Source organism: Salvia splendens, chromosome 16 (genome assembly GCF_004379255.2).
Source record: "Salvia splendens isolate huo1 chromosome 16, SspV2, whole genome shotgun sequence".
Lineage (NCBI taxonomy): Eukaryota > Viridiplantae > Streptophyta > Magnoliopsida > Lamiales > Lamiaceae > Salvia > Salvia splendens.
In genome coordinates, this window is record NC_056047.1 from 11,114,665 (window position 1) to 11,180,662 (window position 65,998).

At 39.5% G+C, this 65,998-nt stretch overlaps 4 protein-coding genes and 1 long non-coding RNA gene across 5 annotated transcripts; 4 read left to right on the forward strand and 1 right to left on the reverse strand.

The window, feature by feature from the left end:
• The first annotated feature begins 4,338 nt into the window (after window positions 1-4,338).
• On the forward strand, window positions 4,339-8,825 carry LOC121772351. The gene is made up of 10 exons (XM_042169417.1): window positions 4,339-4,913; window positions 5,004-5,141; window positions 5,695-5,883; window positions 6,688-6,825; window positions 6,918-7,039; window positions 7,137-7,269; window positions 7,374-7,503; window positions 7,585-7,664; window positions 8,040-8,171; window positions 8,271-8,825. The coding sequence occupies exons 1-10, from the start codon at window positions 4,440-4,442 to the stop codon at window positions 8,496-8,498; spliced, it is 1,764 nt and encodes a 587-aa protein (XP_042025351.1). The 5' UTR covers window positions 4,339-4,439; the 3' UTR covers window positions 8,499-8,825.
• A 3,968-nt stretch (window positions 8,826-12,793) lies between these two features.
• On the forward strand, window positions 12,794-13,936 carry LOC121770178 (zinc finger MYM-type protein 1-like). Its single transcript, XM_042166959.1, has 2 exons — window positions 12,794-12,800; window positions 13,173-13,936. The coding sequence occupies exons 1-2, from the start codon at window positions 12,794-12,796 to the stop codon at window positions 13,934-13,936; spliced, it is 771 nt and encodes a 256-aa protein (XP_042022893.1).
• Window positions 13,937-16,497: 2,561 nt separating this feature from the next.
• On the forward strand, window positions 16,498-22,985 carry LOC121772392 (putative clathrin assembly protein At2g01600). The gene is made up of 15 exons (XM_042169475.1): window positions 16,498-16,743; window positions 17,041-17,110; window positions 17,452-17,549; window positions 18,581-18,719; window positions 18,883-19,010; window positions 19,602-19,694; window positions 19,830-19,880; window positions 20,242-20,307; window positions 20,402-20,467; window positions 20,593-20,673; window positions 20,777-20,857; window positions 20,975-21,154; window positions 21,246-21,321; window positions 21,409-21,527; window positions 22,445-22,985. The coding sequence occupies exons 1-15, from the start codon at window positions 16,654-16,656 to the stop codon at window positions 22,793-22,795; spliced, it is 1,689 nt and encodes a 562-aa protein (XP_042025409.1). The 5' UTR covers window positions 16,498-16,653; the 3' UTR covers window positions 22,796-22,985.
• Window positions 22,986-31,186: 8,201 nt separating this feature from the next.
• On the forward strand, window positions 31,187-35,245 carry LOC121771743 (probable myosin-binding protein 4). The gene is made up of 4 exons (XM_042168603.1): window positions 31,187-32,813; window positions 32,941-33,138; window positions 33,224-34,630; window positions 34,729-35,245. The coding sequence occupies exons 1-3, from the start codon at window positions 31,532-31,534 to the stop codon at window positions 34,582-34,584; spliced, it is 2,841 nt and encodes a 946-aa protein (XP_042024537.1). The 5' UTR covers window positions 31,187-31,531; the 3' UTR covers window positions 34,585-34,630; window positions 34,729-35,245.
• Window positions 35,246-38,901: 3,656 nt separating this feature from the next.
• LOC121771519 lies at window positions 38,902-40,169 on the reverse strand. Its single transcript, XR_006044059.1, has 3 exons — window positions 40,079-40,169; window positions 39,414-39,480; window positions 38,902-38,943 (listed from the first exon to the last, which is right to left on the reverse strand). It is a non-coding gene; the product is annotated as an uncharacterized LOC121771519 (long non-coding RNA).
• Window positions 40,170-65,998: the final 25,829 nt, after the last annotated feature.

Genomic DNA, 65,998 nt, shown 5'->3' on the forward strand with positions numbered 1-65,998 from the left:
TCGCAAATTTGGTGCAACAATCTTCTAATTCAGTATCATTTAGTGACTTCAAAACAGAGAATCTGGATAGCTGACACTAGGGCTGGCAATTTTTGACACGACACGATAACACGACACGAACCGGCACGAAAATAATGGGTTTGGGTCAGAGCTTATTGGGTTCGTGTCCTTATCGGGTCGACCCGTTAAGGACACGAAAATTTCGTGTCGTGTTCGTGTCGTGTTCGTGTCGGGTTCGTGTCGTGTTCGTGTTATCCGTTAACAAATAATATTTTAATATTATTAATTCTTATTATTTTCATTTTTAATAGGTTTAACCGTTATCAGGTCGTGTTGTTATCGAGTCGTTATCGTGTCATCTCGTGTACGTGTTGTTATTGTGTCGTGTTGACCCGAATTGGTTCGTGTCGTTAATGGGTTCGTGTCGTGTTCGTGTCGTGTTCGTGTCTGAGGGTTTCGTGTCGTGTTCGTGTTCGTGTTTGAGGTTTTCTTAACGGGTCGTGTTCGTGTTTGTTGTTATCGTGTTCGTGTCGTTATCGTGTCGACACGATAACGACCCGACACGCACGATTTGCCACCCCTAGCTGACACAAATAACAAGAGAAAACAAATAAACAGTTATAAACAAACAATCGAAGAAATAAACAGTCGACTACGCCCAATCCTATGAAAATATACCCCAAAGCCAGGCGATCGATCAAACAAATCAAAATACAACAAAAAAGAAGAGTTTTGCCAGTGCAAATAACGGGGGAAAGGACCACAATTCCACAAACGAGCTCAAATAAATCAAAAGAGAATCGAATGAAGAAAAAATCGAATTTCAATTGCATACCGACATGGCGACATGACTCTTGAGCGAGAGATATTCCAAAGCATAAAATTAGTTGAGGAGCGAATTGTAGAGAGAGAAAGGTAGAAAATGATATATGGGTTTACATATATATATAATATATATATATACCTGAGGCTAGGGAGGGGCCCTGCAAATTTGGGGGCCTAGGGCGGCCGCTCCACTTGCCCCCCCTCAGGTCCGGCCCTGAAGGCAAATGTAATAATTTCTACTTATACTTATCTCTCATTTTTAACATTTTACCTATTTAAATTTTAAGGGCAAAGTGATAATTTCAATTTACCTTATTTCTCTCTTTTCTCATTGCTCTTTTAGCATGTACTACTATTTTTAATGTAAAAAAATATTAGACTTTTTAAGGAGTTCGTATTGCTTCAAATTTCATATAGTAAATGTTAGATGATAGAAATACCATGTAATTCAAATTTGATAAGAATAAAACTAAAGTTTCATACGCAGTATACTATATTTTTATTTATTTAAAACTAAAATATATGTTTATAAAATGATTTAAAAAATTATACAATTAAGTTTATATATTCACCAAATATTAATAAAAATGAAGAAATGATTTTATTATTTTAAGCATGGATAAGTATTAAATTAAACATAATATATTGTTTCACTACTTAAACATAAATTCACATTTAGTAGGGTAGTAAAATAAGATTATTAGCTAAGAGAGAGAAATTATAAACGAATGATTGAAATAAGTAGGAATGGTCTTACCTGTATGCTGAGAAGTGCAGACAAATAAATTGTGAAAATAATGTACAAATTAAAACTTAGCCCAAAATGATGCAATTTGATTTCATGAAGTATCAAGCACAAATATACATCATCCATTCACTATTCACCAATTTACAGTTCATTTCTTTATTGTAAACTTAATTTTTGTCGGTGTTCATTTAAAAAGAATTATTGTTATTTATTCATTATTACTTTTATATGGATATTGTTATTATTATGTACAAATAACGCGTACCGTCGAAATGAAATTATTGGTTCAAAATAGTAACACAAAACGTATTGGGATAACTTAGAACCTTTTAAGCCCTTATACCTGCATTTCAATTAATTTCTTTGTTATGCTTGACATTATAAAAGGAAATATTTATGGCATAGTTTATACTTTAAATACTATAGCTTCTACTTTTTTTTTCTAAATAAACTGAAAAGTTACATTAATGCATTTCATTTATTAAAAATAATATAAAAAAGATCTATGTTTAGCTAACTTCGATTTTCGTTTACATACAATAGGAAAGACTTCCCCAACGGACTAGCACTAGGACATCCCAGAAACATCTTTTGTCACGTCACTAGGACTTCCCACCCCACTGGCACATCACTAGGATATCCCACTGCACAATAGTGGACAAGCACTAGGACTAGCCGACGCCCTAGCCAATAAAATAAATTGAAAAATACGATTAATTCATTTTAATTGTTGGTGTTTATCAATATATAAAAAAATAAAGTGCAATGAGTTGTAAATATTGAGTATAAATAAAAAAAAAAGTAAAAAAAGGGGACGTCCTACCTCTTGTCCGTCGCCTGCCCACAAGCACGGATTAGCGCACGTACTAGCGCCAATTCCGACGGACGAGCTCTTGTCCGTCTGGCTAGTCCGTCTGCCGCTCGCCGTCCACAATAGTGGACAAGCACACGGACTAGCGGCTAGTCCGCGTGCTAGTCCACTATTATGGGTGCTCTAATACCGCTAGTCCGCGTGCTAGTCCACTATTATGGATGCTCTAATATTAGTGCATAGTAGAAGTGAGATGCATTAATTAGCTGAAGAAAAAAAATAATTCTCTCAGTTGGTAGTTTGGCTGTTTTGAGGGGTGTGGCAAAATAAGTAGGCTGAAGAAAAAAAATACGTGAACAGTATTTTACATGATTCTAGACTCATAGGTAGATACATATCCATTATCCTCTAACCATAATCTTCACCCTCTACATACAATCTAAGGTGCCGTTATAAATATTAATTACGCCTCATTAAAGCTTTGGCACAAATTAAATTAAATACTGTGTTTATAATTTAATATTTTAAATTTCATCCTATATTTTTACGTATACAAGGTGTAAACATATATACTAGTAGTATTACACAAGAGTGGAGCTATGGGCCTAATTGCTTAAAAAGAGCATACGCTAGCAAAAGATATACTTCATCCGTGATTAAAATTTTGTCATTTTTATCCATTTTCATCAATTTCTAAATTTGTCGCACTTCACTTTTAGTATCACTTTTAACAATGGGCCGGCCACAAGGCATTCATAGTTGGCTTCTTCATGATAGATCAAGTATTTCTTATATTCGTTAAATTGTTTCGGATGTTACCCGCTGTTTAGTACCAAAGAAAATAATGGGCCTCTCATTCCACTAACTCAATTTCTCTCACATTTTATTATAAAATTAATATATAGAAGTAGGATTCACATACCAATAACTGAACTGACTTTTTATTATATTTTTTAAAATTCGTGTCAGATCAAATAGTAATAAATTATTAGGGACGGATGGAGTAATCCTAGCTCTATTTCACACCCCCCAAATTTTAAATACTAGGAGTAGTACCAAAAAACTCGTTGTTTAGGAGGAAAATTTTTTATCCAAACCTTACAAGTTACAGAATATGCAAAAACGTGCATAATAGTAATTCATTGAAACGATAAATGCATTGATTTGCTTTGATTCATTAAAACGATAAATGCATTGATTTGTCATTGACATTGAGGGACCCTATTTGAAAACTAAGAATATTAATTTAAATGTTATTTCACCATTACAGATAGTATTATTATTTTTATTTTTTTGTTATTCACACCCATGTAAGAGGAGTAATAAGGAGAGGCATATAAAATTCTACTGCTATCGATTTAAGGGGAAAAAGGATCATATAGATAGAGTTATTAAAAAAATTCATTATTATTTTGTCATTAGTAGACATTTCATGTTTTATGTAGTTACAAAAAATTGCATACTTTTAAACATAAATATGCTTATTATTGAAAGTGTGAATAATGTTGAACCAAGTGTACGATAATTGTCTTATTTGACAGCCATATAGTAAAGGAAAAAATTATACATGTTATGAGATATTTTTGTCAGAAAAAATTGACTAATTATTGCCTTTTGAAACTAGTATTACTTTCAATTATACATGTTACTAATTAACACTACTGTACTACTGTAAAACCCATAATCTCATTAAACATTAAGATTCAAAAGATATAATTAAATAATTCGTAGTAATATACTTATTCCATAATTCATACAATAAGCATTGGAATTGAAATTCAAGAAAAACAAGGAATCGGGTATGGAATCCAGCAAATTAAATGTAGAATTTTCATACTCATACTAAATTCCTAACAAATGCGCATGCATATCCAGCAGTGGCAATATCGTAATTTGGGCGAGTAGTGGGCCCATTTCCGTTTCACACCCAACCACTATTAGGCCACTCGCTCGCACGCTCAGACCGTCTATTCTCCGATCCGCTCTCCGTCTGATTTCCCTCGTTTCGATCGACACTCTTTCTCACTCCAACTCTCTCTCTCTCTCTCTCTACCAATGGAAGAAGATAAATCTTTCTCCTCGATCCCGGACCCAATCAGCCACTCCGACGACAGCAACCACGGCTGGCAGAAGGTCACCGCGAAGAAACAGCGGAAAAACCAGAACAAGAAAGCCGCCGCCGCCGATTCCTCAAAGCTGCCTAACGGATCTGCAATCGCGCCGGATAAGAACAGCGTTTTCAAGGGCTTGGAGAAGCACGCGGAGGAGCGCCGCCGGAAATTGGAGGCGCAGCGCGCCGCCGCGGTTTACGACGACGACGACATTGACAGGGCGGCGCGATCGAGGAATAACCGCGGAAGGGATGAGGACGAAGACGATCTCAGCAGCGATGCTGATGTTAAGAGTAATGCGGTGGAGGTGACTAAGAAGGAGAAGCAGAAGAAGGTTAAGAAGCCTAAAGTTACTGTATCCGAGGCTGCAGCTAAAATCGATGCCGATGACCTCGTCGCCTTTCTTTCTAGTGTTTCGGTATTTTTCTGCTCTTATTGGATCTGAATTTGTTTCCTACTTTATTTGATTTTAAAAGTATTGACTTTATATTTTTTTTGTTTGTGATAGGAATCGTATGAAGGGCAGCAGGATATTCAGTTGATGAGGTTTGCGGATTACTTTGGGCGTGCATTTTCTGCCGTGAGTGCGTCGCAGTTCCCGTGGCTTAAGTTGTTCAGGGAGTCTCCCGTGGCGAAGACTGCCGATGTGAGTTGGTCAGATTTTATGTAGTACTATTAGCATGTTACTCGATCAGTTATGCTTAAAATTCGGAACCTTTTACCATATTGCATGTAGGGATAACTATGTATTCCGGTCCAGCTAATTGACATCTTTATGGATCATGAAAGCAAATGCATTTATTCACTTATAGACTGAAAATTTTAAATTTGAGAACCACCCTGAGCCCTATGTTAGTATATGTTATCATAATGGTCAGTTTCCAGCCCTATCATGGACCCTTTTCTTACTCTGGTTCGGATCCGTAATTAAGAACTTTCATTTGCTTTTGATAAAAAAGAGGTCTTCGAGTTGTGCTCTGCTATTTAAACTATCAGTGCTTCCCTTTTCTCTAGGTTGATCTGAAAAGGCTGAAACTTTGTAACTAAAGATGTACTCTTTTGTATGTTGAATTAGTTATGAATCTAATGCATGGATATAGCTTCTATTTCTGTTATCACTACTTTTTAATGGATGTGTTGAGGATATAACGGATTACAGGAGCCTTCTAATTTTACACTAATCAATTTTCTGCAAGCAGGTCCCTTTTTCTTATATATCCGAAGCTGTTTACAAGGCATCAGTTGATTGGATCAATCAACGTTCTTTTGAGGCTTTAGGAACCTTTGTACTCTGGTCATTAGATAGCATTCTGGCAGATATGGCTGCTCAACAATGTGGGACTAAAGTTTCGAAGAAAGGAGTGAATGCAGCATCTTCAAAGTCTCAAGTAAGTTTACAAATCTTTTTTATTGCTAACACAACCATGAACCATCTATTTAAGAACCAACTGATAGGGAGTGTATCCCTGTTATTCTGCATTAACTATCTTTGCCTGGCACAGTTTCTTCCTTTGTTACATGGTTTGCCATTCTTAGTACATTGTAAATTATTGATTTTTTTACCTTTTGTGCATTTATACATGCATGTTTGATTATCAGTTTATGATGTTGACCACATATAGAGAAGCTGTCGATATTCATGCTCCTGAAGCCACTGGCCTCAGCTATTGAAGCAGTTTTGAGTCTAAGATTGGATATTCAGTTTACTTAGCTTATTTTATCTGTTATGGAACATATAGATTGCCCCCCCCCTAGTTACAAAGTACAGTGTGTCACATTTCTAACTGTGAGGGTGGAGCTTAACAGATGAGTTTGTGCATTAGCTGTCAGTTGCCTCTAGTATCTCATCTTACTCATTATTGAATTTGATTGAGATCAGAGAGCCTTTCAAAAAGTGATGTTTAATTACTAGTACTATTATTATTTTTTCACAATATTTATGGATCCTGATGAGGGGAAGGATGTGCATGTCACTACAATTTGTATACTTCCCTAGTTCATCTTCTAAAAGAAAATTTTGAATTTCACTTTCAAAACAAGTATTTATTTGCATTGTATTTTCAGGATGAATGTACTGGTACTTGAATCATTTTGCATCTTGTCATCTTACCTGTGCAAGTTATCTATCAATCCAGCAGTTTTTCTCTTATATTATACTGGGCGGTCCATTTTCTATATTCTGGATATTTCAGGTTGCTATATTTTTGGTTCTAGCAATGGTATTACGCTGTAAACCTGATGTGCTGATTAACCTGTTGCCAAAGTTGAGCGAAAACTCGAAATATCAAGGGCAAGATAAGCTTCCAGTTCTAATATGGATGATAGTGCAGGTGAGTTGTTATATATTTACCCATTTAAAAAATGATGTGGTCTTTGTCTCCTGTGATTTCGTATTTCACGCTGAAATAACTCTTTTGTGTAGGCAAGCCAAGTAGATATAGCTGTAGGATTGTATCTATGGTCACGTCAGATTTTGCCAATACTTGGAGGGAAATCTGGATCTAATCCACATACTAGGGACTTGGTTTTGCAGTTAGTAGAAAGGTATGAATCTTGAATCCCCTCTAAACACTTACAGCTTCTGTTTCTCTACTCTACGCTGTATTTTCCAACTGACCACATCCACATATCTGTATATCAGAATTCTAGCCGCTCCTAAAGCTCGTAGCATATTAGTAAACAATGCTGCTAGAAAGGGTGAGCGCCTGATTCCACCTGCAGCACTTGACCTGTTGTTACGCGTAACATTTCCTGCACCTTCTGCCCGAGTTAAGGTAATAGGAGTTTCTCAAGATACTCTTGTCATAAGAAATTAGTTGTTGGGTTGTGTTATCTTCTTGACGTGCTTTTTGATAATTTCTGTCATTCTGTGTAATAGGCCACTGAAAGATTTGAGGCAATCTACCCACTTTTGAAAGATGTTGCTCTTGCTGGTTCACCTGGAAGCAAAGCAATGAAGCAAGTGTCACTGCAGATACAAACTTTAATTGTGAAAACAGCTGGAGAAGGTATAACTACTTTTTGTGTACTTTATTGAGAGGTAGCTAAGAATCAATAAAAAGAGGATTTGACGAAATAGTGCTTTGTAGGGATCCCTGCACTATCTGAGGAAGCAAGTAGCATCTTTATATGGTGTTTGAAGCAGAATCCTGATTGTTTGAAGCAATGGGTAAGACTTAATTTTCTCTATGGACTGAATCTAGAAACTTACTAATGTGATTGTATATCTATTAGCTATCTATGGTTGTTTCGCTACACAACTGAACAAGAAAAAGGCCTACATCTTTTCCCCACATGCAAGAAAGTAGTTTATAGGAAATAGTTCTTCATTTCCTATCATTTTGAATAATTGAGACGCTCTAATCTTTAATTTTCTACTTGATGACCTGTAATAAGCTTCTTTAATTGAGACATAAATTGACAAGAGCTGTCATGTTCTCCACTTCTCTTGGGGCTGATCCTCTGATTTTACGTCCACCACTTTATATGTTTTCCTCACTTTGGGTTGAGATCCAGTCACTGATTCTACATTTGATTTCCTCAGGATACGGTTTATGCTGATAACATAGAGGTTAGTGTTGCTGCCTTGAAAAAACTTGCTGAGAATTGGAAGAATTTTTCATCAAAACAGTCTTCTCTTCAAGTCAGGGATACTCTGAAGAGTTTCATGCACAAGGTTTGCAATACATTTATCTTCTAGACATATATTGCATACATCCTTGACAAAGACACTGAAAGGCATCTAGCTTATTATTTCTATTGCTTCAATTTGCAGAATGAGAAAACCTTGAATGACGGAGCTGATGCTGCTCGCCAAGCTCTATTCAAGGAGGCTGATAAATACTGTAAGACAATATCAGGAAGGCTCTCCAGTGGGCTTGGCTGCGTGAAAGCTGTGCTCTTTACTCTGGCGGTGTGTGCTGTGGGCGCTGCAGTTGTGTTCCCGAATGTTGATGACTGGGACTTCAACAAGTTGCTTGCTGAGGCCCAGAAATCGTTCTGATCAAAGTTTTGAATGTAGATTTTCTGGATCTTCGAGGCAAAAACTAATTGGAGGTGTGGACAAAATAAAGTGTGGGAAGAGAGAGATATAGGTGTTTGTGCAATAGCAAGCCTGATGATGAGCTTTACTAAAATATAATATTCGGCATGTAAAAGAAGAAAGTTTGATGGATCATATGGAACTAATTTTCCTTTTTTTTCCTGCTTAGAGTTAGAGATAGTCCTTGATGTAATCAGAACTAATCTCGGCAGTTTGCTTCATGAGCACATAGAAATTGATACTTTTTGTCCTTTTTTTTTGAGATTTTATTCATGAGTTTCTTGATGAGTGCGCGTTTCTTCCTGTGCTTGAGCTGTGGAAACTCTTGTTGAATTTGCTATGCTACAAAATTGTGTTTATGGTTTGTAACGTGACAATCTCGTTATAATTTTGAACTGTTATTAAAATTGAGATGTGTTGGCATATAGATAAAAATGCATGTGAGCAAAAGGGGGCAGGGAAGGCGGTGGTTGCAGAGGCTTGTGGTAGCAACTCATCTTCTGATTTTGTTGTTATTGTATAGTAGTTAAACGTAATAAGCTAGGTTGGCCGATCGATCTATTTAAGAATGAAATTGTTACCAAGTATAGTATTCTTTTGTTTTTTATTAGGTATTATTGTTAATCATGAGTATGATGACAGGTGGGAGTTGGAATCCCCAAAAGTGTAACAGAAAATTCTGAGAAAAGGCGATACTACAGTTGTTAGAGATTCAGTAACCTGACTACGGAATTTTTTTTTATTAATCTTAATTATTACTCCCTCAATTCTATGTTTTGTTAACAGTGTCAATTTATTTCAGGAAGTTACTTCATAATTTTGTCATTTTTATATTTTGGCAAAACTTACTCTTTCTTTTATTTTATTCTATTGATATTTTTCTTATTTTAGTTTTTTTTACTTTATTCACCGTCCAAATACACTATTCTTAAATTTTATGAAAAAAATGTCTCTATTAATAAAGAATATAGATAGTGCTTTCCTCGGTTTCATAATAAGATTCTTGTACTTATGGCATGGATTTTAAAAATGTAAAGAAAAAACAAGTTGAATAATTTAGTGGAATATAAATATTCCTACTACTTATATATATTAGTTTTATAATAAAATACTTCATTCGTCCGCCATTAGGAGTCCTATTAGGGTTCCTATTAGGAACCCTTAGGAGTCCTATTTCTTGGCGGCACGAGTTTTAAGAAATGTTAAGAAAAGTAGGTGGAAAAAAGTTAATGGAATAAGGGTCTCACTTGTATATATTAGTTTTAAATGAAATGTGAGTGGAATGAGTTAGTGGAATGTGGGACCCTATTATCATTTATGGTAAAAGTGAACCGGGACTCCTATTTGCAGGCGGACTAAAATGGAAAAACGGGACTCCTATTCGCGGACGGAGGGAGTATAAATGAAATAAGTTGCGGGAGTATACTAGGACTCAATTACTATTTATAATAAAAGTGAAATAAGACTTTTATTGTGGGACATACCAAAATGGTTGCCTGGGACAAATGGAGTAATTGTAATGCAATCTAAATGCTTCTAGTATACTATTAGAAAGTAATTATAATGCAATCTAAATGCTTCCAATATACCATTAGAATTTTATTGTTCATGTCTTAATGGTAGGCATGTGTTTATATACACACATTTAAAGTTATTGTTAAAATTTAATTATTTTTTATAAAATTTGAAAATAGATATGTATATAATAAAATAAGTATTCAGGGAGTAATTCAACGAAAACAATATAGACCATATAAATACACCAATACCTAAATATTAATTTTCACGATTAAAGTGGAGTACAATTTACTTTGTATATAATATTGTAAATATTTATTTATTTTTTTGGATAATTTTAATTATCATTACATCTTACTCAATTAATTACAGTACGTGGTTTTAAATGTAAACTGTAGGGGTGGTTGTAGTAGTTCATTCACATTACTACTCCCTTTTTCTCATAAAAAATATATGCATTTGACATGTCACGGAAATTAATGTACAATTGATAGAGTGAGAGAGGTGAGAAGAAATATAGTTAAAATAGTGTTGGTGGATAATAAGATCCAATTAACTATTAGCTTTTAATGGTGGGCTCGGGTGATATCAGTTGTAAATATAATGATGTATATGGATAATATGTTGGGACAACTTTGCATAAATGAAAATGTTCATATTTATATGAAACAAACAAAAATAAATAAAAAGTTCACATATTTTTATAAGAGGGAGGAAGTACTATTATTAAATGCAAAACACATTTATAACTCCTTGTATTAATACATTTAATTATATTAGATCCTTTTACAATATTTTAGTTCCTTAGGTCATTAGACCAATGCAATTTGTTTGTTATATTCTTTTAATAATTTTTATATCATTAGATTCTTATACTAATTTATTGTTATTTAAAAAGTTTTTATATTTTGAAATTTGATTGGATCTTTATTTTAATAATTTTAGAATCTAATTAATTTTATTATGTTAATTAAAGTTAATTTTTTTCTCACTTTATTTTTGAAATTAATTAAGTTGCAACATTAACTTAAGATCATTGAAAAAATGAATTAATATTACCGATTACAAATCTATAATGCGTTAAATAAAGATCAAATTAAATTACATATAAAAGTATAAAAACTTATTAAATTAAATGCATTAGTGTAAGGATCTAAGAGCATCCACAATGGCGGCGAGCGGACCGGCTAGCCGATTCCCGGCGCTGGCCGGTCCGCTCGCCGAACCATTGCAGCCGGCCAGCGCCAAATCGGCGAGCGCACGCCGATTCCCGAGCGCTGGCCGATGCGCTCGCCGATCGGCTAGCCGCCATTGCAGGCTCCCGATAGACGAGCGATCGGCCAGCTGATTTTTTAATTTTTTTAATTTAATTTTCGTAATACTGTATATACGCGATTTGCACTTCATTTTCATTCGCACCACTTGTTTTGGGTTCCCGGGTATGTTAGGCAGCATAGATTGTATGGATCGGGAGTGGAAGAACTGCCTTGCTGCCTGGAAAGGTTTTACACGACCGGCTACAAGGGAAAGAATCCCACGATGATCCTCGAGGCCGTAGCTGATTACCGACTGTGGATTTGGCATGCATATTTTGGGATAGTCGGGTCGAACAACGACCTCAACGTCCTTATCTCGTCGCCCCTTTTCAACGAGCAGTGCCACGGCGTCGGTTCAACCATCAGTTTTATCGGCAATAGGAACCAGCATGATATGGGCTACTACTTGGCGGATGGGATATACCCTAGGTGGCCCGTCTTTGTGAAGACGATCAGGTGCGCATCAGATGAGAGGAAGGTCTACTTTGCGGAACGGCAGGAGTCGGCGCGCAAGGACGTGGAACGCGCATTTGGTGTGCTCCAGTCTCGATGGGCGGCAATTAGGGGTCCAACGCGTTTGTGGCATGTCGACTGCATTGCTGATATAATGTACATCTGTATTATCATGCACAACATGATTGTCGAAGATGAAGGTGTACAACTGACTAGTTGGGCCAACGACGATAATGAAGCCGGTCCAAGCCACGGCGTGGCCGCCCCCAACGTACGAAGTAGGGTACCTCACGATGAAGTCGGCCGCCTCCAAGCACATGCCGACATGCGCCAAGTGGAAGCTCATATTCGACTCCAAAAGGATTTAATTGAAAAATTGTGGGCGCGGAGGACTGCACGACCAGGGGCGGATCTACTTGGTAAGAGGGTAGGGCTTAAGCCCTTACCCAATTTTTATTTTCTATTTATAAATTTTTAAAATTTTTAGAAAATCATGTTAAGCCCTTATTAAAGTGGTGCTATTGTAGAATAAATTATCTTGAAATGATTGATAGAAAGGGCTGAAATTAATGAAAGATCAAAGAAGTAAAAATTTGCAGATCAAGCGGATGACTCTGTGAAGAAGAAGATGAAATTTATTACTCCACCACCTAATAAGTTAAATAATAGTAATATAGAGACTAGAGTCAAAGTGACCCCACCACCTAATAGTAATAGTGGCACTAGCACACGTTTCTACTTTCTAACTTATAAAAGTGCTTCTACTTTCTAACTTATAAAAGTGTTAGTAGTATTACTTTAAATAGTGTTAGATACACACGTTTTTAAAAATAAATATCAGAAAATTTGTGCACAACAATTTTAAAAGAAGAGAGAACGGCGGGCAACAACTCAACAAGGGTTTCAGTTCAGACTTCACTCTTCAGCCTTCAAAGAGGCGTCTCTTCCGGAGGTTCTGGCGATTGGGGAATGGCAAGTGATTGAGAGTTGAGATTTGAGAAATTTCTACACAAATTGCAAGGTAGGGAATTTAATGAGGTTAATTATAATTTCATCCCCTGTTTTTTTAGGATTTTAAGAATTAAGAGAATGGTTATAAATGATAGGACTTCATTATTTTAATTGTGTTATGTTATGTGTTTGGTGTGGTGTTGGCAATTTATGGATATAAACTAATGTTGTATTCCAATAATTATTGCTTAGGTTGAACCGTAGAAGATAAAACGCTTCTTCAAAAGAAAGCGTCAGGATGACTTTTCTTCTCCAAGTGAACCAATTGTTGAAGCAATTAAAAATCAGCCCCAAATAGAAGTCGAATTGAATCTGAATGATATTGTTGGTGATCCAGGAAAACGTAAACCAATTGAAGAGTTCAATGTTGCAATTCGTGATAGAGTACGAAGAGAGTACTTGAATAAGGGTCCTTGCCAACCAATTGGACATAAGTATCGTAACAAGAAATATGGTATTCAAGAAAGTAGTTTTCAAGATGTTTGGTTTAAAAAGTATACATGGTTAGAGTATAGTGTATCAAATGATGCAGCTTTTTGCTTTTGGTGCTACCTTTTCAAGAAGTCAGATAAAGGAAGTCGGCAATCAGATGATGCTTTTACAAAGACAGGTTGTAGCAACTGGAAAAATGCATTAGAAAGATTCAATTTTCATGTTGGGGCTGTGAATAGTTGTCACAATAATGCTAGAATTCAGCTTGAAGCTTTTCAAGATCAAAGGAACAGTGTGGCAAGTATATTACGGTCAAATACCCGTGAGAAGGAAGTTGCATATCGTGTTCGGTTGACAACTTCATTGAATGTGACTCGGTTTCTCTTAAAGCAGGGATTATCTTTTCGTGGACATGATGAGTCAAGTGATTCTTCAAATCGAGGTAATTTCCTTGAGTTACTTGTATGGTTTAGTCTGCTTAACGATGATGTTTCCAAAACTTTGGGTATAAATGCTCCTGGTAACAATCAAATGTATTCTCCTAGTATTCAAAAGGATTTAGCAAATGCTTGTGCTTCAGAGGTCACACTTGCCATAGTTAATGATATTGGAGATAAAGTTTTCACTCTTTTGGTTGATGAGGCTCGAGACGTTTCATTGAAGGAGTAGATGGGAGTTGTTTTAAGATATTTGAATAATGAAGGATATGTGATTGAGCGATTTATTGGGATCGTGCATGTAACTGACACTACATCTCATTCTTTGAAATGCGCTATTGATGATTTATTGGTGAAGCATAATTTATCTCTATCTAAAGTGAAAGGGCAAGGATACGATGGAGCTTCTAATATGCGAGGTGAGTTTAATGGATTGAAATCCTTAATATTGCAAGAGAATCCATATGCCATGTATATCCATTGTTTTTCTCATCAACTCCAATTAATTATTGTTGCGGTGGCTAAGGGCATTAGAGTTGTGAATGATCTTTTTACCTATGTCTCCATGATTGTGAATATGGCTGGGGCATCTTGTAAGAGAAAGGACCAACTTAGGCAATTGCAACATGAAAGATTAGTTGAACAACTTGACGTTGGAGAAGTGATAACTGGAAGAGGTAAAAATCAAGAAACTAGTTTGGTAAGGCCAGGGGACACTCGTTGGGGCACTCATTACTTTACATTGCTTCGTCTATGCTCTATGTGGTCTTCGGTTGAGAAAGTGCTGGCAGTTGTACGTGACGATGCTATTACTCGTGATAACAGAAGTACCACTGCAAGATTGATCGAAATGATGGATAATTATGAGTTTGTTTTCAGTTTGCATTTGATGAGACATTTGTTGGGAATAACCAATGAATTATCTATTGCCTTACAAAAGAAAGATCAAAATATTATTCAAGCCATAACACTGATCCAAAGTGTGAAACATCAGCTGCAAAGTTTTAGAGAGTATGGATGGAAAGACATACTTGATCAAGCTACCAAATTTTGTGAATTGCATAATATTTCACAAGCTGATATGGATGAAATTATACCACGCCGTGGTTATAAGAAGCATGAAGCAGAGTTGATCACGAATTTGCATCATTATCGTGTAGAGATTTTTTATCAGGTACTATAATATTTATATTCATGTTTTCTATATATATATACATATTATTTGTTGCTACAGAAATGGTAAAAAGTGGTAAGCATTTGGTTTTTCCATTGGTTTATCGGATTATTGAGTTGGCACTGGTTTTACTCGTTGCTACTGCATCTGTTGAGAGAGCATTTTCTGCAATGAAGACTATCAAGACTGACTTGCGAAATCGAATAAGAGATAAGTGGATGAATGACAGTTTAGTTGTGTATATTGAGAAGGACTTGTTTTCAACGATTGATAACGAACAAATTCTGCAACGTTTTCAATCGATGAAAACACGTAGAATTCAGTTGCCACCGCTTTAGATGTAAAACCACAACTTTGAAATGATCCTTTGTTCTTTTGATTAGATATGTGTTGGACTATTTTGCATTGAACATATATGATTTTACTGTTGCGGTGAATCGGTATTTTGTATTATATATATATATATATATATATATATATATATATATATATATATATATATATATATATATAACTATGAAAAAATATACAGTGGAGCCCTTACTGGCAATTTTTTCTGGATCCGCCCATGTGCACGACGTTAGTTTTTTTTTAATTATGTAATTTTTTTAATGTACCTTTTTTTATTTAAATAAAATTATTGCATTTTCCCGTATCTGTGTCGTAAGTTGAATTCCGTATTTTGTGTGATTGTTATTTTTATAATTTTGTTTATTTTGGCTAGCCTATGGCTAGGCTATTGCTTGTCCTGATGATGTCGCGGAAGGAATTTGTGGCTAGGCTATGGCCATTGTGAATGCTCTAATAAAAAAAAGTGGTAAAAGAATCCAATAAAATAAATAAGTATATTAATACAAGGATATGTCATAATGAACACAAAATTTGTAGAAGAACCTAGTGAAATGAAATGTATTAATACAAAAAGTGTTTTGACACTATTAAATTATCCCATACATTATAAAGTAACTCACAAATTAACAAGTTATAATGATTAATGTATATCCTTAAAGTTAGTGTCAAAAGAGTGTGAGAATTGGATTCTACATTTTTTTATTCTTATTCTCGTCACTTGTTTATGTGACATAATAAAATCAACGATCTCTCTTTTGCTCAAACTAAATAAATAATGAATATGCTGAATTCACTGGTCAACAATTGTCAATACGATTGGTATAAACAAAATATATATTCACATTATATTGGATTTTGATGTCTCTCAAAATAGCCAACCAAATAGTTGTTGGACCGATAATTTTCCTGATTGGCTCATGAAGATTAACGTGTGATTGTTCTCGATCAATATATGTTTTCCTTCAAAATAAATAAAACTAAATATTACTGTACATAAGATGTACTAAATCGACATTTGAAGTTGTATTATTGAATATTAAGTAGCCATTAATCTAAAGCCTGGCGCATTATATCTGTATGAAATATAATACTACTACCATGCTAGTTATTATTATTGCACAGTTTCGCAAAAATACTAATAAGAGAAAAAAGAAAAAAAAATGAATATAATGAAAAAAGAAGTAAAGGTGATGCGATGATGACTCATGTTTACGGTAGCTATATAGTCTATAATAGTATGCTGGCTGGCTGGCTGGGGCCGCCAAAAAAATAAAAAATAAAGAAAAGGAAAAACAAGGCGCCGTTCAAGACAGATAAACAACCCCTCTCTCTATAGTAACAGCAAGAGAGAGAGGCGCCAATCGTCTTGTCTGGATTCTAAGATTAATAATAGAAGCCGAAGATTGCGGCGAATCTGAGCGGAAATGGGGACACTTCAGACATGGAGAAAAGCCTACGGCGCTCTTAAAGACCAAACCAAAGTTGGTCTTGCTCATGTCAACTCCGATTTCAAGGTCTGTACCTCTACTCTTTTTTAGTAATACGCCGTATGGTGGTGCTTGAGCTAGGGGCTTTTGTGCCAAAATTTGTTGGGATCGAGGAAATTAAGCGAAATTGCGGTGATCGAATTTGAGTTTTGATTCGTTCTATGCGTGAGTGATGTGAATCTATATACGTGCGAGGGCTGGTGTGATTACTCAAAAATAGAGTGACGGTGAAGGAGAAATCATGTGATTTTGATGATTTATTTATCCATTTGATAATATTTTTCCTTCGTCTCTAATTTTCTATTTTTGGTGCCTGTAAAATAGGATGTTGATGTGGCGATCGTGAAGGCTACAAATCATGTGGAGTGCCCTCCAAAGGAAAGACACCTAAGAAGTGAGTCCTTCAGTTACTCGTGTTGTTAGATCCACTAATTAAGGGGATATAACATAGATGGGTTTTTCATTTTGGGTTTAGGGCGATTTCTGGAATTTCTCTCTGTACATTTTTTCGATTGGGGGATTGGATTTAATATTCAATTTTGTCAATTGCTTAAAGAACCTAAGACAAGGGGTTGGAATTTCAAGATTTAGGGAAATTTTCATACTTGTATGTCGCAAGAAGCAAAATGTTGATTCACATTTTCTGTTTAATTTTATGAGAGGGAAATCCTTCAGACTTAGTGAGGAATGAGTGCCCTGGCAACTATTGTATTAGTGATTGGATGTTTTTTGCAGAAATTTTGGTTGCGACATCAGCAATTCGACCTCGCGCTGATGTTGCGTACTGCATACATGCACTTGCAAGAAGATTGGCTAAGACACATAACTGGACGGTATGGATCCTGGCTATTGCTGCTTCAAATGAATATTGTTTCCAGATCAGAATTTGAGTTAAACGTCTGGAGCGTTAAGTTGCATCCTCTTTTTCTGAACCACCCCACCCCAACATATTTCAGAGGATGTGTCTCTTTGTTGTCCTGTATCTGCATTTATTATGTGGTTTAGAACTCATGGAAAATGTACTATTTGACATTGAAGAAAATGATCGCATACTGATAGTTGTGCTAGGAGTTATATATGTCTATGGTAATTTTACTATTCTGCAAATTAGGTTTGGTTTTGATCATAGGTTCTATTATAGCTGCGTTGCAGTTTCTTCTATGGATGTTTCGAAAAGTTACCAGATTCAGCTAGTGAAATGGTCATGTCATATATGCCTTTAGAATCTTTAAATGACTAAAAATGCTCTGAGTTAGAAAACATGGGAAATCTCAGATATCTATAGTGGAAGTGTACCTTGCAAGAATTTTCTGGCATGCATAAGGTTGTTGAACACTTTTGGACCCCTTTTACTTTTAATTTCCATCTATTGAAATACAGTTTGAAATATGTTTTGGCATCACTGTCCCTGAGCGGAAACATATTTTGGAATCTTTGCTTCCCTAGCAGTTAGGGGCACCCCAACATCCCTCATTGCCAATGATCTTGCCAATGAGGGATGTTACATGACCTTTTTTCCACACAAAATAATACATCTTACATAATATAATAACAATCTGGAAGTTTCTATTTGTCTGCTGGAACCAATATATGAATCAAAAGTATATCCAATTTTTGAATTGCTGACCAATTGCAATGATCATCAGTCTGTTTCCAGAAACACTGAATATGATAATGTTGTCAAGGCCTTGTATGCTTTTGCCTTGTTTTATGCTATTCACTTTTTATGCCTTTTTTTCTTCTTAAATGGTTGAAAGTCTTAGCTCTTTTCCTCTGTGCCTTGATATGGGGAGTTTAATTGTAGGTTTCATACATGAACTATGTATATCTCTTTTTTACGTTATTCAGCTTCTATTTATCACAGGTTGCGTTGAAAACACTAATTGTTATTCATAGAACATTGAGAGAAGGTGACCCGACATTTAGGGAGGAACTCTTGAATTTTCATCAGAGAGGCCGTGTCCTCCAATTATCCAACTTTAAGGATGATTCTAGCCCCATTGGTAAGTGACTACTATTAATATCTGCTATGTATAATCTTGTGATATTATCCTGCCCCTTCATATACAGTCTAGGCCCAATTCTTTTGATCGAGTTAAGAGAGAGTAGAACAAGTAAATGATGATCTTTTCAGAAATGAAATAATTCGTCACTCTCTTCCTCCAGCTTGGGATTGCTCTGCTTGGGTGCGGACTTATGCCCTCTTCTTGGAAGAAAGATTAGAATGCTTTAGGATACTTAAGTATGACATTGAAGCCGAGCGCCTTCCTCGACCCGCACAAGGTGAAGATAAGGTATGGTTAATTATAATATTGGTTGATTTCTCTTATATATCTCAGTAAATTAATGGGTGTACTAAATTCCCTCCAATGTGCCCAAATTTCAATTTGCCGCTCCAGTCCTTCCTTTTCAGATTTCAGTTTCTGCCAACATTTCCTTGAAATAAAAATGTGAAAATCTTTAATTGATACTTAATAAATACTCCTGGCTCACTGTGTTACTTTTTCACTTATTCAATCCTTTCTAAACAACCATTTTAAAATGCAAACATGTATATATAAAAAACATGAAAGATAGTATTATACTAACATTTTCCCATTTTCAACTAATTATGAAAGAGATATAAGAAATGCATGTCGAAAACAAAATACTTTATCTTGGCTTCTTTATTTGAATAGATTGTTGATTCATAAGTTCCTCCAGGTTCTATAAGTTTAAAAACCGTGTAACTAACTAAGAAGAATTCACATAAGGATATTGTTCTAGAGCTCAGTACATGTAAAAGTTAATTTCCATGTCTTGTTGTGGGACCTTTGTTTACGTCGGTTCATGGTATGTGGCTAGTATTGTTGAGAGACATTTTCTTGCTTGAATAATTTGCTCAGGGCTACAGTAGAACCAGAGACTTAGTTAGTGAAGAACTTCTGGACCAGTTGCCTTCTTTGCAGCAGCTTCTGTACCGTCTTATTGGATGTCGGGTATTTCTCAACTATCTGTTGTCATCATTCTACTGTTATTAACTGTTTTTCTATTCTTGTCATTTTTAAATGTTTTCATTTCTGTCTTTTAGCAGTCAATGGAAATATTTGTAACTAACCTTTATGAATTTTCAGCCTGAGGGAGCAGCTGTGAACAATTACGTAATTCAGTATGCCCTAGCCTTGGTACGCTCTCTCTCTTCTCTCCCTCTCCATGCTACCTCCCAAAAAATTTTAAAGTAAAAACCCCCTATCCAGTATATGCTTGTCCTCATTGGTAAGTATTTGCGTGGAATACAAAATTCTTTTGATGAATTGGGAGAGAACATAATGGTTAGGGATGTTATTGGGCTGCAAGGTTCAAGTTGATTTAAAGGGGACTGGTTAATTTGGGTCAATCTTGTGAGTTATGTGCAAGGCATTTATCATTATTCTTTGGTCCTCTTGTTGAGCGAATGGCATTTTAATGTTGAATTGATGCACTGCATAAGTCACTGGCATGATTAAGAGTTCTTGTTCTTTCCTTGCTAATATTTGCTACTTTCAGGTGCTTAAAGAAAGCTTTAAAATATATTGTGCCATAAATGATGGGATAATCAACCTTGTTGACAAGGTGAGTGAAATACTGTTCCAAGTGTCCCATCCCATTTAATCAGTCAATGGGTTTTATTGTTGCTTAATGAAAAAACATATACCTTGCATTTCAGTTTTTTGAAATGCCAAGACATGAAGCCATCAAAGCCCTTGATATTTACAAAAGAGCTGGTCAGCAGGTAATCTTTTACTCTGCAAAACTTCTGTATCAGTTATTCCTGTTTGATTGGTATCGAGAGTCATTCTGAAATTGTGGGGGATCTGGAGCTTTTTGTGGTGTCATCATGTCATGCTCATATTGCAGGCCAATAGTCTTTCTGATTTCTACGAAATCTGCAAAGGGCTTGAACTTGCTAGGAATTTCCAATTCCCTGTGTTGAGAGTGGTACGCTGTCAGTAGAGAAAAATATGCTGATTTTGTTGTTAGTTGTTTTGGTAACTTCATAAAACCGGTTGATGCATATATCTTCAATTCTTTGTTTTAACAGCCTCCACAATCCTTTTTGGTTACCATGGAAGAGTATATATGTGAAGCACCAAGAATGGTTTCGGTTCCAAATGTAGCCTTGGTTAGTTAACTTTTACTCAAAGCAATCATTATTTGGTAGCATTCGTCTTGCTTTTGGGCATAATGATTTTCTTGTTTGCCAAGGTAGATTGTCATTTAGAATGCCTTATTATTTCAGGAGTACCCAGAAAGGTTGATGCTGACGTACAAGGAAGAGGATGTTCCTTCACCTTCTGAAGAGACAAAAATTCCACATGAGGAACCTGCATCGGAACCCACTGATGAAGTTGCTAGCTCAACTCCTGAGGCACCAATCCCTCCACCTCTTCCAGCTAAAGTTGACACTGATGATCTGCTGGTTAGGAACTGAAGTACTTGATATTTTGTACCTGAAATAATATGTGGGGGTAAACTCTTACCCTGTGCGTTTTCCTTTTCAATCTATTTAGGGATTGAATGCGGATACACAAGCTGCAGCTGCGATTGAAGATAGCAATGCTATGGCTTTAGCCATAATCCCTTCTGGTAAGCATTCATGTCCACCCTGCTGCATTATAAATTTTATGCTTTGAAGAGCAAAGATGATATCATATCATGATGTGCAAATTGCAGGCACTACACCTTTTGACTCTGATGCGTCTCAAGTGAAAAGTTTTGACCCTTCTGGGTGGGAACTTGCTCTGGTTACTACTCCAAGCACCAACTTATCATCACTTCAACAGAGCCAATTGGTATGTCATGTGTTATTATGTACATAAAATTGGAAGCCTCACTCTTTGCTGCCTCCTATATTCATCCTTTCTGATACAACGGACTGTTAGTATATTCTGGTATACCCAAAGTGTGCATCTTGGTGCATCTCCTAACGAGAAGTTTGACTGCACATGGAGCATGTCTAATGGCATCAATTGTCTGTCCCCTCTAAGATGATGCTGAAATGCATGTAGAGTGGCATCAGAAAATAAGCAGTTATGATGTTTGTACTTGCTGGTCTTTGTTGGGTCTTTTCATATTTTTGGGAATGGGAGCCAGGGGTAGCGGCTTCACATTGTAAAAGATTATCACAGTGGGGGGGCTCTGAAGCAACTAGCAAGTCAGGGTTGGTTTATGTGATGCATGGAATGAATAGTTTAATTTTCTGCATACTAATGGCAACAAAATTGTGCAGAGGGGATCTTTTAGGTTTGAAATGCTGATTTTCATATTAAGAGTCAAGTAGTGGCTCAGGCTATGAGGACTTAGGTTTGAAATGCTGAAGCAGCTTACTGCCTAGGATATCCATGTCGGTCCGCGAGTTATTGAGGCGAAATCTCTTTTCTTTTTCCTTTCCTTTTCAACTTTCAGTATAAAAAATGTAAAGGTTGTCGATTACATTAAATTGCAAATTATCTTTCCTCTCGCCACATCTGTATACTCTGTGGATCGAATGAGCGAAGGCTAATGACATCCTTTACCAGGCATTGTTGAAATATGTGATAAAGGCATCTTTCTGACACTGTAAAACATATACTCTGATCTTTTCTTGTTATAAGTGATGGCCATTTCTATCTGTGATTGTATAATCTAATTAGCCAAGTATACTGCCATGCTGAAAGACACTGATGTTATTATATTGTTGAAATGATGTGTGCTTTATGGACATGTGTAGGGCGGGGGATTGGATTCACTTACCCTCGAAAGTCTATACGATGAAGGAGCATATAGAGCATCCCAGCAGCCAGTATATGGCTCACCTGCTCCCAATCCCTTTGAAGTCAGCGACCCGTTTGCTCTTTCTAACAATGTTGCGATTCCAACAGTTCCTCCAATGGCTGGTATGGCACAACATCAAATCAATCCGTTCCTTCCATTTCAGCCGCAGCAACAGCCCACCCATTTAATGACAACGCCTCAAAATCCTTTCGGTGATATGGGGTTTGGATCGTTTCCGGCTGCGCCTGCTCATGATCCTGCTCATCCCCCGGCAACCAACCCTTTTGGGAGCACAGGCCTCCTATAAAAAGGTGCATATATGTTAGCATGTAATTTACTCGGCCTTAGTTGATTTTGGTATATTTGAAGTGAGCGGAAGTTTGCTGCTGCTGATATAAACGGGAGTTGCTTTTTGAGCTCAGGTGATGTATACTTGAGTGTTGTAAAGATATTTTGTGCTTGAAAATGCACTTCTTCAAACGATGGTTCATTGGTAATTTGGTATGTGCTTCATTATTCAAACACCTATTTTACTTTCTACTAGTATTTGTTAGATTGAAGGTTGTATGTCATCAAGATTAATGATATTTTTTAACATTTTGATCTCACTCTTGATAAATTCAATAGTGGAGAGTAAATTTTAACAAATAGTACTACTAATTCTACCACATTCTTACAGTCAGCAATTTACATATTTAATCAACTTGTATGAGCCATTATGGGATTAAGGGGCATCTATTTATTCATTTTTTTGAGTGATTTGTTTTTAAAATGTGAAGACTTAACTTAAAGTCCCAGGGAGAAAGGAGGGGGTTGTTGATAAGTTGGTGTTTGAAATGAATTTGGATCAAGACTAATCCCCACTTGAGGCGCCACATCATGGTTCAGTTTTTTAAGAGAATCTACAATGAATAAATTAACACAAATTAAATAAGTTGGGATATAGTAATTGATAAGTTCTAAAGACTGCGGTTGTAATATAAGTAATTAATAAACTAGCTTAGACATTTCTAACCATTTACACCAAACTCAAACCCATTTTTGAGTATGAGTCACGCCAAAAGTAATTTTACTTCAAACTTAATCCCAAAAGAATATTCCATATTTATATACTTTTTATACCTTTTCAATTATACCTACATATTTATTTAAATTACATATTAGTCCCACAATATTTTATCAATAATTTATGTAAATTAAATAATTATACAAAATTTTCTTATTAATATATTTATGTACCCCCTCCGTCCCCAAAGAGTATGAACTTTGGGTTCGACACGAGTTTTAATGCATTATTAGTAAAGTAGGAGAGAGATAGATAAAATTTTTTAAGTATTGTTAGTGGAAAATGGGTCATACCTCATTAGAGAGAAGAGAGTTTCCAAAATTTGAAAATTCATACTCTTGGGGACGGACGAAAAAAGAAATAATGCATACTCTTCAGGGACGGATGGAGTATTAAATATAATTTATATTCAAAAAAATGACACTACTTTTAAAATTAAAATACGTTAAACTTACAATAATAATAAAATTCAAATATAAATTGAAACACATTTAAATATATCGCAATTACATAAAAAATAGCTAAAATTTCCAGACTCATAAATTTGTGTAAGCAATAATAACAAGATTTATAGCAATATTCATTCAAATTTATTATTTATTATTTTAAAAAACCATAATTTATTATAATATGGTCAGCTTGCTAATTCCTATTTAATTATTTTTTAATGGAAAAATGTACTGTATGCAAATTACATGAAAAAATTGTGTGCAAAACAGCTTTCCTAGACCCTAGTACAACGCTAACATATCTCTAATTCTCTACTCAATATGTGCAAATTATGCCGGCTGTTTCAACTATCACGTACTAGTCCACAAATTATGGCCGGCTGATTCAACTACTTCAAAATAATAGTAAGGACTATTATGTAATATTTAAAACTTTTTTGCAATAGATACTCAATTTTTATGTTCATTTACTTTAAATTTGGTGTTGTTTCATTAAAAATCCCAAAAATAGAATTGGGTATGGTGTATGGTTGGAGAACTTCTTTACCGGTAAAAATTCCATGCTCATTCCATACCAAGTGGCATGGGATTTGGAGTATGGTTGGAGGTAGTCTTAAAGACTGAGGTATAATTGTAACTGTTGATTAATTGGGCTGTTAAGTTGGTGGACTATTATTATTGGGCTTGAAAATTATTCTGGCCCAGGTAATTGTGTGGGCTGTGTGTTGCCCTAGCCCATCCCAGATCTGATATACCCCCCTTCACTTCTCCACTGCCACACATCATTATGCACTCTCTCATCCTCTCACTTCTCTCTTTCGAGTCTTTTGAGTTTCCCTTGGATTTTCTTCTCTGATGATTATCTGATTGTTGCACGATGGTTTATCACAAGTGTTTGAGTGATTAAACGGGTGTGTGGGTGGAGATAAGTAACTGCTTCGGTTGCTTGGGTTCCAGAGGGGTTAGGGTTTCTTGTTTGAGAGGTTTTCTGTGTGAGTGGTTCTGAGAGTGGATAGATCCGGTGTTGTGGAGTGGATTGGGGTTGTAATACGTGGTGTGTGAAGGATTTCACAGTTGGATTCAACGTTGCTCACTTGGATCGTGGTTTTGGTGAATAGATCTGTACTATTAGCGGGTGGTTGAGCCATAGCTACAAGATCTATGCGATTCCTTTGATTTCTCTCTATATTCTGCATTACTTGTTTCAGATCCGAGAGGATCTCACCTTGTGTTACTAACTTGGGTATTAAGTGTGCAGGTTCTCGGTGAAATCTTGGAGCATTCGGTCCAAGATTGAAAGTCTGAGATAATTGACTAGTTATTGTTGTAATAGCTTGTGTTAGCTTGTAATAGCTTGTAAATTAGTCGCTTGATTAATAGTTTGACTGAGCTATCTTGTACAAGACCAAAGATGTCTCGGTAAATAGTGAATCCAAAGCTAGTCTGTTCCCTACAGTAACTTTTTAAAGATTAAGGAAAAATCGATAAATCTAACAAATGTTAGTATAAGTTTAAGCGTTAACTAGTACTACCAGTAGACCTATATAAATAATAATCTCGTGCTTTTCCATAAGTTTGTGTAGTTGCCAACAAATAATACACTTTTGATGGCATTTAGAGCATCCACAATAGCGGATGTCTCGGCGGACGTCCGCTGTTGCAGCTGAAGAGGCAGACGCGGACGTCCCATGCGACGAGAGGTCGTCCGCGAGTGTGCGCGGACGTCCGTCGTGACGTTCGCTATTGCGGTGACACGACGAACGTCCCAATTTTCATTTTTAAAAAAAAAACTCTATATATACAGCTCGTTGCAAACTCTATATATACGTCTCATTGCAAACTCTATATATACGATTTTTTAAAAACTCTAACGCATTTATCAGCTAGCGGCAAACTATACAGATTCAAGGCATAACATGTACTTTGTTTGAATCGTTTTTTGGTCTGGGACGATTTTTTTTGGTAAACTATGTATTTTTTTAAATTTTAATATGTATGCTTTTTTAGAAATAAAATGGTTGCATTTTTCCCATATTCGTGTCGAAATTTTAATTCCGTAAAATTGCATATTTGTGAATTTTGATGATTGGGATGTCCGCTGAGATGTCCGCTATTATGGAGTGAGATGTCCTTATGATGTGACAATACTGTGGGATGTCCGTATGACGTGGCAGGAGGTGTTTTGGGATGTCCGCCGCGACATCCGTCCCTATTGTGGATGCTCTTAGAGTGTCCACTATGGGGGCGGCGCGCCGGCCGCCCCCTTCCCCCGCCGCCCCGCCGGATTATAGTGTGGAGGACGTCCGCCCCGAGGCGGACAAATTTTCCGGGGCGGACAAGGCTTCGGCGAGAAATGTGCGAGGATGCGCCGGTCCTCGATCGTCGCGCCTATAGGCGCGCCGGCCGCCCCCTTCGAAATTTTTTTAAAAAAAATTTCGACATTTTTAGAGGGAGATTGGAGAAGGAAGAAGGAAGAAGGGAAGAAAGAAGCAGTTTTGATTTTTTTAAAAATTAAAATAAAAATTGATTATAAAATTTCGGGGCTAATGGAAGTGTCCGCCTATAATGGCGGAAACCTTTTTTTTAGCGCGGACAAAAACTGGGGCTGTGGACAAAAAAAGAGCGGGGCTATTGGGGACGTCTGCCTTACGGTGGACACTCTTATACCAAGGCCTCCACTTCCATACCTGACTCCACAGCTGATCCGAACCTATAACAGCAGCCCAAGAAGGAAGAGTCAGGCCGAGAATTGAGTTGGGCTAGCATCTCCAATGGCGGAGGTCCGGTCGGACGTCCGCGACGGGCGACCGGGACGTCCGCCATTGTGGCGTCGAAGGTCGGATAAGGACGTCCCGTGAGGACGTCGCGTGTCCTCGGACGTGCGGGCGACGGGCGGGCGGAAGTCCGCCACTGTGGACTGGGTCGGACGTCCGGTAATTAAATTTTTTTTAAACTCTATATATACGGCTCGTTGAACTTCATTTCATTCGCACCACTTGTGTTAACAAGTTTCTCTCTTCTTTTACTACATATTTCATTTCTACTTAATGGAGAACGATAGGAACTCCCCTGCCACGAGCGAGTCGCAGACTCCGGCGTTTCCCATCGACCTGGAGGGAAACGTTAGCGGAAATGCGACAACAGTTCCGACAATGTCGGGGATGGGTGGAATGGGTGGGATGATGTCCCCTTATATGTACAATTGGATGGGTGGGATGGGTGGTATGATGCCCAGGGCTGCGGGGATGGGGGGCATGACCCCAAATATGATGATGTTGGGGCCGGGGATGGCGATGGGGGGCATGACCCCAAATATGATGGGGATGGGTGGGATGATGCCGGGGGGAGGGGGTGGCAGGGGCCCACAAGCGGACGATGTCTATCGGCCAGTTATCGATATGACTGATACCCCCTCCACTTATGTTCCGGAGACTCAGTTCACCAGCTTGGAAACTTTCTCTTTAGAGGAGTTGGGGCTATCTCCAGTCAGGGAGACTCCAGGCAGGGGGAAGGGACGTGGCAAGGGCAAGGGGAAAGCCCCTGACTCTTCCTCGCGAACGGTGGCAGAGGAGGAGGATGAGGATGAGACGGGAAAGAGGACGGTATGGAGCCCGTGGAAAAATGTCGCGCTTGCGAAGGCTTGGGTTTCAGTAGTCGAGGATCCCTATGTCGGTGCCAACCAACATATTGACAGACTGTGATATCGCATCGCTGAAGCCTACCACACACACAAACCGGCTGGGGCGAAGCGTCGCGTTCCCGAACAGTGCCGGAAACAGTGGGAGCGGTTGAGGCCTAAGCTTAGTCGATTTGCGGGCCTCTACCAAAACAATCTCCGCCAGGCAAGCAGCGGTATGTCCGAGGAGGATGTCCGGAACCGTGCCTTTGCTCAGTACCCCGACAGAGCCTTGAAGTTCAAACAATTCGATCAGTGGGAGGCCTTTCTCGTGGTGAAGGATTCCCCAAAGTTTTGTGGGGGAGTCGAATCGGGCTGGGCGAAGCGGACGAAGATCAACGCTTCTGGTGAATACAGCAGCAGTGCTGGTTCGCACGAGCTCCCAGAAGCCGACGAAGTGTCCCCGCTACCTCAATCAGACTCTCGTCGTCGTCGTCGCCCGGTTGGGCAAAAGGCTGCCCAGCGGAGGGCTAGGGGAAGCAGCAGCGGGTCGTTCGAGGTCCAATCGGAGGCCCCTGCTCCCCCAGAAGATATCGACCGACTCGCCCGCGCGCAGTTAACGACTAGCTTGGTCCGGACCATGCATAGGTGGCATAGCACGACAGATCCTGTGTACAAAAGGATGTTGAAGGATGTCATCGATGGATGTCGGCGCGATTTGGGCATGCCACCCATTGGAGATGATGGCGCCGAGATTAGCGGCGGGGACGGCGGGGGCGGCACGGGCGACGGCGGGGGCGGCACGGACGACGAGGAGTGAGCCGACTCAAAAATTTTATTATGTAATTTTTTCTTTTTTATTATGTAATTTTTTTTTTCTTTTTTTATGTAATTTTTTTTAATGAAGCATTTTCTCGTATTCCGTGTCAAAATTATAATTCCGTTACGTATATTTGTGAATTTGTGATTTTTTTAATTGCGGGAAGTCCTAGTGGGAAGGGCGATGGGAAGGGCGGATTGTGAAGGGGATGTCCTAGTGATGTGGCAGTGGGATGAGAAGTCCTAGTGACGTGGCAGGAGGTGTTTTTGGGATATCCTAGTGGATGTCCGAGTGGGACATCCGACCACTGGAGATGCTGCGTGTTTATCCGATTTATCAAATGAAATGTTCAAACAGTGTATATTAGAATTATTCTTTCCCTAATTCTCTCTCTCCTTAATCAAAATCACTGACGAGGATTATTTCAATGAATAACCAATTTCTCTTTCCCTCTCTCACTCGTATGGAATTCAATTCTGCTATACTAATTAATGGACAACCTCCTTTGTCTAAATTTCAATTTGGAAGAAGGACGACCTCCTTAATCTAAAGTTGATTGCAATCAATTCACACTTCTTATGATGGTGTTGTCTGAACTCCATAACTATTATATTACACCTATCCACACGATGTGCGGATATGTTATTTGCAACTTTTTATGCGATGTAATACTGATTCTACTTATCAAATAATTTATTCAAATATCTCCCTCCGTCTCAGGTTACTCACACTTTTCATTTTAGATCGTAAATTTGAGATTGATTTTTTAGTGTAATTAAATTAGAATGTTAAGTGTCATGAGACATCACTTAATAAATGAGCCATTAACTTAATCTAACATATTAATTAAAATACATTAATTCTAACTTAAACTATAAATAACGGTAAGTAGTTTGTGACGAGCCAAAATGGAATAGTGCAAGTAACATGGGACAGATGAAGTATTACTATTAAGTACAAATCACACTATATAATTACAAAACAATTATCTTAAACGTATCCAAAAATCGTAAGCCCTTCAAAACATGTCCCACCACTCTTGTGTAAAATGTACATTTCCTCCATTAGGTCATACATAATCACAAGTTAGCTTCAATCGAAATCAAATTTGAAACAACTTACTACGTGAATAATTTGACAGTTAATGAAATGATACTGATCTCATAAGCTTACTTTAAATTTATCCCATCCTCATTGCTCATAGGCAGTTTTTTTTAACATTTATTTTATTTTTATGAAAGTTAATACTACTATTTTTTTTGTATTTATAAAGTTCAGACAATTTTATAATTTTCCACAGATTCTTTTTAAGTACTTTTTAAAATTCATGCCATTTGCATGTATAGTACTACTACCAACAAAATCTAATACTCCAATTATACAGCTACACCTTCAAAAGCTTCATCATCTCTATCCTGCCAAATCAGGACCAACTATTTCCCTTTATCTTTTTTTTCATTCAATAATAATTGCCAATGAGGCTGATTTTTACCTAAGAAAAAGGCTTGAATCTTGATCCCCATTAAATGAATACGAATCGGTGTTTGTCTCACTTCAACATTTGGAACTTAATAGCTGTAATTTGTTTTGTATCCTTTCAAAAAATAAGTATGATTGAGACCAAGATTACTGAATTTTTACTACATTTAATTAATTTGTAAATAACCACTTTGAATAATTTTTTTCATCTCCTCTACTGAAACGCAATTAATGTTCAAAATACGTCTCCATTTTACTTAAATCTTATTTTTTCTAAACCCTTGTTTGACGTCTTTTCTCGCTAATCCGAATTAAGTACCAACAAATATTGGGTTACAGTACAAATGTCACTTTCTAACATGTTGCATAACATCATTAGTTTTTTTAAAAAAATATTTAACTATGCTGTATGGTTAGATCTTTATGAATCCCGAGGTACAAAGGTATAATAAAACTATATACAAATCACAAATCAGTAAAAGCAAAGAATAATGTGAACTAGAACAGCCAAAAAATAAGGAAAAGGGGAAACTGTAGCACTGATTATTGGCCAAACCAAAATATTTAAAATATAAATTAAAAAAGAGGGTTGGACAAGTATGATGAGCTCCAACACCTATCATACTTTAATGGGCCCGCACACTCGTTTGGTGGGGGCCCATGAACTCATTTTCCACATAGGTAGGGGCCCATTGGAGCCGGGCAAGGATTTTGGCAAAGTTAAAGCTGTTTTTGGATCCAAAGTTGACAACGCCTCCCCTCTCTCTTTCTCCAACCTTAATTATTAATTTCGTTGGCAAATGTACATTATTTATATTTTTGGTTGCAATAATCAATTGATAAAATGCAACATTTTACAAGAGGCATGAATAGTGGAAGAGAGCGGCTACCAGCAACAAAAAAGTGTAGACAAAAATGTTTTAAAAAATCTACTTTGAAATTCCAACATTCAAATTTAAAATTGCCTACCGCTCTGCTGAGCCCCATTTTGTAATTAACTGTATTTTTATATTCTTAAATTGTAAATATTCCATGGATAAATAATAAAGTCATATCTGCAAAGCAACCAAATAGAAGCTTCCAGATACTTTTTAAAAACGCTTGAACTAGCAAAAATAGCATAATATCAAAACAAATTATCAGATAAGGTGATAAAAAGGATCATGTTCCTAAAAACCTCTACCAATTTATAACATAAACAAATACAGAAAGAATGCCTCTAAGATTCAGTAGTAAGGTAATATTCTGCCCCTAAAAATGAAATAAAATGAGAATGGCGTGCCTCCTGTTAACACGATTTCTTTCCATATTCAATTTTATTCACAAATAATAAAAAAAATGTGAAGGCTCCGCTGCTTTACCAACATTCTTTAATCCGTCAAAAAAAAAAGAATTCTTTAATCCGTCCGTTGCTTAATGCTTTTGCTTCTTTTCTAAAGCTGCAAGTCTTCTTTGGCTGTCGAATTGTTCAAACCGCCCACTTTCTCATTTCTCAATCTCATTTTAGTCCACCACTCCTCTCTCTCTATCCATCTCTAGAATCTTTTATTCTGCGATCCTTCATTCCTTTTCTTAATTCTTGTTAAACATTTAAATTAGCTGTAAATAAGAACATGGCTGCAAACAGATTTGCAACGATGTTGCACAGAAACACCAACAAAATCACACTGATTCTCATCTACGCAGTGCTGGAATGGATTCTGATCTTCCTCCTCCTCCTGAACTCCCTCTTCTCCTATATGATCATCAAATTCGCGGAGTTTTTCGGGCTCAAGCCGCCGTGCTTGTGGTGCACGAGAATCGATCATGTTCTCGATCCCGCGAAAGGGGGTAGGAACATGCACCGGGATCTTCTCTGCGAAGCCCACTGCAAGGAGATTTCGAGGCTGGGTTACTGTTCGAATCATCGGAAGCTGGTGGAATCCGAGGCTATGTGTGAGGATTGCTTGTCCTCGCGCCCCGAGGTTGAGGGATCGGCGAAGAATTTGGCGGTGTTTCCATGGGTGAAAGGGTTTGGGGTAATGCAGAAAAGTGTGGAAACGGTAGGTGAGAATTGTGGGGTGAGTTTGAACTGTTCCTGTTGTGGTGTGTGTTTGGATGATGGTGGTAAATATTCTTCTTATGTTCTGCTCAAGACCTCGTCTTTGGATGATTTGGAGAGTGCCCAGAGAGAGAATTTGATTATTGATGATGATCGAGTTCGAGAAGTGTTTGATGATTCTACTGAGAAGATTCTGGATTCTGCTGCTGATTTTGGTGGCGTTGAGAAGGTTGAGAATATTGGGGATTTGGAAGCAAATGAAGATGATGAAAAAGAGGCTGGATGTGTTTCTGAGAATTTTGACGAGGCAAAATTTTTGGAAATAGGAGAGGATGTGGTGTTGGAGGTGGAGAGAGAAAGGGAAACTGTGGAGGAAGAGAAATCGGTTTTAATTATGAAGGATAAGTCTGTGCAGGTGTGTGTTGAAGAAGATGAGATTCCACCTCAGCATCTGGAGTTTTTCCTGGATTACAGTGGTCACACATTGGTTCCGATTGAATTGATCGATTCGATGACGGATGAGCATCAGGGTGAGGAGGATGACGGGATTGAAGGTGATGATGATGGCAATGATCAAGCTCGGGTTGATGAGAGAGAGCCATTGGTTTTGGGGGGTGAGAGCAGACAGGAGAAGAAGGCTGATGCATTTCTTGATGTTGATATCAATGAGGAACCTACATACACGATGCTTGAGGTCATGGAAATGGAAGAGGATGAAAACTCTCTTGTGTTTCATGCGAAAGACTCTCATTTTGAGACAACGTTTCCACTGGCACGGTGGCCTTCTGTGGAGGTGAATGATGATCAAGAAATGGCTGGAGTACCGGTTGAGGAACAACCAGATGATCGTGCAGGTATATAGCATTTTCTTTGTTCTGTTTCTGTGATTGCCTTGCTTAGAGTTGTGTGATATCTTAAATGTTTGAAGTGAGATGTGTTTGAACTTTGAATAGAGAATTGAGACAATGCTGTTTTGTTTAGATAATAATGTAGCATGTGAGGAGGCTGCTCAGGAAAACAATGAAAATGAAGCAGATGTCTCCATTGGAACTGAAATTCCTGACTTGGATATAGCAGATGAGATGATTCAAATTCAAGATTCTGTTCATTTGATTGAAAGCAGTCGAGAAGATTCTTCAACGAGCTGTGCTGATCTTTATGCACTATACGATGATCATGGTAATTTTGAATCTTGATTGTATGAGTTATGCTCTAGTTACTTGGATATGTTTCTTGAATTGACCTTGATTTTTTGTTCTGTAAGGTCCTAGGCAAGTTGTGGAGCAGGTTGTGGAGCCAGAATCGTTATCCTTTGAGGATAGGGAGCATATGAAGGAGAACGAGCCTTTGTTTCAGTCAGAGGTGAATGAGACTGAGGAGGAAGAGGATAAGTTTCCTGATACACCGACGTCTGTGGATAGCCTGAACCAGTTGCACAAGAAGTTTTCACAGCTCGAGAAGAGGGATTCAGGGACTGAAGAGTCATTGGATGGGAGTGTGACGAGTGAGTTGGAAGGCGGTGATGGTGTTGTCACTGTTGAGGGGTTGAAGGCAGCACTGAGATCAGAACGTAAGGCATTGCAATCATTGTATGCTGAGTTGGAAGAGGAGCGGAGTGCCTCTGCTGTGGCAGCCAATCAGACAATGGCGATGATAAACAGACTGCAGGAAGAGAAGGCAGCGATGCAGATGGAGGCGCTTCAGTATCAGAGGATGATGGAGGAGCAGTCAGAATATGACCAAGAAGCTCTGCAGCTCATGAATGAACTTATGGTGAAGAGAGAGAGGGAGAAGAAGGAGGTGGAGAAGGAGTTGGAAGAGTATAGGAAGAAGCTATTCGAGTATGAGACGAGGGAGAAGGTGAGGATGTTGAGGAAGAGCAAAAACGGGAGCACGAGGAGTGGATTCTCATCGGCTTCTTGTAGCAACGCTGAGGATAGCGATGGATTGTCCATTGATCTGAATCAAGATGCCAAGGAAGAAGAGGGCTCTTACACCCATAAAGAAAAATACGAAAACCAGAGCACGCCTATCGATGCAGTCGTCAACTTGGAGCAATCTTTAGCCGATTTTGAGGATGAGAGGATGTCCATACTCGAGCAGCTCAAGGTCCTAGAAGAGAAGCTCTTGACATTGGATGATGAGGATGAGGATGACGATGACATGGAGCAACATTTTGGGGAGGAAAATGGCCATCATCATATCAATGGTGAAACAAATGGACATGCAAATGGCTTTGCTAAAGAAACAACCAACGGGAGGCCTCATCATCAACACAGGAGAATCGCGGGCCACAAGGGAAAATCGCTGCTCCCCCTCTTCGATGCAATCTGTGATGAAAACGGAGACGCCATGCTGAACGGAAACGGAGTGCATGATTCCTCTCACGATGAATCAGAGTTCGAAATGGAGAACAAGAAGCTCGCCATGGAAGAGGAGGTCGACCATCTCTACGAGAGACTACAAGCCCTCGAGGCAGACAGGGAGTTTCTCAAGCACTGCATGAGCTCTATGAAGAAAGGTGACAAGGGTATGGATCTCCTCCAAGAAATCCTGCAGCATCTGCGAGACCTCCGCAACGTGGAGCTTCGAGCTAGAAGCATGGGCGACGGCGCGATAGTATGAAACAAGACATCACTAAGTATCCATCCATCTCCACAAAACATTCTTGGTAAAATTTTACTCCCATATAATTTACATTACCAATTAGCATATCAGAATAACCATAAAGATCATATTTTTCTTACACCCTTTTCCTCACTGTCAAAGGTAAATCCAAAGCTACAGGCGTTTGATGCAAGAGAAACAGCTAATGTGGAGAGGGAATTGAAGCTCTTGTTTTTTTGGGTAAAATTTGCAGACAAGGATTTGAAATCTGCTGGAGTTTTGATCCCCTTTGTTTCCTTTGTCATTTTGTCATAATAGACCCAATTTTATTGTGGGTATACAAGTGTCCATCTACACCCCTTTGTGGGAAAAGGGTGTGATGAATGTATGTGTGTAGTCTAGTGAGCACAAATAGCTGTCACTTTTGTATGTGTTTGTGAGTTGACATTTCATTAGGCATTTAGGAGTAGCTTAGTTTCATTTTTCATTTTTCATTTTTTGAAGAGAGAGAGAGAGAGAGGCAAAGATGGGAAAGAGGGGTAAGTAATTCCTATTTCCAAGTCTCATTATATTTGCATCATTCTAAATTAATCAGAGTTTGTTTATTTATTTGGAAGGTCTAGTTGTAAAATACTTGTACCCATCTGTAAGTATATAAACAAATGAGTGTGTTTGTCTACTGTTTCATTTTAGTTACAGATTTTCATTGTCTGTTTGCTGTCAAGTTCAGATGGACAGTGATATTTTTGTTATTAATAAAATCAAATGAATATTGTTAGCAAAAAGGTTACTTTCATAAAGAATTGTGCTTTAAGCATAAACAAACTTTTTTGGTGGGACTATGCTTTGAAAAGAAAGTACTCCAAAACTTACTATTGGTACATTTGCATATATGGAATAGTAAACAAATTACAGCTAATAAAAGCCGCCTTAGGGATGATTACATGAGACTACCATCAATGACAGTTATGCACGTTATATATATAATCAAGAATCTTGGTTGGTATATATTAAAATAATTCGGTGCACAAAAAGAATTACTAGAATAATTCATAGTACTAGTATGATTTTGGAGCGTATTTTTAGCAAACAAACTTGAGATTGACATTGTTAAAGTCCTGAAGATACTATATTCACAATGTATTTTGGAAAAGAAAATTCACAAAACTGTTTTCTGGGACCAGAATATTTAAGTAACAGACGAATTATTTTTTTTAATTACTAGGATTTAAAATCTGGTGTCTCGTCAAATCATAAATATTGGCATATAGTACATCTGAGTACTTTGTGAAATGAGCACGAAAAAATGAGGATGGAAATTGATCAAATGGTTCAGTGGCAGTTGATTTGAATATTTTAAAGTAATTATTCTTTCAGATATACAAGAGTAATGAAAGTATATTTTTGCAAAAAATAATTAGACTTGTGCTTAACCTTAACATATATTGGGGTTAACTAGTCCAATTTATTAATTAGTAGTATTTGGTAATTATTGGATAATCTAATTAAGTGCAATAGAGAAGCCAGCCAAGTATATGAGTATGAAATTGAAGTGCACATGGGCAGCTATGCAATGCAACATAGGAGATAAATTTAAATTAACCGAGATGTGCTAAACCATGTTTTTCTCATGATTATCGAATATTCTTGAAATCTGTTGATGTTCCTGATATTAATCATGAACGCAACTTACGATACTACTCCTATTTATTTACTTAAAACTAAAATACCCATAAAAACCCATCTCTCGTCAACAAATTTACAAAAATATTCTCATGAGAATGCCGAACTGCCCCTACAAACAACAATATCATAAGCATAATACTGACAATGCAACTTCGCAATCCAGGGTTAGATTCAATCATGGAGTATTATTTATTTAAAATTAGTGTTATCAACTTATAAATATCTTGGTGTATTTTGCAAGATATTTGCAATATTAACAACTCCAAGGAAGCTAATTATTTCTTTTTCTTGGAATATTCTGAGCAATGTGGTCTAGTTTATGGCTCCAATTTTGAAGCAGTGTAAATACTACCTGTCTACCTCCATCCCACATTAAGTGACACATTTAGTGTGAGCACAGATTTTAATAAATGTAAAGAAAAGTGAGTTGAATAAGTTAGTGGACTATGATTTCTACTTACCATTTATGGTAAAAGTGAAATGTGCCTCTTATTATGGGACGGACCGAAATGACAAAATATGATACTTAATGTGGGACGAAGGTAGTGTATCACGAAACTTTAAAAGAGCACAAAAATGACACGTTTTTGAAAATAACCCAAACTTTAATAAATACTAGTAGTACAAAAATGGCTTGAATTTCTATGAAAATGGGGAAAATGGCATAAAATTTTAAAATTAAAATGAGGATTGAAAAAATTGGACGACATGGTCGGTATCTTATCCATTATCCATCTCATCAAAGTTCACTTATTTCATAGTTCACTGATTTATTCAATCTATTTTTCTTTACATTTTTAAAACTCGTGTCCATATTAAATATAATTTCTATCGTAAAACGGATGTAGTATAATTCTTTTTCAAAATGATTCCTTCTAAATTGTCTCCTTTAAAACATTTCCGTCAAATCAAACGTTAGTTAAATATGCTCTACAAGTTAAAATCAATGATAGAAGGTTATGCTCCAAAAATAAGATTTTTTTAAAATTTTAGAGAGAACATTTTCAATGATCCGCGGTACATGAAAATTGTGGTACTACCGAATATATTATGGTTTACGGCGGTACCAAATATATTGTGGTATACCACGATATATGAAAAGTTCATACCGGTATCTTACTGAAATATTTCGGTAAGGTATTATATTGTACAGTAGAAAATTTAATATTTTTCTGTACGATAAAACTGATATCTTGACATTTTTCCTCACCCCTGCCAGGGTACTTTATGGTGTCGCATTAAAGATAAGTAAGAATTAAAAATGAACTGGCTTTAAAATGTGTCAACACAAGCTGAATTTAAGATAAATTGTAAATACAAATGTGAAACCATTACTCTAACGTAGGGGTGGCAAAACGGGTTACCTGTGTGAAACCATTACTCTAACGTAGGGGTGGCGAAACGGGTTACCTGCGGGTGCCCGCACCCGACAAGTCGGGTCCTAATACCCGTCTCGCAACATAACGGGATTACCTGATACCCGTCTCGGGTTTCCCGTACCCGACCTGAAACCGGTGCTTCTAACTTTAATCATGCAGAAAGTGCTTCGAACCAAAAGTTGAGTTCATAAAACTAATTTTATATTTATGCTTTAAGTTTCCGTTAGTACTTGCTGCATCAATGCAACTACGTAAGTCATCTACTATTTCAATTTTATACAAGTGGATGAATTTTGGGATTGTTGGTGACTTGCAACAATGTGATTTCAGATTTTTTTTTCTTTTTTAATTTGCTCTTCAATCTTCAATTCTTCATGCAAAATTTCCAACTATGAACCATTCAAAATAAGGTGATTTCTAATCTCTCTCTAAAATGTTTCAAAAGAAATCTTAGATTATATAAAGTATTAAAAGACGGGTATTATCGGTACTAACAGGTATACCCGCTACCCGCAAAACTCTAAAATACACTACCCGATCCCGCCCGGTTTACTATGAACCATTCAAAATAAGGTGATTTCTAATCTCTCTCTAAAATGTTTCAAAAGAAATCTTAGATTATATAAAGTATTAAAAGACGGGTATTATCGGTACTAACAGGTATACCCGCTACCCGCAAAACTCTAAAATACACTACCCGATCCCGCCCGGTTTTCCGTTATCATCGGGTAGCGGGTATCGGATCGAGATAGGAATTACCCATTACCCGCTACCCATTTTGCCACCCCTACTGTAACGTGCTTTGAGATTTTGTTAACAATAATAATTGATTTGTTAAATCATGATATATTTCATAATTTAGCATATTTGAAATTTAATTCATACTTATGTTTAAAGTTAATATTTATACATTAGATATGCAGATTTGATTTGAAAAAGAGCAATATTTATGTTGATTTATCTTTTCTCATTTTCAAATACATGATAATATCTATCAAGATTATTGTCACGCTCGCATTTTCTAAGGATAGAAAACACGGTTGATCACGACTAGGGGAGGATTAAAGAAGTTGGGAAGAAAGGGAAAAGCAACACAAATCGACCATAGCTCGAATAAAATCAGAGTATCTCAACAATCAACAACTCAAAAATAAATATTATCTTAGCGATACAAGATCTCAAAAGAAGGACAACTACTCAGCGGAAGCATTTGAGAGAAAGAATATGCCACGTGTGAAAACATGGCATATTCTAAACACTTAAATTTCTTCAACGGTCTTGCTCAACACCCACCGCACCCGTCACGCTCAACCTGCACATTTTTAAAAAGAAATGCATGGCTGAGTACTTAATGCACTCAGTGGACTCATGCCGAAAATATTTTATAAAAAGTATTTATCATGCCACCATTGAGTGACCTTGGGGTTTTAACGTTAGAAATCGCCCAAGACACTAAAATCATTTCCATCGTAAAATTTGTGACTGCAGTCATTTTCCCATAGATGTCTACCATATCTGATCCATTGATGACAAGGAAAGTGACCACATTCCAAGTCACTAGACCGGCCAACTCGAAAGATGGCGCACGATCTCCATAGGTGTACACTAGCCTGAATAGGGACTCACTCCCTAGTCAGACCCGACTTCGATTATCTATTGATGGCAAAAGCCACATCAGATAGGTTCCATAGAATAAAACAAAACACGGCATGACAAATATTCATATCATTTTCACAAAAAAATATACTTAGGGCGCTACCCTTATTTAAAAAGAAAGCCCACCTCGTTCTCTTATTATTCTTAACTTGAAAACTCTCATTTCACCTTAACTCGCTTGCGAAAGAAAATCCTTTTGAAATAAAATAATAAACTCATCAAACTCAAGAAAATATCTAATTAGAATGCATGTATCCTACGTGTGTGCTCAAATTATTTACCATATTGAATGAATTCATTAACATAAAGAAATTGTCAGAGCAAAATCACAATGAATTCACCAAGATTCTATTGCAACACCTTATTTGAATTCTCAATTCCCGGCAACTACACGCACAAAAAGCCCTAAATTTCATCTAAACAATTTCTAATATAAGCCAATAGATTCCACATGGATCTCAATTCATTAACATAAATCGGCGTGCATAATTAAGAAATTAAAAACATAAATTCATGAACCTGATTAGGCATATTATACACGCCGCCAACACTCGGCATATTTTATTCAATAAATCAAAGCCATAATTCTCCTTTTCCCAAAATCTAAACCTTTTATAAAATTTATAATTGTTTGATTTTAATTATCTATGAGCAGATAACGTTTTTTCCAGAATTTGAGATTTAAAATGCATCTAAAAGGCTAAAGAGTGAAACTTGTGTAAACTACTGTGAAATCATGATAATATGTAATGGAATTAAACTTGGAGATTTCAAAACTGAGAGAGGTATACCTTGATCGAATGGCAGAAAGAACTCCCTCTCACGGTATTTTATTCTTTGAGATTTGAGAGAATGATTTAATTTTACAGAATTGGTGGAATATATATATCACTATGGGTGTGTATCTATAAAGATTGGATTTGGTTTGGATGGATTCTAGGGAGTGGAGATATGGGGAAATCGTTTGTTGATGGGGTTCGAAGAAATATATTTAACTAAAATTGAAATAATTAATTGATTTTTTTACGGGGTGTAACAATTATATTTCTTCTCACTTACAAATTTTTAAAAATTATAGTACTACTAATTTTCTAGTAAATCGATTTGAATCTGTACGTAGAGTTTCAATATCGTGTAGTATTATTAGTTAATCTTTTAATTTCTTCCGACTTACAAATTTTTAAAAATTATAGTACTACTAATTTTCTAGTAAATCGATTTGAATCTGGACGTAGAGTTTCAATATCGTGTAGTATTATTAGTTAATCTTTTAATTGCTTTTACTCTTTTGTTTAGGGCTTTATCAATGCTGATCGAACAAAATTAATACCCCTACTCCTAGCCTAGGTCCTACCTATCTTTAACATTAAATTAGGAATGTCAATTTAGCCCGCAACCCGTGGGATGGCCCGAATAGCCCGCCAAATTTATAGGGGTAGGGCTGAAAATTTTCAACCCGATAAAATTACAGCCCGATTAGCCCGCACCAGATTAACTCGCAACCTGTTAGGGCTAGACTCGAAAACCCGATGAGCTGGCCTGGAAACCCGATAAAATTTCTATTGTTCTATTTGTTTGACTCTAATTCGACACTTCATTGATTATTTTATAATATAGATTACTGAAAAAATAACTTTCCATTTTATATATTAAATATATAAATTATATATTAAGTTTTTATTAATATAATAATAGATAAATGAATTAGAAACTCCAAATTCACTAAAAAAATATATTTAAATTTCTAAACATACTTTAAAATTTCTTGATGTTTATGTTTTATTTTGCATAAATCTCAAATATTAGTATTTGATCATATTTATATTTGAGTTTAAGCATATATCTCAAATTTATCATAATTAAATATTTTACATTTTATAAATATAACTAATTTCTACCATTATTTATTGGATTGATCGCATGTTAATTTTATTGGTAGCAACCTGATTAACCCGATGGGCTAGCCCGAAACCCGAGCTTTTAGGGTTAGGGTTGAACTTTTATAACCCGGAAAAATCACAACCCGATTAGCCCGCACCTGATTGACCTGCAACCCGAATAGGGTTTGCCCGAAACCCGATGGGTTGGCCCGATTGACATCCATACATTAAATTGATCAAAATTATTTAGGGGATTAATTATATTTGAATCGAAATAACTCTAGTATGTTTTTCTCTTGCAAATAATAAATCAATCATGCTCGGGATGAAGAGAATAATTCCATTCCACGAGACGACAGCGAGACGCCGATGCAGCCCTCCGTCTCATCCCGGTCTCGTCCCGGAGGGTGGGTTCACGAGAAAGCTCACCACGCGCCAGCGCCACGTGGCGCGCGCTGGCGCTAGGCGTGACGCCCACTCACCGCCCGCGAGTGGGCGTTATCATGCTGACACAATAAATTATTTTTTTAATTCGATTTTAATTAAAAAAATTAAAAACGGTCATATTACCGTTCAACGGTAAATTTTTTTTATTCTATAAATACTTATATTTCATTCTCATTATACACACAAACACACATCTATTCTTCTCAATTCATCTTTCTTTTATCTCCAATTTTCATCTCAAAATGTCTGGCGGCTATGACTTGAACACGTTTGGCGACTGGGGGGGATGTACAATGTCTTGGGTGTTTCCGGTTCCGGTTCGTTGACGTCGGGCACCCAAGGCTCGTCGACGCCTGCGGCGTACCAACCACCCTATTTTGACGTGGATGCATACTCTCGTCCCCCCGCCCCGAGGTATGGTCAATCGCAGGGATTATCCCAAATCAGGGTGGGTTTTCCGGCTGAACCCACTCCGGAAGGAGGACGAGGCGGTGGAAGCTCCGGGGGTCGCGCATTCGACGCCGTGGAGGAAGAGGAGGAGGAGGTCGAGGAGGAGGAGGAGGATGTAGGTCGTCATCCATACAGCCGCAAAGACACGATGACTCTGTTCAACGCTTGGGTCAACGTCTCGTACGATCCCATCGTCGGGAATCAACAAACCCGCAAGTGTTTTTGGGAAAAGGTCACCGACGCCTACAACGAGAACAAGCCAAAGGGCTCACGCCGCCGCACCATGAAGATGCTCCGCACCAGAGATGTCAAAATTTTTTGCGGGATCTACAAGAATGAAGCGGCGAATTACCAAAGCGGAGCCAGTGGAGCCAGTGGAGCCGACATTCTGAGAGCGGTTTTGCGAGTCTTTTTTGACGACAACAGCAAAGAATTCAAGCATGTCGATGTTTGGGAGGCGGTCAAAGACGTTGAAAGGTGGGCTGGCGGTGTCCAGTCCAGCACGGGCTCGAGCTCGAAACGCACGAAGCACACAACGGGTGGCCAATACTCGTCTAGTGAGGGCGGGTCAGGCAACGCCTCACAGGAGGTTGAGGGCACGGCCACCAATGCAGGGGACTCCTCCAGTGGGCGCCGTCGGCCGCAAGGGACCAAGGCGGTTAAGGAGGCTAGAGGGAAGAGGGGCCGAGGCGAATCAAGCCAGGCGGGCTCGGTCTCGGGCTCGAACACCCTATTGTCCATGTACTTGACCTCCACGATGGCTGACACTTCCAGCATGACGTCTCCCTAATATCAATCCCATCTTGCCGGAATTGAGTATATGACAAGACAAATTGGTATTCCGCCTACAGGTGGCTTGAGTGCACCGCCACCGCCTTCGGGGGATGATTCGCCGGCGGAGTAGTTTTTATAATTTATATAAAATTGTTTTTTAAATTATGTATTTTAATTTTTTTTCACTTTTTTATTATGTGTTTTTAATTTTTTTCCACTTTTTTATTTTTTATGATTTTAAATTCTAATTTTATTTTATTTAATGAAGTGTGTTTTTATTAATTGAATTTGTTGGAAATAAAAATAAAAAATGAAATTGAATGAATAGTTAAGGGATGAGATGGTTAAGAGACGGTTATGAGATGGAGGGTTGCAGATGCTGTCTCTTAGTTAAAAGATGTGATGAAAAGTATAGTGGGGCCATGAATAGTAAATGGATGAGACAGTTAAGATACGGATAAGAGACAAGGTTGCGGATGACCTAATTTTGTTAATCTTCGCAAGAATACTGCCACCGGTCTCCGAGAAAAGAGGCGACTTCATCACATTTTAATTTGTCACTCAAAATAGATATTGCATTTATTTGTGTAACACACCGTTCAGGTATGATTTCCTCTCGATTTTGAGATTTTGACAATTTAATCATACTATACATAATAGCTGGCAAGTGACGTTAGAACACCATCGTTGACACTAGCAAGAATACCGTCACCGGTCTTCGAGAAAAGAGGCGACTTCATCACATTTTAATTTGTCACTCAAAATAGATATTGCATTTATTTGTGTAACACACCGTTCAGGTATGATTTCCTCTCGATTTTGAGATTTTGATTCAATTTAATCATACTATACATAATAGCTGGCAAGTGACGTTAGAACACCATCGTTGACACTAGCAAGAATACCGCCACCGGTCTCCGAGAAAAGAGGCGACTTCATCACATTTTAATTTGTCACTCAAAATAGATATTGCATTTATTTGTGTAACACACCGTTCAGGTATGATTTCCTCTCGATTTTGAGATTTTGATTCAATTTAATCATACTATACATAATAGCTGGCAAGTGACGTTAGAACACCATCGTTGACACTAGCAAGAATACCGCCACCGGTCTCTGAGAAAAGAGGCGACTTCATCACATTTTAATTTGTCACTCAAAATAGATATTGCATTTATTTGTGTAACACACCGTTCAGGTATGATTTCCTCTCGATTTTGAGATTTTGATTCAATTTAATCATACTATACATAATAGCGGGCAAGTGATGTTAGAACACCATCGTTGACACTTGACACAACTATATGCTATGAGTCCTATCTCAATAACAAATTTCATACTCACTTATCACATTTTATCGACACCATAATTAGAAATAGCATAATTGTGCTTAATAAGACAAAATTTGGAAAAAAGGGAAAACTTGATTCACGTCCCCGGTGAAATCTCAGGCCAACTTGGTTTTATATTAGTATTCCATTAATATAGTATAATTATATAAATATAAATACACATTCGAAGCAGGTGTCTATGATTCCGCAACATTAAAATAAGCCAAAAGCATAAGAGCATCTACAACCGTGCTCTTGCCAGCGGCACGGTTGTGGGCCCGACCCCACTTTTTCTGTCTGCTCTCTAGCAAGAGCACAACACCCACAGCTGTGCTCTTCCGCAAGGACGAGCACAATTAATTTAAAATTCAATTACACAAAAGCATTTCCATAATACTAAAATTCATTAAAAAACCACAATAAAAAATAAAAGTGTAAAAGTGGGGGTATTTATAGATGAAAGTGTGTATTTTTGGGGGGAAAAAAATAAAAATAAAAAAGTGTAAAAAAGTGTAAAAAACGGTAATAAACAGTTATATTTTTTTGGGAAGCGATTTTTTTTTTAATCATTTTTTTTAATTAAAAACCGATTTTAAATTAAAAAAACATTTAAAGGCAACGACTATGCCGTTGTCCAATCGCCGCGCGACACGTCAGCTGCTAGATGGCGCGGCGCGAGCGCAGCGGCGGCAAGACACATCCGTTCCAGCGGCGCGGACGGCAGTGGCGACGGCTGCCACCGTTGCGGATGCTCTAATAGAAGGTCGAAGTTTAAGGTTCCCACGACTAGGGAAAAAATATTCCACTAAAGGCAGATTGACTGTACGTGTTTCCCTTACTAATTAAGAGCAAATGTGATTACATTTTCTAGATTTACACAAATTTCGTGAAATTATCAATTTTTGTAAATAGTAAATCACTTGTTATACATGATTTACATGAATTTCATAAAATTGCAAATTCTTGTATCTTTGTGATCTACACGTATTGTTTCAAGAATTTAAGAATTTATTCACTCGATCCTTCATTTATAGTAGTAAGACTTACACGGGTTGTATGTGAAGGAAAATGGGTGAAAAAGTTACTACTACTAGTCTACTACTGCTGTGTGTAGTACTAGTAGTACTTAGTAGAATGTTGATAAGGTATGAATGAATATAGTAAATTATGAGTGTTATAATTAATTGAGTGTGAGATAATACTTTAAATTATGTGAGTGATAATTAATTAGCAAGACTATTGTACGAATACATCAATCGATTCTAGTACTACATGTTATTAACTTTTAGAGCATCCACATTCGTGCTCTTGCCAACGAGCACGGATATGGGCCCGGACCTACTTTTACTCCCTGCTCTAAGGCAAGAGCACAACACTCACATCCGTGTTCTTCCGCAAGGACAAGCTCAAGGGTCCCACCATTCTATTATTCAATTTAAATAAAAACATTTCCACAATATTAAAATGCATAAAAAATAACCGGAATAATATTACAAATTATAAAAAAAATAAAAATTACATAATTCAAATCCTAAAAATTAAAATTTTCATAATTAAAGTCTTAAAAATTAAAAATTACATAATTTAAATCCTAAAAATTAAAAATTACATAATTAAATTCATAAAATTAAAAAAACCACTACTCGTGGCCGAATATCGCCCAAATGTGTTTGATTAGGTCTTCTTGTAGCTCAACGTGGGTTCGGGTATCGCGCATTGTGTGCCTTGTTTCGATCCTCTCACCTACTGTCGTATGCACACCTCGTCGTGGGGGAGACCTCGCGGTTGAGCTTCCGGCTTCATCCTCGTCGTAAAAGCTAGCCGCCATCGGTCCTTCGTCGGCTATAATCATGTTGTGCAAGATAATACACGTGTACATGATGTCGGCGATATTTTTCACATACCACAGCTGAGACGGGGCCTTCACAATGAGAGATGAATGAGAGATGATTTGATGTTAAAAATGGATGATGAATGCGTGTATTTATAGATGATTTTGAGGATAATAAAAATAAAAAATAAAAAATAATCCTGAAAAAAGGTAAAAAAACGGCTAGATTTTTGGGATTCTGAAAATATATATATTTTTTAATTTTTGGTATTATTTTCGATTTTTAAAAATAAAAGAAAAAAATTGAATTTCCAACGGAAATGTAGTTGGTCAATCAGAACGCGCTACGTCAGCTGCTCGCTGGCACGGACGTGCTCGATGCATCGAGCAGCGCCGCGGCGGACAGCGGTGCCATGCCGCTGGTACAGAAGGACGGACGGGCAGACAGCGTCCTGCTTACCGCTGCGAATGCTCTTATGAACCTTGTCCATGTATGATCATGTGATAATCCGCCTATAAAACATATGATTTAAATTGAAAAGGGATATCACTCTCACAGATATTACTATTACCCAGGTTGATCCAGCTATTAGCCAGGTTTTAGTTTTGAACACTACAGAGATTATTTTCGAATTTATGTTGAAGAACAAAGTTTTATGTGAAGATTGAAATAATGATGACATTGTATCTTCATTGAAAATTCTTCAATTTCACATTAAATTAGTTTGGGTTAAATGTAGCTCTGTTGTACAAACTATTTAATATTCAAACTATGAAATACGTATGATTTTTCATTAACTATGCATAAATTGTATTACGTGGTACTTTGATTATGCCTGATAAAAAATGAAAAAGAAGATTACCTACTCCCAAATACGGAGTACTATAATAAACACAGAACAAGATAAGACGTGGGAAAATGAAGACTCCGTAGAATATATTCTAATTTGGAAAAAGATGTCATGCGAAGATTTCAGTTTCAGATTTCTTCACCAATGCTTTAAGCCTTTAATATCATTTCTAAGCATAGATATTTAGGTCATCTGCAACGCGGCCTCTTATCCGTCCCTTAACTGTCTCTTAAATTACTATTCTTGGGCCCCACTATACTTTTTTACTCCATCTCTTAACTAAGAGACGGAACCTGCAACCCTCCATCTCTTATCCGTCTCTTAAATTATTATTCATTCAATTTCATTTTTATTTTTATTTCCAACAAATTCAATTAATAAAAACACACTTCATTAAATAAAATAAAATTACAACATAAAATAAAAATACAACTTAAAATTCAAAAAAATAAAAAAAAGCACATAATTAAAATCCTAAAAAAATAAAAATTACATAATTTAAAATACAATTTTATAGAAAATAAAAAAAACTACTCCGCCGGTGATAAACTCGTATTTTAACTGTTTTATTGGGAGTTAAACGTGATGATAATTGGTGTTTAAATGCATATTACTTGAGTTTACGTCCATATTTCACTACAAAGGTGATTTGATGAGTTTATCCAGTGTGTGAAGTTAAAATAGGTAAAAAAGGGTCAAAATGAGCCAAGCCGTGACTGAGGTCTACTTCAAACGTTAATCTTCCTATCAAGATGGGGTCCAAATCCTATTTTGAGAGTACCATTGTCTTCATCATCGAAAGAGCTTCGCGTGGGTACCTCACACGCCCCAATCGGAGTTCGGATGAGAGAGATATGACCGATCTACGAAAGCCGCGCGGACTGCCGGGAGATACCCGGCCGGGTGAATTTTATGTGCAATAATTCCACCCGGCCGGATGGCCAATTTTGTTCATAAAGAGTCCAGAGACTTCTACCCGACCGGGTGGATTTTATGTGCAATAATTCCACCCGACCGGGTCCGTCTGACTGACGATTTTTAGCCCAAACGTGATTTTTTTGAAGGAAAAATAAAAGAGAGAAGCTAGGGCAACGAAAAATCATTCTCTACAAGCCGCAAAAACACACACTCTCTCTCTAGGAAGCACTCTTGGAAGAAGATTGGAGATTCACGCTTCAATTCATCCGCCAATTGTAATCCGTATCATGAATTCTATTGTTTTCTTTAGTTTTTGTTTGTTTTCTACTTTGAACATGAGTAGCTAAACACTTTGTGTAGAATTCTTGGTGAAGATGCATTGATTCATAGTTATTAATCCAATTGACTTCGTTTTTATCTTGCTCTTGTAATTATTTGAATTATTCTTGTGCTTTTTCCTAACAATTGCTTGATCACCAATTGGGAGTGTAGGGTTTCTTAGAGTAATCGGGAGATGAAATAATTAATCTTGAAAGAAGAATAATTCACACCTTAATTCAATAGAACTCGGGAGAGTTGAGGTTTTGAGTGGAATCTGTTATCTAATCGATCTATTGGGAGTTAGGTCTAAGAATTAGAAGGGGACTTCAATTGTTACACTTAATCTACAGGTTTCTCACCTCGGGAGGGGGTTTAATCTACATGTGTGATTGATTCAATAATTCTAGAGACTTTAAATGGTAAATCGATTTCAACTGGGTTAGGCTATGAGTTGTGCATCGGATCCTTGAATTCTGCATATTTCTCCACCATCTTACACAGCTTTCTTAATTGCTTTCGTGTTTAAGTGTTCTATTTTATTCTTTGACTTTACATGCTTTTAGTAGTTGTTAGTTTTAAAACCAAAAATTTCTGATTGTCTGGATAGTAGTTGAAATTGGTTCGTGGTACTTAAGTTTACACTTAATTGTCTCTGTGGGATACGATATACTCTTGCTTGCTATTTGCTACGATAACCCCGTACACTTGCGGGTATTATTTGGGTAAAATAAAGTTGAGTCAAGTTTTTGGCGCCGTTGCCGGGGACAATTTTGTGTTATATAACTTGATATCGTGATAATAATCAAGATTACTACTTCAGATTTTATTGCTTTTTGTTTCTTTTTACTTCATTTTTAATTTTTTTGAGTTCTCACATTTGTGTTTCTTGTTCAGGTGTATGCACACACGTTCTAAAGGCTTGCCTCTAGAACCTTTCGATCCAGAGATCGAAGCAACAAACCGGAAGAGGAACGCCTATAGGAGACTCACGCAGAAATTTCAAGCTTCTTCGCCTAACCGCATAGGAGCATCTTCAGTTCAAGCGACCTTTCACCCATCTGATCACCAGTTCAGGACCATATTTTGTTTGATCTCGTTTCTCCTAGTCTGATGGAGTACGAAGAAGGTAACAACGGTCCACCACCCCCTCCTCCCAATTATGCTGAGCTTCTACGACAGCTGGAGGAGTTGCGTCAACAGGTCAACCGTGGACCACCTGTGCCTGTGCAGAATCAATATGTATACCAAGGCCAGGCAAATCCAACTGTTCATAGCAACATCGCGGCTAATACTTTTGAGCTGAAAAGAGGACTAATCCAGATGGCGGAGAACATTGCTTTTAGGGGCAAATCCACTGACGACCCTAACAAGCATATCACCAAGTTCATCCAGATTTGCAACACAACAAAGATGAATGGAGTTACAGATGAGCAGGTTCGACTAAGGCTGTTTCCTTTCTCATTAGAGGATTCAACAAAGGATTGGTTGGAGAGTTTGGAGCCAGGATCGATTAGAACATGGGATGCTATGGTGGAAAATTTTTTGGAGAAATTCTACCCCCCTAGTGAAGCTATAAAGAGGCAACACGAGATCATTGCCTTTCAGATGGCTCCTGCAGAGAATATCAGAGACGCATGGGGGAGGTTTAAATCTTTGATGAAACGGTGTCCCAACCATGGGTTAACCCCGACAGTTCAAGTCATTACATTTTTCAAGGGATGCGTGCCTGAAGCACAACGGGAGTTGAACTTGAGCTCAGGCGGTAATTTTCTCAAGAAAGGAGTGAATGAAGCCATGGAAGTGATTGAGGAGCTCGCATCTAATGACGAAGGATGGAGCAACGACAGGAGTAAGGTGCATAGGGTGGCTTCTACTACAGATCATGATCCTATGAGCGCCCTATCCGACAAGTTGGATGCGCTGACCATGAAATTCGACTGTATAGCAATGGGGCAACCGTCTCAAGAACCCCAAGGAAAAATGGGGGACGTGAACTATGTGAATCAAGGGGACAACAACCGGTACTTCAATAATCACCGCCCCAACTTTCAGGGTGGAGGATATAATCAGTTCGGGAACAAATGGCATCCCAATCTCTCTTATGGAAACCCAAATAATGCTCTGCAACCACCCCCGGGGTTCACAGTTACTGATGGAGTGGTTAATGATCCGAAGAAGATGACCACGGAAGACATACTCAAGTCTTTCGTGCTACAGTCCAACAAGCTCATGGAGCAGAACAATCAAAGGATGGAGAAGGTTGAGACAGATGTGCAAAGTATGGCCACTCATCTGAAGAACATCGACACACAGATCAGCCAGATTTCCCAGACTGTGAGTACTATTACTCAATCGGGAAAATTCCCTTCGAACACCATCATAAATCCCAAAGAATGCAAAGCTGTGCATCTAAGGAGTGGCACTATTTATGAAGCTCCCTCACTGCCTGCGACCACATCTGATACCGTTCTTGAGCCCAAGGCTGCCGTGGCAGAGAAGGAAAAGGAGGCTGAAAAGGAGAATACTGGCACCACTTTTGGAGTAAAGGTGCCATTCCCGCAGGTACTGAATCAGAAGAAGAAGAAAGATGATCAGTTCACTCGATTTCTGGACATCTTCAGAAAGGTGCATGTGAACATCCCTTTGATCGAGGCACTGCAGCAGATGCCTAAGTACGCTAAGTTTCTGAAGGAGGTGATAGCCCAGAAGACCAGTTGGGGGCAGGTTGACACTATTAATCTAACTGAAAATTGCAGTGCTCTGCTGCAAAGGAAACTGCCTGCCAAGCTGAAGGATCCTGGAAGTTTCACTGTCGACTGCCTCATTGGGGGCTATAAGGTGGAGAATGCTCTCTGCGATCTAGGCGCGAGCATTAATCTAATGCCACTATCGGTGTTCAAGCAAATGAACATTGGTACTTTGAAGCCCACCTCAGCCACACTACAGATGGCAGACAGATCTGTCGTGTATCCAAAGGGCATCATGGAAGACCTACTGATTAAGGTCGGGGAATTTATTTTTCCCATCGACTTTATGGTCTTGGACATGGAAGAAGACAAGGGAGTCCCCCTACTGCTAGGACGTCCCTCCCTTGCCACTGCCGAGGCAAATATAAACGTGAAAAAGGGAGAGTTGACAATCTTCATGGGAGAAGAAAGTCAAACGTTTTCCCACAAACCGAGAAGCATGGATGGAAGAACTGAGGAGTGCAAGGTGGTGCGTCTGAAGCACCAAGTGATTACTGAAGAAGGAGGATCGAGTGCAGTCAGAAAAGTGAAGAAGAAGGACTTTTATGAGCTTCACATGGAGATGATGACTTCCACTAACTCGGAGCCAATAGCATGGATCGATGCAGACCGTAGTTGCCCTTCACCGGTGCACTCGGTGATTGATAAGTCGTATTCTAGGCCTCGGTTACTGGTCAGTATGACAGGTTTAAATGATTATATTTGCAAAGCAGTTGCTCAAAGTGTGCAGGATAAGTGTTCTGGCCAGTAGGGAAGTTCCGGAGTGTTCGGGTAGAAAAAGCGCCAGCATGGTCTCATACTGATCCGTATACGTGCTAAAACGGCTTGAGATGAAGAAGACGGATAGCTGGGACGGATTACCCACAATTAAGGGCAAAGAAGTCAAATTGCAGCGAGGATTTACCCTAAAATCAAGGGTAGCCTCCCTATAAAAGGTAGCCAAGTTGGAGAGAGAAGGGGCCTGGGAGAGACTTCAATTCACCATCATCTTTAGGTAGAGAGTTCTCTCGGTAATTTCAGTCTTTCAGCCGTGTCCCACTTCTTGCCTCGCCGAGCCATGATCACCTGACGTTCAGAATGTTCCCGAGTTCCAGTCATCGTCCGTTCCAGTTAGCTAGATCGTAGTTCCAGTCAGAGATTTTATCGCCCGGAGTGGCAAACAATCTTTAAATTGCTTTCGTAGTTTAATTAGTTCTCCGTCTTTACGTTGGATTTCTGTTACATTTTGGGATTTTGTTGTTTTTGAAATGCTTGCTTTGGATATCCGAACGTGTTAATGCTATGAAGTTGATTTCCGTTTCGTTCATTGTAGTGTTCTTTTCTTTCCTTGTCTAGTTAGCTTAGATCTAAGATTTCTCGGTGTTTTAAGTGCTAAATCTCTAAATTCTGTTACGTAACAAATTTCTTTAGGATAGGTAAACAAGTACTATTTGATCTGGAAGTAGATCGTTGCATGCAAGGCTTCGTTTTATTTTCTGAATCGATCTTTCATGTTGACCAGCATGCAGAAGTCCAGTTTCAGCGTTTGATTTCAGATTTGATTTCTTAGTTTTAGATCTGTGTTCGCGAGTTGTTAATCTGCGTTTGCCGGGTTGGATCTGGAATTGTTATCTGAGTTTAATTTGTGTTGTTGGAGAAGATGATGTCTACATCCAGATTGGGGACCACCTTACTTTTATTTACTTTTGCTTCCTTTTGTCCTTCACCTCTGGTTGTACCTGCAGATCTGTCAGCCTAGTCACCACTACCTCCACTACACTCTGAATATTCTGTTTAGCCAAAAATAGAAATACCGTCCTTTCCAAACAATTTCTGTTACACCATGTCCCCTCATTTCCACGTATACAGTTGCATTCCATGATCTGCTCCCCCATCCTAGTCAGTAGGACGCCACCCTTTAATTACTCGCCTAGGTAGAAACTCAACCCGAGCGTGGTAGCTAACCAACCCTCCAAAACATCACCGCAGTAGTTTAAACGCACCATCTCTGTGGGATTCGACCCTTACCTCCACTATACTGATCAGTAGAAGTGGGTTGAGGAATCTTTGAAGACGAGGTCTAGGCTTAGTTAGGATCTTTATCCTGCCAGTAGGATATATCCTCACTTGAACGACACCTACGCACCTCGTAACCTCTTCAAATGGCGCCGTTGCCGGGGATGGATGGCGTTTTAGATACTATTGTGTGTGATACTTTGGCGTAAATATTGTGTATAATTTTTTCTCTTTTTCTTTTGTTTCAGTTTATGAGAAGCAGTTCGGATCCTAATCCGTGGAAACCGAAGATACTTCAGCGAGGATCCATACTTGTGACCACTCGTTCTGGCCTGTCAACAACTCTGTCTGACCTAGACACGAGTAGCGACGAAGAACAGTACACCATAGAAGGACCAATTCCCGTGGAGTTACCACTGTTGGAAGGCAATCCAGGAATGGCTGCCAACATGGACGAAGATCCAGAGATCGGTACGCTGAATGCGCATACCGAAGGAGAACCACCGCAAGCTATCGTGGTCACCCCGGGACAGACTGCTTGTGACGTGAAGCCTCATGTCATAGCGATTCTACCTACATACTGCGGGAAAAGCTATGAAGGGCCGTATGAGTTCCTTCACGAATTTTGTAAGATTTGTAGAGCGCAGAGAAGACCAGCAGGAGCGACTGAAGATGATTATAGGCTGAAAGCTCTGCCATTTGTGCTCAAGGGGGAAGCGAACACCTGGTTCATGCGCTTGCCCCCTGACTCTATTGAGACTTGGGCCGACTTCAAGTCAGCATTCCTGGGCGAGTTTTTTCCGTCATCTAAGACAAGCGCACTGAAGAGAGAAATAACGAATGTGAAGCAAGGATATGACGAGCCCTTGAGCGACTATTGGGCAAGATACATGGGTCTTTTGGAATCGTGTCCCAACCATCGCATGGCGGACATTGAAGTACATCATACTTTCTACGAGGGCATGAACGCGGTAACCAAAGACCTGGCCAATTCATCTTCGGGAGGAAGCTTCACGCAATTACGGGTCAGCGAAGCAAAGAGAGTCCTAAGGAAGCTACTGAATGCAAAGAAAGAGTATGACCATTCAAGGGAAGGATACAACCGAGAGCGGGCTGCTGTTGCATCGACTACTGATCAGGAGAACAAGCTGGAGCAGAAAATGGACTTGAAGATGGATGAGCTGAAGAAGTCACTTTTGAGTGCCATCGAGAAGAGCACTCCACCACCTCTCCCAACTGGAAACTACAAGGGTGCAGAGCAGGGGAACCAAGGGGCCCAATACGAGCATCCGAATGACTTGATCAGTACGGAGCAAGCTAACGCTGCTGGGTATTTTAACCAGAATGGGAATTGGATCCAGGGGAGACAACGGGACGCACCATGGAGGGACCACCCGAATTTTCGATGGGGAGAAGGGAACCAAAACCAGAACCAAGGTCAAGGCCAGAACCAATATAACCCTTACCCGAACCAAAACCCTAACCGTGGACCAGCAAACCCAGACTTCCAGCCCAACTGGTCAGGAAGAAACCAACAAGCCCAAAACCATAACCCACAAAGCTCAAACTCGAACCCTGTTTACGTGCCACCCCATCAGAGAAATTTCCAAAACTACCAAAATCAACCAAACCAAGCATCCCAACACCATCAGAACCAGAATCAATTCCAAGCCCAGCACCAGAATCAATATCCTCAAGATCAGTACACTCCTCCTGCCCAATATAACCAATACCCGCCTAATCAAGGACAGCAAACCTTCCAGAACTATCAACACCAAGGGCCGGGTCATTTCCAAAACTCGAACAGGCCGAGGAGATCCGTTGAGGACATGATGAGTGAAATGCTAGCATCACAACAGAACATCAAAGGAGAATTGCAAGCCCATAATGAGGTCGTGCAGGGGATGCAAAATGCCCAGAAAGAACATAAGGCGAACATGGATATGATGAATAGGCAGTTAGCTCAACTGGCCAGTTCGATGGGTGATTTGAAGGGAAATGCAGGAAAACTCCCATCTACAGTCCAAATGCCCGAGAAGGCAAATGTGAGTAAGGTCACGTTGAGGTCAGGAACTACTTATGATGCACCTCAACCGAAACAGCCGAGTGAAGGATCGAATGGAACGAAGATAGGAGGCGAGACAATTTCAGCTGAGGAAATAGGGAATTTCATGCCTCGAATGCAGGATCCATTCTTCCTGGATGATACACCAAGTATAAGAGGTGAACCCGATGCCTTACTGACCAGGAAGGAACCTCCTCAAGAGAAAAATCCCAGAATGGAGGCTCGGACCCAAGAGCTACCAAAGAAAGTTGCTGAGGAACCCGTAGAAGAGAAAAAAGGGGAGAAACCATTCCCATTCCGATTTGTTACAAAGAGGAAGAAAGAGAACCCGGTCGACTACTTGTCGATTTTTGGAAGGTTGGACGTCACCATACCATTCCTCCAAGCCGTGAAACTACCCCCGCTCGGAAAATTCATTAAGGATTTCATAGCCGGGAAAGCTCAAAAAGATGGACAAATCATGGTGGAAGGGATCGCATCCGCAATTGTGCAAGAGAAACTGCCGCCCAAGAGGGCCGATCCAGGTATGTTCACTTTACCCATAACTATAGGGGATGTGAAAGTTGAACATGCGATGTGTGATCTTGGAGCTTCCATTAATGTCATGCCATTATCAATCTATAACCGACTGAAAGGAGTGAGGCTGTCAAACACTAGGGTGTTGATCCAGCTGGCTGATAGGTCGTGCATAAGCCCTGAGGGAGTTTTAGAGAACGTGTTGGTTAGAGTACAGGAGTTCACATACCCTGCTGATTTTTATGTGATCAAAATGAGTGAGCATGAAGCGAGAGAGTCTAGTGGAGTCTTGTTAGGGAGACCTTTTTTGAGAATGGCTAAGACAATAGTGGATATGGCCGAGGGGACTATTTGCATTGATTTTAATGGTGAGAAGTTTACTTTTGATATAAATGATGCCATGAAGAAACCCATTGATTCTGAAAATCTATGCTTTGTTGATGTGATTGACCCTCTAGTCCAAGATTTTCTTGAGACCGAACTATTACAGGAAAAACTCCAGGCTTTAGATGCTTGTGATCAGGCCGACGAAGAAGCTGCTGCGTGGTGTGATTTGATCAGTAGCCAGGGGTTGACCGACGAAGAAATAGAAGGAGCGATCAAGGAATTCTGTCAAAAGTCGGCGTTCATTGGAGCCGCAGGGGCCAAGCTTCCAGTCAGTACGGAAGAACCTTCAGGGGAAGACTTAAAGAAAGACGGGGAGGCCCAGAAAAACCCTCTACCCGAAGACACACTTCCACCCCAAGTCGAGCTAAAAAAGTTACCATCGAACTTGAAGTATGCCTACCTCGGGGAGGAGAACTCATATCCCGTAATCATAAACAGCAGTCTCACAAAAGAACAAGAAGCGCGGCTACTGGCTGTGTTGAATAGGAATAAGAAGGCAATCGGATGGAGCCTTACAGATCTAGTAGGGATAAGCCCCGACGTTTGCATGCACCACATCAAGCTAGAAGAGGGAGCGAAGGCTCATCGAGATGCTCAAAGGAAGGTAAACCCTAACATGCGAGAGGAAATTTTGAAGGAAATCTTGAAGTTGTTGTCGCTAGGGATTATCTATTCAGTGCCGGACAGTGAGTGGGTCAGCCCGATCCACATGGTTCCAAAGAAATCCGGGATCCAAGTTGTCAAGAATGAGAGGAACGAGCTGATTCCAACAAGGCTGGTCACGGGTTGGCGAATGTGCATCGACTACCGGAAGCTGAACAACGCAACAAGGAAGGACCATTTTCCTTTGCCTTTCATCGACCAGATATTAGAGAGATTAGCTGGGAAAAAATTTTTCTGCTTCCTAGATGGGTACAGCGGGTACTTCCAAATTCACGTGGATCCTGAGGACCAGGACAAAACCACTTTTACTTGCCCGTTTGGAACCTATGCATACCGTCGCATGCCTTTCGGTTTATGCAACGCTCCAGGTACGTTTCAACGATGCATGATGAGCATATTTTCCGATTTGATTGAGGAGTGCATAGAAATATTTATGGATGACTTCACGGTTTACGGAGACTCGTTCGACTCTTGCCTTCATCATTTGGACATAGTTTTGGAAAGGTGTCAAGCAAAGAGTCTGGTTTTGAACTTCGAGAAGTGCCATTTTATGGTCACCGAAGGGATAGTCCTAGGACACGTAGTCTCAGAAAGAGGTATCCAGGTGGATCGAGCCAAGGTGGATGTCATATCCAAATTACCATTCCCTACTGATCAGAAGGGAATAAGGGGTTTCCTGGGACATGCTGGATTTTATCGAAGATTTATAAAGGATTTCTCCAAAATCGCCCAACCCCTTACCAGACTGCTTCAAAATGATGTGGAGTTCGTTTTTGATGAGCAATGCAAGGCAGCTTTCGATCTTCTCAAAGAAAAATTAGTATCCGCACCTATCATACGAGCTCCTGATTGGAACCATCCTTTCGAAGTAATGTGCGACGCCAGCGACTTTGCGGTAGGGGCCGTGCTGGGTCAGAAGATCGATGGGAGGAGGCACGTAATTTTTTATGCGTCCAAGACTCTAAATCAAGCCCAGCGGAATTACGATACCACCGAAAAGGAGATGCTGGCAGTGGTGTTTTCTTTCGAGAAGTTCCGGCCATATTTGCTGGGATCTAAGGTCGTAGTATACACTGACCATGCAGCCCTTAAGTATCTAGTTACCAAGAGAGAATCAAAACCACGCTTGATCCGATGGGTACTCTTGTTGCAAGAATTTGATTGGGAGGTGGAAGATAAGAGAGGAGTCGAAAACAAGGTGGCAGACCATTTGAGCAGAATAGTGCAAGAAGGAAACAGCGAGGAGGTGCACGACAAGTTTCCAGAGGAACACTTATGTGAGGTGATTTTTGCACCCAGAAAAATTGATTGGGAAGAAGTGTACAAACTTACTGGTCAGAATGATGCAGCAAAAGGAAAAGAGAAGATAGGGCAGGAGCCATGGTATGCGGACCTGGCCAACTACCTAGTAACTGGAGAACTTCCAGAGGTACCAAGTGTTACCAAAGCCCAACGAATGAAGATCAAGAGTGAGGCAAAATATTATTTTTGGGACGACCCTTACCTATGGAGGGTAGGATCCGATCAAGTGATAAGAAGGTGCATTCCTGACTGGGAACAGCGGGATGTGTTGACCCACTGCCATTCGTTAGCATGTGGAGGGCACTTCGGATCCAAGAAGACGGCAAGGAAGATTCTGGATAGCGGCTTTTACTGGCCAACTCTCAACAAAGATGCATACGAGTTCTGCCGGAGCTGTGAGCGTTGCCAACTGACCGGTGGAATATCTGCCCAAGATGAGATGCCGCAAGTACCGATTATTGTTTGTGAATTATTCGACATATGGGGAATGGATTTCATGGGGCCTTTTCCCTCGTCCTATGGCAATCTGTATATCCTAGTCGCGGTGGATTACGTCTCCAAATGGGTAGAAGCGACGGCCACAAGTACGTGTGAAGCAAAGGAGGTGGCCAAATTCTTAAAGAGTCACATTTTCAGCCGTTTCGGAGTCCCAAGGGCGATCATCTCTGATCAAGGTACACACTTTTGTAATCGTACAATTGAAGCTTTAATGAAAAAGTACGGTGTGCACCATAGACTTTCAAGCCCCTACCACCCGCAAGCTAACGGCCAAGCCGAGATCTCTAATCGAGAGATAAAGAAGATTTTAGAGAAAACTGTAAATCCTTCTCGGAAGGATTGGAGCGTGAGATTAGAGGATGCTCTCTGGGCATATCGAACAGCCTACAAGACCCCCATTGGTATGTCCCCTTACCGAATAGTTTTTGGAAAAATGTGCCACTTACCTGTAGGGATCGAGCACCGAGCATACTGGGCAGTACAGAAAGTGAATATGGATGCTACAGCCTGTGAGGAGGAAAGGAAGCTGCAATTACAGGAGCTTGAGGAACTTAGATTGGAATCTTTCGACTCGGCCATGTGGTACAAGGAGCGAACGAAATTATGGCATGATAGAAATCTGAGAACCAAGGAGCTCCATGTTGGCCAGAAAGTACTACTCTTCCAGTCGAGATTGAAGTTAATGTCCGGGAAACTCAAATCTAAGTGGACAGGACCGTACATCGTAACAGCCCTCCGAGCAAATGGAGCGGTGGAGATTTCAGGGAGTCTTTCTAACTCTGAGCCTTTTGTTGTGAATAGACATAGGTTGAAAATCTTTAGGGATAATAGTGAGGTGGGGGTAGTGGATGAAATTCCACTACTACCACATACTAAGGTCACATACTGATTAGTAAGATAGGAATTTGGAATTCCACGTGGCTAGTTTCATTTTGATAATATTCTGCATATACTGGCCAGGTAGGATTCCAAATTACCTAAGGAGAATGTAAATACTGTATATACGTAATTAATTTTTGCATGCTTGAAAATTTTCTAAAAATCCAAAAATATATTTTCGGGCCTTAAATTTAGGTTGGGGTACACTTTGACCAAGAGATTACCTATTTAGTGTCACTCCAATTTGTATTTAAGTGCCATTTTGAATTATTTTCCGTAATAGGTAAGTATAGAGGGAAATTGTGGATAGGACGTAAATTTGAATTAAGCGTGTGCAGCTTTTGCAGGGTGGCAGTGCTGGAATGGTGTGGAGCAGAGAGAGTACACACGCTAGCCAATCAGGAACCAACGCCTGTCGCCCAACCACTTTTCACATGAAGCGGCATGACCGGTAACCACTGATAGCCGGTTGAAACCACCTGCAACTGCCATTTCTAATCCGAACTAAACCAACCGACCCTCCCTTTCTCCCTCAAAAACCCTCATTTCCAAAATACCTTTCAAGAATTCTCCTCTATCCCTCTCACAGAACCATCGTTCTCAAACCAAACCCTAATTTCTACCGTCAAATCACAAATTACAGTCATGGGTAAGAAAGCTATCGCGAGGAAATCAAGCCCCGTCGTGCGAACACCCAAGATACGCAGCCGCTGCGAGAAGAAACCCCGGAGGCCCAACCACAGTCGAACCAACCACCCGCACCGACTGCTCAACCGCCGGCCACTATTTCTTTGGATGCCGTAATGGTATTCCTTCGCCAACAAGACCCGACTAGGGACTGGACGGCGGCATCGACCAATTTCGGCCACACGGGGGGCATAGGAACCGCACCAGTGGAATTCCTCATGCACAGGTCAGACACCCAGAACTACAGTCGGAGGAAGGATCTCCCTCAGCCACCGCGGCATCGGAACCCTCGGTACCAGATTCGGCAGACCTGGAAGCTATCGCCGCGTTTTACAGCTCCGACTCTGAGGAGCGAAAGAAAAGGTCCAGCCAAGTAAGGGAAACCCAGGGAGAGAGTGGCGGAGCAAAAATGACGCCCGAGAAGGACCCAGTATTTCAAGAAGTAAGACGGCCAGAGATAGATCTGAACGAATCAGCCAAGAAACAGGGCCTCATGACGGACGAGGAGTTTGACTCGATAATGAACAGGGTAAACCGAAGAGAGGAGACAACTGACTTGGTGGCTGAGGGTCTGGACCTCGCACCAAGATCAGTAGGAGAGAATGAACAAGCTCTTAGAGAACCCATACCGAAGGATAAGACATCCCAGTCAGAAGGAGAAGAGGAGAGGGAAAAGCAGAGTGAAGCCAAGGAAGCAGGAACAGAGACAACAGAACCAGAGGTAGAGGCATCCACCCCAGTGGCACCTCCGGTAGTTAAACCGATCCCCGTCAGAAGGAAACTGGTAGTGAAGACAGGCTCCAAGGCAGAGCCACCCAAACCGCAGAGGAAATCGCAACGTTGTTTGGGTAAGTGGGCACCCAACAGGGCGAAAACCGAACACGGCGGAGGATCCCCTAGAGATCGTGAGTGACGACGAACCCTGTCCGGCGCAAGAGGATCAGGGTGTGGAAGCCGAGCGGGTGGCTGAGGGACTGGACCTCGCACCCGAGTCAGTGAGCCCCGAACAATTGGAGAAGGAAGATGCCAAGAAAGAGTGTAGCTCCACTACCCAGGAGACGCCACCAACCGAGGCGGAGAGGAAGCTAGATACCAAGTAGAAGGAAAAGAAAGGGCAAGACCGTTGTGGAGAAAAAATCAAAAACCAAAGAATGCGTACCCCGAACACAGGCATAGTGATCACTGAGACTGCCCGGAGGACCCCATCAAACCGGCAGACACAGAGCGATAGTGAGTACGAGGCCAGTGAAGAATCTGAATCAGATAGCGACACAACCATGGAAGAGGAGGAAATACAAGGAGCGGGAACTCCCCAACGATCATCGAGAACTGTTGCATCCACCTGCCGAACCACTCCGGTATAAGCGTTGGACGGTGGAACTCACGGATGACGTTGTGGAAGAGATGAAGTTGTTTGACGACAAGAAAGCTCCAGTCAGTTTACCGCACAAAGAACGCAAAAGGCAAGAAGGTTAAGTGTGGAAAGGTAATTCATCTCCCATCCTTAGATGAATTGCAAATTAGTGAATCGTTTCTAGCCCTTTTGCATGAGTTGGGTTTTGAATGGTTGTTGAGGAATGAGAAGTTAAGTGTCCCGGTCGATTTGGCCAAGGAGTTTTTCGCAACTTTTCGATTCGAAGTCACAACTGATTTGGATATAGAGTGTGTTAGCTTCAGGGTATTTGGAGGAGAAATTAGGATGAATCTGATTGAGTGGACTGTGAGGTTGGGTATATGCAGTTTGGAGGAGGCAATAGGACTTGAATGGAGAAACAGGGAGCGGGGGATTCCCCGCCGGCATGTGGAATTTGAGCCCCAGTCGGCTTGGGAGGAACTTACTCACCCCGGAGCAGGGCAGTTCCAATCCACGATCTCCCGATCGATCCACCTTAGCGACCCCGTTTTACGCCTGGTTCAACTTTTTTTAGACTACAATCTTTTGGGGGCAGTCTAATTCGGCAGTCCGGACATCAATGACGGAGTTGTACCTTATATGGTGTGCAAAAAAAGGGCAAGAAGCTGCACTTAGGGTTCTGGACTGCATACACATGTCACCTCGTCGCAACTCAACCAGCACGGGAATATTTCCCTCTGCCATATATTGGGAATCTTCATGAGGAACAACATCACCGTTTCGGAGGACGAAGACCTAACCCCACTAACGATGGTGAGCGCCCCAGGATTGTTCGACACCCCTCTGTTCGTCCGAACGAACACGGTGTACATGAGGCAGGGCGTGCCCTACTTTTATGCGATGGGAGAAGAGGCAATACCCACTGCTCGGATAGCAACAGCTCAGGAAGCACCAGGACATGACCAGAGGCGAGACAGAATTGAACAATCTGTGGAAAAGATGGCTGAGGAAAATAGACAGATGAGGGAAGAGATGATTCGTTAGCGTCAGCAATGGAACAGGTATTGAAGGAGTCTGCGGAGCAGAGAATACTGACTCAGAGCAAGCCGCTCTAGAAAGGACAGTCACTGAAATGGCAGAGGAGAATCAGCAATTGAAGGCAGAGGTGATCAAGCTGGCAGGAGTTGTGGAAAGGATGTTGAAGGGCTCTGCAGAGCAGGATATGATGCATCAGAGGCAGGCGGCCATGGAAGCTATCGTATCAGATCTCGGGGAGGAAAACTCCAAGATGCAAAAAGCAATGAACAGAATGTTAGCCAGTATGGATAACATCTTAGAAGAAATGACCTACCTGAGGAAGGAGCAAGCTGCAGGACCGAGTGGCCATGGTGGCCGGACTGATGAACCACATATCCAAGAAACCGGAGTAGCAGATGAGCAAGAGACAGCGGACGCCGAGGGTGCCGGCAAGAGCCGAGGAGCCGGCGAAGGAAAATGAAACTGGAACGGAAGAGGACAACCCGAAGGAACAACCTGCACCACCTGCCCCACGAAGGAGCAGGCGACTTCGATAGACCCCCCCTACTGACCAAGTTAGTTTTTTTTAAGCTTTTTTAACTTTTCGTATTTTTGTTATGTTGTGGTATTCGGTTAGGTAGTATAATCTGTGTTTGCGAGCAAACCCCACTTCATAACACTTAGCCTATTCCATAGTCTAAGTGTGAGAAGTTAGGGTTTGTTTCTTGGTAGCATGTTTTCTGTGTTTCTTTTGTATATACGTGTTTCTTTGTTTAGTGGATTTTGTCCGGTGTTCAAACCTCTCCCACTTAGCCTATTCCATAGCCTAAGTGTGAGAAGTTTCTGTTTGAGTTGTTATTTTTGTTTGTTATTTTGTTGTCTGTGTGTCTACCATACTGGCCAGTACTTTTTTTTCCACTTCACAGCCTTATCTGGGGCAGACACTTGTGAAGTAGGAGGGGGGACGTAATGGCCAGTATGATATATATGTGTGTGTGTGTTCTGTGTTGTGCTCGTTTTGTGTTTTTTAGGTCTAGTTTTTTTTATGTTGTGTGCTGATTTGGGCTTAAAACTCAACCGTCCTGAGCTGGAGGTGAGGGGAATTGAGGGAGATAAGACAAGCTGGAAAACCGAAACCACTCTCCTTAGTACCTCCTGACCAGTATAGATGATGTGAGTATGAGAGAAAAGCCCACACTTAGAGCCAAACACGAAAGCCCTCTAAAATGTGAGTTATAAGCCTTAAAGTGGAACCACTTTCCACATACACTTAAAGAAAAGAGAGGCTGCCACAATTTGCCTAGGGTGAAGTGATCACGGGTAGCAAATACTGAAGGCAGTAGGACCCCCCAAAAAAAAAAAAAAAAAAAAAAAAAAGAAAAACCACCACTTTTAGAACCCTTTTTTCTTAACCTTTTATACCCAGATAAACACCCCTAGCCCCTGGGACTGTGTGTAAGGCATGAAACAAATGGAGCTTACTGGCCAGGAAGAAGTGTGAAAAAAGCAGAAACCAGCTGGGCAGGAAAGTTAGAAGAAAATCGACCAGGGAGACATTCCAGGTCCAAAAAAGAAGGGATAAGGGTGGCGAAGCCACGAAAAAAAAAAAGAGGAAGAAAGAAGAAAAGAAGAAAATGGTCAGAGATTTGACCACACAAAAAAATGAAGGAATAAGGGTGGCGAAGCCACAAGAAGCCTACTAACCAGTTGGAAACTCAAGCCAGAAGCACCAGCTAAGAAAAGCAACTGATCAGAAGCCTGATGCACACAATCCCCCTTCATAAATTAAATAGAAGTTTTTGAACCTTAGAGCCTTAGGAACATCTACCCAAAACACTACAACCCAACAGCCCCGTTACAAGCCTTAAAGTCCTTCAGTAGCTGCACGTGAGATCTAAGTCCAAAGCAATTGTGGTTGAGCATGATGAGAGAATTCAGTCCTAACGTTCCTGGTGAGGTGCGAGTGACTGAGTGAACCTAGTGGTTGACCGAGAGTGTGGGCGATCTTGACAAGCAGATGTACTGACTGGGAGAGAAAGGGGGGGCGGCAGAAGTTCAAGGCTGTCTAAGGCCGGATTGCACCTGATCCCGAGGGGAGGGATGGTTGAAAATGTAGCCCAATCTGTTAGTGTTTTATGTTTTCTGTGTTTGTGTTTGTGTTTTCTTCTTCTTCGTCGTTGTAGTCTAGAGTCCAGTTTTAGGTAGAGTCGGGCAGGGAAGTAACCAGGCTAGAATGCGACTTATTGCTTTTTGTTTGTTCTTCACGCTTGAGGGCAAGCATGTGGTAAGTGTGAGCAGTTTGATAAGTCGTATTCTAGGCCTCGGTTACTGGTCAGTATGACAGGTTTAAATGATTATATTTGCAAAGCAGTTGCTCAAAGTGTGCAGGATAAGTGTTCTGGCCAGTAGGGAAGTTCCGGAGTGTTCGGGTAGAAAAAGCGCCAGCATGGTCTCATACTGATCCGTATACGTGCTAAAACGGCTTGAGATGAAGAAGACGGATAGCTGGGACGGATTACCCACAATTAAGGGCAAAGAAGTCAAATTGCAGCGAGGATTTACCCTAAAATCAAGGGTAGCCTCCCTATAAAAGGTAGCCAAGTTGGAGAGAGAAGGGCCTGGGAGAGACTTCAATTCACCATCATCTTTAGGTAGAGAGTTCTCTCGGTAATTTCAGTCTTTCAGCCGTGTCCCACTTCTTGCCTCGCCGAGCCATGATCACCTGACGTTCAGAATGTTCCCGAGTTCCAGTCATCGTCCGTTCAGTTAGCTAGATCGTAGTTCCAGTCAGAGATTTTATCGCCCGGAGTGGCAAACAATCTTTAAATTGCTTTCGTAGTTTAATTTAGTTCTCGTCTTTACGTTGGATTTCTGTTACATTTTGGGATTTTGTTGTTTTGAAATGCTTGCTTTGGATATCCGAACGTGTTAATGCTATGAAGTTGATTTCCGTTTCGTTCATTGTAGTGTTTTTTCTTTCCTTGTCTAGTTAGCTTAGATCTAAGATTTCTCGGTGTTTTAAGTGCTAAATCTCTAAATTCTGTTACGTAACAAATTTCTTTAGGATAGGTAAACAAGTACTATTTGATCTGGAAGTAGATCGTTGCATGCAAGGCTTCGTTTTATTTTCTGAATCGATCTTTCATGTTGACCAGCATGCAGAAGTCCAGTTTCAGCGTTTGATTTCAGATTTGATTTCTTAGTTTTAGATCTGTGTTCGCGAGTTGTTAATCTGCGTTTGCCGGGTTGGATCTGGAATTGTTATCTGAGTTTAATTTGTGTTGTTGGAGAAGATGATGTCTACATCCAGATTGGGGACCACCTTACTTTTATTTACTTTTGCTTCTTTTGTCCTTCACCTCTGGTTGTACCTGCAGATCTGTCAGCCTAGTCACCACTACCTCCACTACACTCTGAATATTCTGTTAGCCAAAAATAGAAATACCGTCCTTTCCAAACAATTTCTGTTACACCATGTCCCCTCATTTCCACGTACACAGTTGCATTCCATGATCTGCTCCCCATCCTAGTCAGTAGGACGCCACCCTTTAATTACTCGCCTAGGTAGAAACTCAACCCGAGCGTGGTAGCTAACCAACCCTCCAAAACATCACCGCAGTAGTTTAAACGCACCATCTCTGTGGGATTCGACCCTTACCTCCACTATATGATCAGTAGAAGTGTGTTGAGGAATCTTTGAAGACGAGGTCTAGGCTTAGTTAGGATCTTTATCCTGCCAGTAGGATATATCCTCACTTGAACGACACCTACGCACCTCGTAACCTCTTCAGTGATCAA

What these genes read in the sequence shown, in the direction of transcription:
- LOC121771743 (XM_042168603.1), top strand. Translation starts at nt 31,532, where the DNA reads ATGGCTGCAAACAGATTTGCAACGATGTTGCACAGAAACACCAACAAA. An exon ending in ACAACCAGATGATCGTGCAG is followed by an intron (nt 32,814 to 32,940) that starts GTATATAGCATT and finishes TGTTTTGTTTAG; the next exon opens with ATAATAATGTAGCATGTGAG. An exon ending in TGCACTATACGATGATCATG is followed by an intron (nt 33,139 to 33,223) that starts GTAATTTTGAAT and finishes TTGTTCTGTAAG; the next exon opens with GTCCTAGGCAAGTTGTGGAG.
- LOC121772351 (XM_042169417.1), top strand. Translation starts at nt 4,440, where the DNA reads ATGGAAGAAGATAAATCTTTCTCCTCGATCCCGGACCCAATCAGCCAC. An exon ending in CAGCATCTTCAAAGTCTCAA is followed by an intron (nt 5,884 to 6,687) that starts GTAAGTTTACAA and finishes TGGATATTTCAG; the next exon opens with GTTGCTATATTTTTGGTTCT. An exon ending in TGAAGAGTTTCATGCACAAG is followed by an intron (nt 8,172 to 8,270) that starts GTTTGCAATACA and finishes TTCAATTTGCAG; the next exon opens with AATGAGAAAACCTTGAATGA.
- LOC121772392 (XM_042169475.1), top strand. Translation starts at nt 16,654, where the DNA reads ATGGGGACACTTCAGACATGGAGAAAAGCCTACGGCGCTCTTAAAGAC. An exon ending in AAAGGAAAGACACCTAAGAA is followed by an intron (nt 17,111 to 17,451) that starts GTGAGTCCTTCA and finishes TGTTTTTTGCAG; the next exon opens with AAATTTTGGTTGCGACATCA. An exon ending in CGGTTCCAAATGTAGCCTTG is followed by an intron (nt 20,858 to 20,974) that starts GTTAGTTAACTT and finishes TTATTATTTCAG; the next exon opens with GAGTACCCAGAAAGGTTGAT.